The sequence below is a fragment of the Nymphaea colorata genome, chromosome 2 (genome assembly GCF_008831285.2).
Source record: "Nymphaea colorata isolate Beijing-Zhang1983 chromosome 2, ASM883128v2, whole genome shotgun sequence".
NCBI classification, from domain to species: Eukaryota; Viridiplantae; Streptophyta; class Magnoliopsida; order Nymphaeales; family Nymphaeaceae; genus Nymphaea; species Nymphaea colorata.
In genome coordinates, this window is record NC_045139.1 from 24,806,197 (window position 1) to 24,871,796 (window position 65,600).

Here is a 65,600-nt window from a genome sequence, read left to right on the forward strand (position 1 = left end):
CTAGAAGAGGAAGCTATGCAATGGTATTGCTTTTGGGAAGAGGACTATCCGAATGCTACTTGGGACTTCTTCAAGGAGGAACTCTTACTACGGTTTGGAGAAACTTCGTATGTTAACCATGAGATAGAATTAAGGAATCTCAAACAAACTTCTACCGTCCAAGATTACCAAAGTAAGTTTGAGAGATTGTCTAGTATGGTTAAAAATCGACCTGAGGAATCCAAGATCACCCACTTCATAGGGGGTTTTGATGAGGATATCCAAATCGAGATGCTTAGAGATCCTCCTACCGAGTTAAGGAGGTGTTTTGCGTTGGCAAAGACAATTGAGGAGCAACTCAGACGAAGAGAGGCGAGAAAGAAGGCCTACAAACCGGGGTTTATCTCTAAACCCAAGGCCAATTTCGTGAAATCAGCTTCACCCAAGTGGAAGTTTGAAAATCGATCAGCCTTTCGCAATAACAATCCCATTAAATATATTTCCCATCAAGAAAGAGAGGAAATGAATAAGAAGAGACTTTGCTTCAACTGTGAAGAGAAGTGGCATGCGGGTCATAAGTGTAAGCATTTTCAGTTGTATGAGGTTATGGAAAGTGATGAGGAATGCAAGGAAAATGATGAGATAGACACCGAGAGCATTGAGGTAGCCAAGGTGGAAGATGAGACTGAGGAAAAAGAAGAGGGTTTGTGTCACGCCCTCACAAACAACGGGCCCAATGCCATGAAGGTTGTGGGTAAGATCAATAACCAAAAGGTGATTGTTCTTCTTGATACCGGAGCCACCCACAACTTCCTCAATTCCAAGTTGGCTCATCTCGTGGAGGGCAAGACTACTCTCCAAGCTTCTTTCAATGTCATGGTAGGAAATGGAGAGAAGCTATCTTGCAACGAAGTCTGCAAAAACGTCAACTTAGAAATGCATAAAGTTCCTTTCAAGGTAGATCTATACCTTCTCCCAATTGGGGGTGTAGATGTAGTGCTTGGGATTCAATGGATGAAAACCTTTAGAAGAATCTTGTGGGACTTGGATGACATGACTATGACGTTTCCTAAGGAGGGTGGAGGGGAAGTGACCCTGGAGGCAATCAATCCTAGCATGGACCCTAAGCCGGCCTTGAAGGCCCTCATTACAAATCAGTCAGCATATTGGCTAGTGTCCATGGTGAAAGATGTTGTGCCTTCCACTACCAATGTTGAAGACATTTCTCGGGACATTCAGTGTGTGATTGATCGGTTCCCTTCAGTTTTCAAAGAGCCTAAGGGTTTGCCTCCCACACGTTCCTATGATCATTAGATCACCCTCACGAAGGGGGCTGAGGCAGTAAATGTACGTCCATACCGGTATGCTTACAGTCAGAAGGCAGAGATAGAAAAGCTCGTGAAGGAGATGCTCAAGAGTGGGGTCATCCGACCCAGTAGTAGTCCGTTTTCATCACATGTTTTGTTAGTTAAGAAGAATGATGGCACATGGAGGTTCTGTGTAGACTACCGGGCCCTCAATGAGGTCACGGTAAAGGATAAGCATCCTATACCAGTCATAGATGAGTTACTCGATGAGTTGGCTGGTGCTTCTTACTTTTCGAAAATAGACTTAAGAGCAGGCTACCACCAGATTCGTATGCAGAGGGAGGACATTCATAAGACAGCTTTTCGCACGCATGATGGCCATTACAAATTCCTCGTAATGCCTTTTGGATTAACTAATGCACCTGTCACATTTCAGATGTGCATGAATGACCTCTTTAGAAGATATCTACGGGACTATGTGCTAGTATTTTTTGATGATATACTTGTATACAGTCCGACATTGGAGATGCATGCGAAGCACTTAGACACTGTCCTTACCATTTTGAGGGATAACCAGCTTTATGCTAAGATGTCTAAGTGTACCTTTTGCCAGACCTCAGTGGGATACTTGGGACACATTGTCTCCAAGAATAGAGTTAGAGTTGAGCCAGAGAAGTTGGTAGCGATCAACAATGGCCCTTACCCAAAAACCCAAAGGAGTTGCGTGGATTTTTGGGACTTACCGGTTATTACAGACGCTTCATCAGTGGCTATGGGTCAATAGCTGCACCATTGACCCACTTGTTGAAAAAGAGGCCATTTCAGTGGTCAGAGAGATCACGAGATGTTTTCATCCAGTTGAAGGCAGCACTTGTTTCATTACCGGTTTTGACTTTACCCAATTTTGAGAAGGAGTTCACGATTGAGACAGATGCCAGTGATGTGGGGGTTGGGGCTGTTTTTGAGCCAAGAGGGACATCTGGTAGCATACATGTCAAAAGCACTTATGAAATGAGTCAAGCCTCTCTCCACTTATGAGAAAGAGCTCTTGGCTATGGTGTTAGTAGTGGACAAGTGGCGTCCTTATTTGTTGGGACGAAGATTTGTGGTTATGACCGACCACAATAGCCTCAAATACATGGTGAACCAGCGCATTACCACTCCTATCCAACAACGATGACTCTCTAAGTTATTGGAATACGACTTCACCATTGAATACAAGAAGGGTCCCGAGAATACAACCGCAGATGCTCTCTCACATTTGAGAGAAAATATGTTGATTACTCTGTCAGTTGTGGAACATGATTGCATTAGAACAAGATATTGAGGATAGCACTAGACTGATGAAGGCGTCAGTGACACAAAACGAAGGATCCATCCTTAACTACTCCATACGTGGAAGTCTCCTATGCCGCAAGGGCAAGGTTGTGATTCCCAAGCAGTCCACCCTCAAGGACGAACTCATTAGGCACTTCCATGAGTCGGCCACAGCCGGTCATGAGGAGGTGACCAAGACCATAGGCAGGATCAAGCCCCAGTTCTGGTGGGAAGGCTTGAAGGCTGATGTAAAGAGGTTTGTGCGTGATTATCAGATATGTCAAAGAGAAAAATATGAGGCAGTCAGGCCTCCCGGTCACTTAGTTCCCCTACCCATTCCTACACAGTTGTGGAGAGATGTTTCTATGGATTTCATAGAAGCAATGCCGAGGTCAGAGGGAAAGGAGTCATTCATGGTAGTAGTTGATAGACTGACGAAATATGCTCACTTTGTGCCCTTACCCCATTTATACCAGGGTCCCTTAGTTGCTGCAGCCTATCACGATCATGTTGGGAAGCTCCATGGAATGCCCAACACCATCGTGAGTGATCGGGATTCTATCTTCTTGGGGGCCTTTTGGCAAGAGTATATGCGTCTAGCCGGTACTTCTCTACATTTTAGTACTGCACACCACCCTCAGACGGATGGATAGAGTAAGGTAGTGAACCGAACTTTGGAGACCTACCTCAGATGTTATGCAGGGACACGACCCAACACATGGGTCAAACACATATTGTGGGCTGAGTGGTCATATAATACTAGCCTCCACTCAAGCACAGGGGTTACACCATATGAGGCAGTGTATGGATTTCCACCTCCCACCATTCCACGATATGAAGAAAGGACAGCCATGGATGATGAGTTGGATAGCACCCTACGTACTCGAGAAGATATCTTAGAATCTCTTAAGCAGAACATTGCTAAGGCCCAAACTCGTATGCGCCAGTTTTACAACAAGGGGCGAAAAGACAGCGAGTTTAGTGTGGGGATTTATGTTTGGCTGAAACGACTACCCTTCAAACAGAAATCCTTGTTGGGACAGCCATATTCGAAGCTCCTTCCCAAGTATTATGGTCCATACCAAGTACTTCAGCGTATCGGGAAAGCAGCTTATCGAATCGCTTTACCATCGGCTGCCCAAGTCCACCTGGTTTTCCACGTGACTCGGTTGAAGCCACACCATGGTTCTCTCCCTGGGAACATAGAGCACATCCCAAACCAGCAGCCTACTCCGTATCGAATCTTGAGGCACCGCTACGCCCTGAGGGATGGAAGACAAAGACATGAAGTCTTGATTGAATGGGAAGGTCCAGATGGTGGGACTTCTTGGGAGGAAGTGGATCAGATTCGTCTCTGTTTTCCTGCAACACGAGCTGGGGGACAAGCTCGATCTGAGGAGGGTGGGGTTGATACGAGCCTTCCAAGAACTCGTACATCCCACGTTGGCACCTCCGCCGAAGACACCCTTTCTTATTGCGAAGCTAACTTTTGTTCTTTTGAGCTTTGCGGGAAACAGGTGGAAGCGACTCTGGAAGATGGTCAAATGCATAGGGAGGTTAACTTCTCTAGTTCCTCCTTGGCATTTTTGGGAGATGATGGACTTATCCGTTGTGAGGTTAACACCTCAACCAAAGCATGGAGCGGATGGGAGCAAAGCGAAGGGCGCGTTACGAGCCCTTATGAGGCTAGGGAGCAAGATTCGTAGAAGGCCTAGGTGACCTTGACCCAGGAGACCTAGACCCACCCGTTCTAAATAAGGAAGACCTGGACTCACCTAGTCCAGAAGGAGAAGACCTAGGCACGATCAGCCTAGATGAAGGTGGCTCGACATGGCGAGGAGAAAGCATGATCCGGGTGCGGACCAAGTGCAGTGGGCTCGAGCCCACTTCAAGGATCGTATTGGCAAAGCTCAGGCGGACCTGGGAGAGCTGGGGCCTTTGGCCCAATTCAGATTTGAACACTTACGATGATTTGATTTGCTTTTTGTACCATTTTATTGTTTGATTCGGTTTGTTTAGCGTCTCATCCCGAGACATTTCTTTGAACCGGTTTGGCACTTGTATTTAAGCCAAAACCGAAAAACTTTATTCATTCTTGCTTAATGAAATTAGAGTTTTCTCTTTTCCTCTGCGTGAGGAGTTCTCTTGGTCCCTAGAACGTTGCTGGTTTCCAACACTACACAACAATACTCACCTTTGCTGTGAGAGCACCGGAGTTCTTCTCGAGGATTAATGGCTGCCGGTAGCCATTAACGGAGGAGAGCAACGACGTACCCAAACCAGGTTGAACTTGGGTAGACGGTTGTGCCTTCTCCTTGATCATGAGGGAGTTGAGAGACGGCTGCTCTATAGGGAGGTGGAGAAGAAGACGAGCCGTGGATCTGCTCGCCGGCTTCCCACCATTGACATCCGATGAGATCTTCATTTGAAAGCTAAGTACCCCCTCTTCCTTCGTACTTAGTGAAGGAGATTTCGGCATCGCCCTAGCCAAGACATCAACGGTGAATCCATTCCTGCATTCGTGAGATATCTCAGGTCTAACTGGTTTGGAGTCACCGGCATCGATTGGATAGGAAGATCTATCTTCACAGACACTAAGAAGAAGGACAGGAGCATCCGGCTGGAAGCTTATCCAGCAGCCTAAATTCTGCCCTTTGCCTGGTGGATCTGAGTTAGATAAGGCGTCCCTAGTCCCTATCATATTTCTGGAACAAAAGGAGAAGACTAGGGGCGAGGAGGAAGAAAGTCCGCGGAAGGAAGGAGAGAAAACGCGGAAGGAAGGTGGAGAGACGCGAAGGAGGCGATTCTCGGATTTCTGAAGGGACCGACAGAAATCATCCCTGATAAAATAGCTATATCTAGAGATCCACTGGGAGTTTTACGGCGATCTATAACTTGTTGGAAAGATCTCAGCTTCATCTACAACATACTAAAATTTTAGGCCGATTGGACCACGGAAAGGCTGTCAAAACCGCCGCGAAGGTTCGCCATTTTCATCGCCGTTGCTCAGACGCAGTCCGCCACAGAACTGCCACTTGCAGAGGCTGTTTCCGGCGATTCCGGTGGAGTTTTCTGGCAAGACATATACCGTTGGATTTGTGACTAAAAGATCTACCACATATTCAAAAATCAAGGTATTTAGAATTGATTTGACCATTAAATCATTGTTTGCAAGTTCTGGGAGTCTGTTGGACTGTTCGTCAGTTTTCATGGTGTAACTCAGTTTTCCTGGCTACATTCCGGCCAGATCCGGTTACTTCCGGCCAGATCCGACAATTGGGTAGTTAGTTCCCAATCTGCCCTTTCTGTGCCTTGATTTTACTAAGATAATTATCATTGAGGCTGGGCAAATGGATCTGAGGAGTTCTGGAAAACCCTACCGCATAAGGGTGTTGAAAAGGAAAGATTTGGCACCATCGCCTCTTCCCAAATTCTTTAGCAACATTTTGGGCAAGTGAGATCCGCAGCTGATCTCAAAAGGCCAGGTGGCAGCACATGGGTGAAGGCACCCTCCAGTCGGTCAACACAATCCCGACGGATTAGGAAGGTGCCGCAAGAAGATAGGGAGGCGCGACAAGTGTCATGCGCGCCAATCAAGGGGTGATCTCTTTCCGATTCCGTTCCTAAAGATTTGGAAAGAAGATCTTTCGCGCAAGAAAGTTCATTAAATTTGGACGGCCTCCAAAAAGGAAGGAGCTAGGTGGCAGCTGGACGGGAGGACACGTAGACGGGGGTAGCTCGTTCCCACTTGGGCAAGATCTCCTTTCCTATTTCCACTCCAACGAAATAGAAAAGGATTCGAATTACGGCCAGATTCATTGCATCTAGACGCCTTCCATTTAAGGCCCTATTCTCACCATATCCTGGGAGATTCTTTAGAGATCTGGACTCTCCACATGGCCAGGATCAGCTTGCTTCCACTTTTGCGAGATCCCCCCTCCCCCTTCCCTAACTCATCTCCAACGGAATAGGAAGGGGCTGAATTCGTGGGTTAGGTGCATTACACCTGGACAGTATCCAACTAAGGCAAGATCTTGGCTCCATCCTGAGAGATTCTCAATGCATGATTGAAGGGGATTCTTCCACGATCCTAGGAGGGAGTCTCATGACCATCTTGGGAAGCCCTCTCCACCTTAGCACGTGAGGAGGAAGACACTCAACATTAGAGATCTCGAGGAGCTGGGCGGGTGAGAAGAGAGACGGCTGGAATCCGAACAACATACCCTGTCGGAGCTTCCAACCTATGCCAGAAAAGAAGGAAGACACGCGTGCTTAGGCGCTTCCTAAGCTTGCTTTCCCCTATCTACGTTGCTTCCTAGGGGTCCTTTGCGAAACCGGTGAAGTGCATCCGCCTCTTGGCTCTCTTATTTCATGTGATTGGTTCTTGATTGCTATTTCTTCCGTTCAAATCGTGCAACTGGAGGTGGCTGGTCCATGCCTTAGGAGAGGACTTAAATGGAGGAGAAGGAGCGTAACTTGAGGATTGCCTCAATGTCCGCCAGCGCTCCGGCGATCGCATCTTCCTTTCATTACAAAAGACCAGGGTTAAATTGGTCTTACGGGTGAAGGCTTTCCTTTTCTAGAAGTTGATCCATTATTCACTTCTATTATTTGATACTTGCTGGTTTGTCTACTCTACCTTGATTCCAGCAAGAAAGACGTGGGCTTCAACACCTACCCATGAAAGACTACAGCCCAAGAGTGAGAAGGAACCGCATCTGTCAAGCGATATTGGCGATTGCTTCCCCCTACATCGTCATCATTCAACTAGGGGTTAAACTTCGATCGGGTGACTAGATCCACACCTTCCTTCTCATTTATCAATTCGAGTCGAGCTTGATCTCTCTTGTTCTTATTCCATCCAAGGAGGAGAATTGGCGGGACCTAAGGTGAAATTTGCTGGAAATACCAAAGGGGTAGCCACCTATTACTGCCGGTTGTCACCTTTGGTGAAGCTCGAAGAGTCCCCAAGCATCGCCTTGGGAGTAACATCGGATCACCATATAGATCCGTGGGAAGGGTGTTCTTGCTTTCTAAACTGCCTTTGGCACTAACAACCGGCTGGAATCCCTCCAAGGTACCTTGCCATAGACACGATTTTTGGGTTGTAGACCACTTAGGGATAAATGTGTAGTTTGTTTCGACTTGGGATTGGATGACATGGTGGTTTGAATGGTGTGGTGAATGTTGAGTGAGGTGAGTGATATTTTGTATCGCTACGCTTTGTATTAAGTCTCACATCCTTGTAGCACTTTGTAGTAGGTTCAAGCTGGGGTTGGGAAGCCATTCTTGTACTGTCTTGACCTATTTTTGAGCCGGGGTGACTGTCCGGCGGAAACCACTCATGGTATTAACATTTAAACCTATTGGCGGCAACCTCCTCCTAGATCTTAGAGAGGGTCTTCGGCGGCACTTTGGCGATTTCGTGGCCGCATTCGGGCCGAGCCTACCAGTCGGCCACCTGTCCACAACCGTTACCGCGTACAGAACGGTTGGCCACGGGCCCTCTTACCCGCGAGCCATCTATGGTTGCAGAACCGTCGCTTGCCACATCCTCCGGTCTGCAATTGCTAGGCGCTGCTTGGCACCACTACCAGCTGCCATCTAGCAAAACTCGTTCCCTCTAAGGCACGACATTCGAATGAGCTTTATCCGATGTCACTTGTCCCAACCGTCCATCCTCAGTAGCCACGCATCCAGGGGCCGGTGCCCCTTCGCCATCAGAGTCCCCTATTGTTGCGGATCCACTTGTAGGTCCGAACCCAAAAGAGGCCAAGCAAGCCGAGCCTAGTAGAAGAAAGCACAAAGCATCAGACATGTGGGCTCAGTCTCTTCAGAGCTTAGTCGAAGATCCCAGAGAGGTTAAAGGAGCACCAGAACCGGTTGTAGTGGGTGGAGCGGGCGGAGCAACAAGGTCCAGGTGTGTGCTTGAACAAGAAGATCCTCAAGGTTCCCCTGAGCTAGTTGTAGGACTCACCAAGCTAGATAAGTCTGAACCCAACGCGAGTCCAGTCCCTCGGTCCCTTGAGGTGGTCTAGGACCAAGAGTCTTAGGCAAATGACCAGATTTAGTCCTTGCTCCAAATCCGAAGTGCGGGCGGATCACCGGACGAGATCCCCACCCTGGGCTCACAAGGCTCAGGGGCGATCCAGTCTTAGTTGGGCACTAGGCCTGATTTCCCTTTTATGCATTTTACTTTATGCATTTGGAATTAGATTTCAGTATAGACCTAGCAGGGCGGGTTGTGCTCTGTATCACATTGTAAATGGGTCTTGGGTAGAGGAACCGGTTCGTCACTTGTGAACCGAGTCCATGTAGGACTGTATATATTGTTTTGGATCCAAGTGTAAACTATGCTTTTTGGACATAAGAATTTCATTTGCACGAGTGTGCTCTCTCTCCTCCCTCGAGGTCTCCCATCTCTCTCGTCTCCCACATTCCCTCCCACGAGCGGTGTGTGTCTCTTCCCTCCTCGTGTCCCCCACCTCCATGGCGCTTCATCCCTTTCACCCGAACCCCCTTTGGTGATCAACCGGCGTCCTCACGTGGCGAAGACTTCATCTTCTTCAACCCGACGGCCCTTCCTCATTCTCCTAACCTCTTCTTTGGTCTATCTCAAACCCTCGGCCCAAGGATGAACAACAAGGACTTCTCCACGGCTCCGGCGGTGAAAGCGGCTCCCTTGACCACGGTGTACCCCTCCAGCATTCAAAGGTGATTTCGGTGCTTTTCTTCTAACCCCCAAGAAGGTTGAGAGGCCGTGTCACTATCGGGAAGATTGAAGACTGCAACGGCTTCAATATTGACGGCTTAACAAGGTTAGTGCTTCGGATTTTGGTTGAGTTTCATGTCGGTTTGGTTTTGTTATCTTGGGCGCCTCACCCGCTGGCTTGGCCTCTTGCTCGGCATCCCCGAGTGCTAGATCTTGATTCTTAAGGTGTCCCTCCCTATAAATAACTTCCTCTCTGCTTGGAATCGCCCTCCAACTCCTTGGTACGCACCCAAGCCATAGGAAGAAAACCGGGCATTGTTTTGAGGCATATAAGCCATCAAAACCACTTTCGGCAATCCAAGAAGAACTCAGATTCCAGCAGCCAAAATCTCAGTAAAACATCAAGTTCAGGACGAGATCTGAGTTCGAGGAACAGCCCAAATGAATCCCCATTGGAAGAAGATCAAAATACCCGATTTTGGGCTTAATCGGACAAGGAACGTGTGAATACCGGCTCCCACCGGAAAATCTGGTTTTCCGGTGGTCGCTGCACTAATTTCGGCCACCGCTGCAACTCCCGACATTAAGGACAGTATTGCCCTCGTCCCCATCAAGGTCCCGAGCTGAAACATCAAGGGTACATTTGTCAAATTCACCTTGGAGTGGAACCCTAGCTGCCGGTGCTTGTGCGAGCTCCATCCTTGGCCGCCGGCCAATTTCCGATAAGTATCTCGTTGTCCTCCCTTGGCCGCCGGCCCATGAGGTAAAAGTCATTGCTGGGGCAACCGTACTCGAAGTTATTGCCTAAGTATTATGGGTTGTATCCCATTGTGCACAAGATAGGTAAGGCAGCTTACAGATTAGCTCTTCCAAAAACGGCTCAAGTACATCTGGTCTTCCATGTTTCGAGGTTCAAACCCCATTTTGGGCCAATACCTTCGGTAATAGAGCAGGTCCCGGACCAATTGCCTACACCTTATCAAATTCTGCAGCACAGGCATGTACAACGTCAAGGCAGGGTTAGGCATGAGGTCTTGGTAGAATGGGAAGGTCCAGACAGTGGTACCTCGTGGGAGGAATATGATAGAATCTCCCATCGGTTCCCTAAGGCAGGAGCTTGGGGACAAGATCCATCTAAGGAGGGAGGATCTGTTACAAGCCTTCCTACGAGGAGAGCCAGTGGCAGGGCCGAGAGCAGCCGAGCAGCGGAAGTCAGGGCAATAACGAACTTAGGCACTGGGACAGATGCGCCTAAGGAGGTTAAGTCAGCAACATAAGGTGCTATTGAGGGCGGAGTGGGCGGAGCACCAAGGGCTAGACACGGAAGTCAGAGGTCAGTGCGACAGGGCTAAGAGGGCTGAAGTAAAACTTTAGATCTTTAGGCCAAACGTCTAGTCCGCGACCAGGTCACGGGTGAACCTAGCACCGAACCTAGGTAGGTTAAGCGGGCCAAGCCTAGCGGTGCGGCCAAAGACTTTATTTACTTGTTTGTTTGTGTATTGAACTCACGGGATTACAAGTCCCGAATCTGTTTTAGCGTTTTGGATTTGGAGTCGTGGAAGGGTCATGTAGTTAGGACCCGCTCCACACAAGTCGAGTATAAATAGCTTAGGCGCATTGTATTTTGTGTGCTTTTGGAATATCAATGAAAGAGAAAATCTGATTTTCGGAGCATCACACACTCTCTCTCCCTATCGTCTCTCTCTCGCCCCTGCCTCGAGCGCGTCGTCTTCTTCCTCCTCACGAAGTCTTCTTGGCGCCGGCCGAGAAGTTCATCTCCTCCCGTGGTGATCGACGGGTCATCACCAACAAAAACAGTGGTGCGTTGTCTTCTTCTTTTCTACGTTCTCAATCTCTCCCCCGAACTCGCGCAACCATGGTTCCACGGTAGAAGGCACGAGTGCTTCTACAAGGCATTCGGATCTTCTTCCTCGCAAGTCCTCCAAGGGCGTAGATCGTGCAAAGAAGGTGCAGTTTACCCGAACCAGACGGTAAACTTGAGGCCGGTGTGATCTCTCGACAATCCCATCTCGACGTTGAAGAAGCTCGTTGGCGTCGGCTCAATCCCAAGAACAAGTGCGATCTTCGGATTCTCAGCCGTGAAAAGGCAAGTACCCCCCTCCCGCGGTTAGTTTTTGGGATAGATTAGGAGAAGAATAGCTTTCGGTTCCAGCCCTACGATCTAGGTGGATTCCTCGGCAATACCGAGAGATTCGTCTAAGGTCACCGGTTGGAAATCCTTGTTTTCTTCCTCGGGTCTTCCCTCTTGCTTGGCCAAATGGAGATCGGGCTTGTCCATAAGTTGGGCATCCATTTTCGTGACAAAAAGGGAGATTACTTCGTAGACAAGTTCTCAGACTGATCCTCTTGAGCCGTCGGTCCAGCCAGTCCCCAAGACGTCCGTAGCTCATCCTGGGTGAGTTCTGGTTCAAAACAATAACCAGCACTTACCTGCGGCAAAGAGCTTCCCGATGTTACTTGGCGTGCAAACCAGCAGCGATAAGAGTGGATTATCGGCCGAAATCTCTTCATTTCCATCGCCGTGATCTTCCTCCCGCTTCAGCTAAAGCCTCCGGATTGCCCCTGCTTTGGGTTGATATAATTAATTGTATTAACCGATAGCTTAGGGTAATTCTGTCCAAAGTCCTTATCGGCGATTAGGGGCAAGTCCCTTAGCCGCCGGATCTCTCTTCCCCCTTGCCTTAGACGTTTCCTCCATAGCGACTAGGGTAAGGCGCTTCTTGAATTTCAGTTCATCTCATCCGTCAGTGTGGCCACGTGTCACGCATCTAGCTCCCTAGCCACATCGCGTGACAACCTTGCCATAATCTCGTCTTCCCCTAACGGGCGCACCAAGGTCCCAGTTTGGTAACCGCTGCCCGTTAGCCTCCCTTTCCCTTCCTCGCGTCATTAATTCCCTCCACGCGCATTCCCTCTTCGGGTGTTACCTTATTGAGTGGTGTCGCTCGCTAGGAAGCCGCGTGAAGTCGTCGTCAGTTTTGGTAAGTCTATCCACCGGCGCGCTCCACTTGCCAAATCGGGAGCAGATCGCCGCGTGGGTGTCTTCCCATAACCAGCGCCGTCCCCATCCTCCCGACGCATTGACGAGCGCCTTCCCCACTTTCCATCCTCGTAACGCGCAGGTCCTTCATTGTTGCGTTACGCGACCTTCCTAATCGGGCGCAGCCTTCAATCGCCCCAACCTCACTGCATTCTTTCCATAACGATCACGCGTCGTCCCCTTGTAACCGGCGTTATCCTTAGTGCCAGTCCCCGTCGTCCCTACCTTCCATAATGGCTGCGAGGACCACGTCACTGTGCATTAGTGCCGTTGGTCTTCCTTTCTGTTACTTGCCTTGTCGTCAATCAGTCTAGTCGAGTCCAAGGTAACGGCTAGCCAATTAATTCTAGTCGCCGTTAGCCTCCACCTCCCTTCCCTAACCGTCGGTCCTTTGACTTTCCAAAGGTCAACTCGATCCGGTTAGTCAACCTCGAGTCAACGGTCCTGACCATTCCGGACCGGTCTTAGTCAATTGAACCCAGTCAACCCAGTCCAGTCAAACCTAACCCAGGGTCCCTATACCCGAACCAAGATAGACCTTAGGTCCAGGTCAGTTAACCTCCCTTCCGATCCAGTCCAGTCTTCTCAAGTCAGACCCTTAGCCTCACTTGAGTCCAAGTCAACCTTCCATCGTCGCGTCCCTAAGCGTCCTTTGTTGAGTCAGTCTCGTGGCCAGGCGGGCTGCCAAGCGCCAACCTTCGTCGCCAACGCTCGGCCAGGCGGGCCAAGCCACGCAGCGTCTTGCCTCGTCGTGCTTGTTCGAGCTCGCGGCCGCCCTCCTCCTTGGCGCTCCCTTCACCGACAGCGGCCTTCCCTTCGCCAGACAGGCACCTCACTTGGCAGTGCCTCCCTAGCGCTCGTGCGAGGCAAACGCCTCTTTGCCATCTTTGGCACAGCTCGGCCAGGCGGGCCGAGTCTATCGGTGTTCACTCTCGGCCAGGAGGGCCGAGATCGTCTTCGCTTCCGCTACTACCATCTTCGTTTCCTCAGCCAGGCGGGCCGAGCGACCTTCTCACCTCCTCACTCTCTTTCGAGCGGTCAGGTGGACCGTGCCTCTCACCTCCTCTCCATCCGTAGCTGAGTTACTTCGGGGAGTGGCTTGCCACTGGAATTCCCCCGAGGTCTTTGCTGTCTTGCCTAGACTCTCTAGGCCGGTAACTCCTCTTTCCCCCTTGTAGATATCGGGGCGGTAGTATTTGCTTTATTGCTTGTATTTCCTGTTTTTGCCAGCGCAAGCCTACACTTCCTTTGCGGTCCCTCGGAGGCCCTTAGGCCGAAGACACGATCGCCGGTAGCCAGCCACCTATTGGGTTTCAGGGTGTGGTTTGTCGCGTTAGTCGTGGTTTGTATGTGTGAATGTGTATGGATGTTGAGTGAGTTGTGAGTGTACTTTTGTAATCGTTTCCGGTTGTAAGGCTTTTACCCGTAGTCTTTGTAGTAGGTTGAGACCTTCGGAATTGGGGAAAACCTTCTTGTATCTCTGCCCTACGGGAATTGCACCGGGGTGCCTGTCCGGTCGGGTAGAAGATTGTACTTAATTTACTTAGGTTTCGGTTTTCTATTATGTTCAACTTGGAGATCCTGGCTATTAGGGTAGTCTTGGTGTAGAAAGGTCTAGGTCGGATAAGGCCCTAACAGTATCAATTTGCTTAGGATTTTTGGTTTTCGACGGATCCTCAAGTAGGTTGATACGGGTCAACCTATAGATTGGCCTAGGGCAGACACGGGGGTCGCCGAGAGCAGCCAGAGAGCACGAGGCAAAGCTGCCCTTCATGCGGTTCAGGCCCTTCATGGCCGTGATGACCCAAGTCCGGGTCAAGAGGGAGGAGTGGGAGGCGTAGTGCAGCAGGTGCAGACCTTGCATGAGGATGATGTTCAGCTTAGAATTGTAGCCGAGGGAGGAGCGGGAGGAGAGGCAACGACTCTAAGAGAGGCTCTTGAGGACCAAGGCGAGAAGGGTCAAGTCCAAGTCCGGTCTAGTCTAGTCCAGCCTAGGTCTTCGCTATACCCATTCACCTAAGGTCAGCCTAGGGCGAGCCTAGGCGAATCCAGGTCAAAACCAAGGCCCACGCTGAGCGGGCTAAGGGGAAGACGAGTTAGGATCGAGACATTAGGTCTCGAGTTTGATTGGCTTGCGTTATTTTCTTTCATTTAGAGTGCGCATTAGATTTAGTGTGAATTTCGTTTTGAGATTTCGTTTTGGGTTTGGATCACTTGTTTGGATCCGTTTTTCATTCAGTTCTTTAAATACTTAGACCTCATTTGGATCTGGATGCAAAATTTGGAAATTGAATTCATTTGTGTGAATCGTCTCTCTCTCATCTCCTCGAGATCTCTCTTTCTCTCTCACGCTCTCTTCTCCACGCCACGCCTTTCTTCTTCTGTAGCAGCAGCAATTCCCGACAGTATTCTTCTTTCCTTGACTCGTTCTCTTCTTCTCTTCTTCCTCATTCACTCGGCCGAAGGGTTTGCTAATCGGAGAACGTCCAAGCGTCCGGCGCAAGGTGCTTCTTCCCACGGATTTCTTTCCCATGACTACACCAGCGATTGAAGTGCAGCCTCACGTTTCCACCCGTGAAGGTTAGAGGCATCATCGTACCCGGAGGGCTTCACACGTCTAGGTGACTAGAAGAGTGAAGCGACCATTTCAAATTCGGACTATTGGAGGTAAGCGTCTATAGCTTGAACGAAGGGGCGTGCAACGGCGTTGGGTTCGCTTAGGGAAGAGTTCGACCAAAGGGAGTGACTTGCTCGAAAAACAGCCGGTGAGTCATTCTTTTGCACGGTGGAAATCCCCTCTAAGCACTCCTTTACGAGTCACGGGCCTTCCTCTTGTTATTGTCGATTTCTTTCTCTAGTCTTGTGCAATTTTATTCAATAGTTTGAGCAAAAGAAGTTCAGATTCAGTCACGGGTTTTTGGCCTGTCCTCTTGCTGGAAAAATCAGAAAAGAAAAACAGAAAAAGGGCGAGAAAACAAAAAAGAAAAACAGGAAAAGAAAGTACGCCCAAAAGAAAATCAAAATCGGCAAGTGGGACAAGGTGCGACCCCTTCTAGCATCGGCCGGAATTGCCAAATTCCGGCCACTGCTGCATTGTTTCCGGCGTATTTCCGGCATGGGGCAGCAAGTGATCCGAGTTACATCTTAGTGGATTTGGGAGAATTCGGCTTCATTTGGGGAAAATCCGGCCACATTTGGGGAAAGCATTCTTTGCGTCGGTTCATTTGGGAATTCCTAGATTATCTCTCTCAAATCGGTAAGTGTTTGACTGTCTTGGGCCTTTCGCCACCTCCACCCTACATCTGGACACGTGGCGAGATCTGAGAGCATTAGAGAGAGAACCTTGGTGCGAGATCTTCCCTTTTCCTAGATTCTAGTTAGCGGAACTCATTTGGAGGGGGTGAGTTCCCTTTTGGGAGATCTTCTAGGGAGGAGATTCCTAAAAGCTAGGATCTTCTCCTACCTTGTTGGAGTTTGCAGCCTTCGTAGCCTGCCACCTCGCTTTCCACTTTAGCTAGAGAACCTCCCAGCCACACACCTTAGCAACCAGCTCGCCACCTCACCTAGACACCTCACCGAATTCCTAGCCTCTCTCCTACTTACTTGGGAGATAGCCCTTCTAGAAGTGCCACCTCGTCCTAGCATCTGGGTGAACGATTCCCTAGTGGGATATTCTCCACATTCCTAGCCACCCAATCCTCTACCGAATCACCCTAGGTCCCATCCGAACTCACCAAGTTACTGCCTACCCATTTCCCATTTCCATTTTCACCTAGCTTGTGCGCCTAACCCTACCCTAGCTACTTTATAGGGACGCCCATTTTAGCCTCTTCCCTACATCCGGTCAACCTAGGAATTGGACCATAGGACCCACTTGGCCTAACCCACCATTGACCTAGCTCCCTGGCCGAACCTAGCCCGGGCCCACCTGGTCCCACCTTGTCTAAGCTCATCCAGCCCAAGACCCGCACCTAGGAGGTTCCAGCCCTAGCGCCAAGGAAGACCGCGGCTCTCTTGTCTGCATCCTTGTGTACCTTGGAACCGGCGGGCCTTGCCCCAGCCATCTCCGGCGACCTCCGGCCGCCGCCGGCCACCTCTGCTCTTTTTCCGGCGACCCTCCGGCGTGGATTCCAGAAGGTCCCCAAGATTGCCAGCATGGCGTTGGAGTGCTCCTAGGCGTTCTCGGCAAGGTGTTCTCCCTCTGCGCGTCCATTGGAGCGACTTCACTCAATAACCGGCGTCTTCAACATTGGAGTTCCAGCCCGACGCCAGCCCTTTCTCTCGTGTTGCTGATAGTGCCCGAGTGTGGAATCTCACCTCGTGGCGTGTGATTGATTCGCCAAGCTTGCCTTGGCCGGTACACTCTACTCCTCTCTTAGATACGTGGGTGGTAGCATTTATTTGTTTTTCTTTTGATTTCAGCCCGACCTTGGGTCGTCGTTGTGCATAGAGGGACCTTCGCGGCACTGCGCCAAGGACACGACCTCGTGCCGACACTAGCCTCCTACGGGCGGGTGTGGTTTGCTCGATTAGGCTTGGTTTGCATGGTGTGTTGAGTGAGTTTGAGTGGTTTTATGAAATGTATCGCTTCCGCTTGTATTAGCCTCACAACTTTTAGTTCTTTGTAGTAGGATTTGCTTGGATTTTGGGATAGCCATTCTTGTATTTCCCTACCTATTTGGAATTTTTAAGTCGGGGTTCCTGTCCAACTGGGTAGTGTCTCTGTATTGAATTCGTCCTAGGAAAGTCTTCTGGTTGGTCCAAGGTGATCGTGGGGGTAGGCACGGCCGTTGGCTTCAGTCTTTGGTCGGCCACGGGCAAGACCCTACCAATTTGGTATCAGAGCCTCCTTGGAGCAGCAGTAAGCAAGTGCAATCCTCTCGACAGAAGAGATAGTATCGGCATCTGGATTTCTACAGGGCAGAATACAGTTGGGATTCTCGTCAGTGTCAGAGTCAGTACGGTTTTCAGTTAGTTGCGTGATTTTGGACGTTTTTGGATTTCTGTTTTTGGAGTTACCCGCCACAATGGGTAAAAAGAAGCAAGTAGTGACTGAGGTGCCTGATGTTGAGGCAGAGACCTCAGCCAATGAGGAACAGCCCTCTACGGAGATGGAGGTGTACGCGGTGGAAAGGATGGTCCACATCGAAAATGAAGTTTTGAAAATCCGCCACGAAATGAGCGATTACAAGAAACAACTTTCTAAGCTCAACGAGTTAGAAGAAATCAAGGAGATGATGAGGGTCATGACGGCCAATCAAGAGGCCCTTAGAAGGAGTAAACCGGATCCCCCACAGCCCCATGTTGACAAGGGCAAAGGCATACTAAATGGACCGCCCAATGTAGGTCCTAACCCCTTCCACTCACAACCCGGCCCAAGTAGACCACCACCCAGGGGGAGTAACGGCAATAATGGAGGATTCCACGGCCACCCAACCAACCACAACAACTATCAGGGTGGGCAACATAACTCTTCGCCCGAGTGGGAGAACCGTGAGCCGTATGGACCTCAGACCAGCCAATATAGGTCCAGGTTTGGGGGTACGCAGTGGGAAAATGTGAACACAGACCGTAGATGGGGAGATAGAGGTGACCGAGAACCACCTTCGTGGGAGCCCTACAGAGAACGTCAGGCAGCGCCAAGAAACCAACCAAGGATTCCTATGGTTCGCATTGATTTTCCTCGATTCATTGGCAAGGAACCCTTAGATTGGATTTTCCAAGTGGAGGAGTACTTCACTTGCCAAATGATTCCAGACGAAGAATGGCTTCAAACATCAATCCTCCATTTTGATGGCGAAGCTAGGAGATGGTACCGCTGGCTCAAACTCAAGGAGCCTGTCACTACATGGGGAGAGTTCAAAGAAGCTCTCATGCTCAGATTTGGCGAGTCCTCTTATGTGGATTACAACATCGAGTTGCGTAATCTAAGGCAAACCTCATCAGTACAAGAGTACCAAGTCAAGTTTGATAATTTAGCCAGCATGGCAGATTGGACACCTAAGTCCCTCATTGCCGCGTTTGTTGGGGGCCTGAAGGAAGAGATACAAATTGACATCCGGGCTGAGCCAAACACCGAGTTAAGAAAATGCTTTGCCAAGGCTCGTTCCATTGAGGATAGGCAAAGAAAGAAGCAAGCCCTATACCGCCAGTGGAAAAACCCTGGAACCGTCCGTGTGAGAGAGATCCCTCAACCGCAAAAGCTCCTTCCAGCCCCTCCACGTAAGGAAGAACCTAAGCCCGCCTACAAGGGCCGAGCACCTCCAGTGTTAACTCGAGAAGAAAGAGAAGAGTTAATCAAGAATAAGCAGTGTTTCTGGTGTAAAGAAAAGTGGGACCCCACGCACAAGTGTAAGCATATTCGAGTTTACACGGTTTTGGATAGTGAAGCCGATGAAGAAGGGGAAGAGGATCAGTCCCCTATGATCGAAGAGATAGATGAAACTGAGGCCAGGGAAGAGCCTCAAGAGCAGGAAGGACCACCTCCTGAGGGTGCTTGTCACGCCATGACAGACCCCAACCGACCGGACGCCATGAGAGTTATTGGGCATATTGGAAAGAGACGTGTTCTTGTTCTTCTGGATTCAGGGGCCACTCATAACTTTGTGGGTGACCACCTCGCTAAGGAATTAAAGTGCACCATGGAAGAGCACCCAGCCCTTCGAGTACTTGTGGCCAATGGAGAATGTCTCCCCTGCACTCGTAAATGTGCAAACGTCAAGCTTGTGCTACAGAAGATCCCCTTTACAGTTGACTTGCTAGTCGTTCCTCTACCCAGCGTAGACATCATCCTTGGAGTCAAATGGCTCAAAACTTTAGGACGGATTTGGTGGGACTTCTCCACCATGGAGATGTGCCTGCCTAAGGAGGGTGGAGGAGAAGAAGTTGTGCTAAGGGCAGTCGATCCTAGTATGGCACCTAAGGCAGCTTTGAAGGCGATAGCAGTACAGAGGCCAGCAGCTTGGTTAGTTTCCGTGGCAGAGGAAGTTGTCACTCAAGAAGGGTCAGATGAGGAAGTACCCGGGCAGATTAGGGAAGTGTTAGATGAGTTCGAGGACATCTTCGTGGAACCTAAAGGACTGCCACCACCTCGATCCTATGATCACAGAATAATCTTGACCAATGGCACTGAGCAAGTCAACGTGCGCCCATACCGATATGGGTATGCTCAGAAATCTGAAATTGAGAGATTGGTCAAGGAGATGTGAGAAAGCAATATCATTCGGCCTAGTTCTAGTCCTTTCTCATTGCCAGTCCTTCTAGTCAAGAAGAAGGGCAACACATGGAGATTATGTGTGGATTACAGGGCTTTGAACGAAACTACTGTCAAAGATAGGCATCCAATCCCCGTCATTGATGAACTTTTGGATGAGCTAGCAGGAGCTCGCATCTTCTCTAAGCTGGATCTCAGGTCAGGGTACCATCAAATCAGGATGTATGAAGAGGACATCTCGAAGACGGCATTCCGTACCCACGACGGCCATTATGAATTTTTGGTAATGCCATTCGGACTCACGAACGCGCCAGCTATATTTCAACGATGCATGAATGACGTGTTTCGTCAGTTCCTTCGTGATTTCGTCTTAGTCTTTTTTGATGACATTCTAGTTTACAGCCAGAGTATTGAGCAGCATGTTGAGCACCTTCGTACAGTGTTGAAAGTATTGAGGGAGAATACTTTGTTTGCAAAAATGTCCAAGTGCAGCTTTGGATAGACTTCTATCGGGTATTTGGGGCACATCGTATCGCACGATGGGGTCAGGGCCGACCTAGAAAAACTTCAGGCCATGGAGCAATGGCCCTTACCAAAGGACCCTCGAGGCATGAGGGGATTCTTAGGCCTTACAGGGTACTACCGCAGATTTATTCAGGGCTATGGCCTGATCGCTTCTCCCCTAACGCACATGTTAAAGAAAGGGGAATTTACATGGACTGAGAAAGCTAGAAAGGCCTTCGTCAAACTCAAGGCCGCTATGACGAGTGCCCCTGTACTCGCCCTCCCTGATTTTTCAAAAGACTTCATGATTGAGACAGATGCTAGTGACGTTGGCATAGGTGCAGTCTTGAGCCAAGAGGGTCATCCGATCGCGTTTATGTCCAAGGCCCTCACGGAACGGGCCAAACCCTTCTCCACGTATGAAAAGGAGCTTTTGGCAATAGTCCTGGCAGTAGACAAGTGGAGACCCTATCTGATTGGACGAAGATTTGTGGTGAGGACGGACCATAGCAGTTTGAGGTACATGGTAAAACAACGTGTCTCAACTCCTACTCAGCAGAGATGGTTGGCCAAACTCCTTGGCTATGATTTCACGATCGAGTACAAGAAGGGAACTGAGAACTCTGCAGCGGACTCCTTGTCACGCATACCAGAGCAACTAAAAACTCTTTCTGTGATTGAAACCGACTTATAGGATAGACTAACTCAGGAGCAAGATCAAGATTTGACTCTTAGGCTCCTCAAGCAATCCATACGCCAGAATCCAGGGTCTATTCCCCACTATTCGCTAAGAGGAGAGATACTCTGCAAGAAGAGACGAGCATTGGTACCTAAGGACTCACCTCTCAAGAATAAGCTACTCAAACATTTTCATGATTCGAGTATTGCTGGTCACGAAGGCGTGGCTAAAACCATGGGGCGCATTAAGGCACAGTTTTGGTGGGAGGGAATGAAAGCAGACGTGAAGAGTTATGTGAAAGCATGCCCAACCTGCCAACGCGAAAAGTATGAGGCCACCAAGCCTCCAGGGCACTTGAACCCCTTGCCCATACCGAACAAACCGTGGGAAGATGTATCAATGGACTTCATTGATGCGATGCCACGAGCTGAAGGAAAAGAGGCGGTGTTGGTCGTGGTAGATAGATTAACAAAGTACAGCCATTTCGTGGCACTACCAAGAAACTACCATGGGCCAATGGTCGCAAGTGTTTACCAAGATCACGTAGGAAAGCTGCATGGTATGCCCCAGACCATTGTCTGCGATCGGGATTCAATCTTCCTCAGTGCTTTTTGGAGGGAGTACATGAAAATGGCGGGAACAGTGATCAACTTTAGCTCCGCCCATCATCCTCAAACAGATGGGCAGAGTGAGGTGGTCAACAGGACATTGGAAACTTATTTGAGGTGTTACGCCGGAGAAAGGCCCAACACATGGGTCAAATACTTATCCTGGGGTGAGTGGTCCTACAACACCAGCCTACATTCTGGAACCAGCATGACCCCCTACGAAGCCCTGTATGGCTATCCACCGACTTCAATCCCCAGGTATGAGGTAGACACAGCGAGGGAAGATGAATCGATGTTGCGTTGAGAAATAGGGATGACATTCTGGCCACACTCAAACGGAACATAGAGAGGGCCCAGGCTAGAATGAAGAGGGCACATGACAAAGGGCGTAAGGACAGAGAATTTGAGGTAGGAGACATGGTTTGGTTGAAGAGGCTGCCCATGAGGCAGAAATCATTGCTAGGACAACCCTACTCGAAGCTTCTGCCAAGATACTATGGGCCGTTTCGAGTACTTCAAAAGATTGGCAAGGCAGCCTACCGCATAGCCCTACCACCTACAGCCCTTGTTCATCCCGTATTTCATGTATCTCGGTTAAAGCCGCATCATGGGCCTGTACCAGAACAAGAGGAGCCGTTACCCGATGTTAGCCACCGGCCCTATCGAATCCTTAAACATCGATGGGTCACACGAGATGGAAGAGCCCGTCATGAAGTTTTGATCGAATGGGAAGGAGTCGATGGTGGTACCTCCTAGGAGTTGTTTGACAAGATAAAACTCCAATTCCCTACAGGAGCTTGGGGACAAGCTCCATCTCAGGAGGGTGGATCTGATACGGGTCAACCTACAGATTAGCCTAGGGCAGACACGGGCGTCGCCGAGAGCAGCCAGAGAGCACGAGGCAAAGCTGCCCTTCATGCGGTTCAGGCCCTTCATGGCTGTGATGACCCAAGTCCGGGTCAAGAGGGAGGAGTGGGAGGCGTAGTGCAGCAGGTGCAGACCTTGCATGAGGATGATGTTCAGCTTAGAATTGTAGCCGAGGGAGGAGCGGGAGGAGAGGCAACGACTCTAAGCGAGGCTCTTGAGGACCAAGGCGAGAAGGGTCAAGTCCAAGTCCGGTCTAGTCCAGCCTAGGTCTTCGCTATACCCATTCACTTAGGGTCAGCCTAAGGCGAGCCTAGGCGAATCCAGGTCAGAACCAAGGCCCACGCTGAGCGGGCTAAGGGGAAGACGAGTTAGGATCGAGATATTAGGTCTCGAGTTTGATTGGCTTGCATTATTTTCTTTCATTTAGAGTGCGCATTAGATTTAGTGTGAATTTCGTTTTGAGATTTCGTTTTGGGTTTGGATCACTTGTTTGGATCCGTTTTTCATTCAGTTCTTTAAATACTTAGACCTCATTTGGATCTGGATGCAAAATTTGGAAATTGAATTCATTTGTGTGAATCGTCTCTCTCTCATCTCCTCGAGATCTCTCTCTCTCTCGCACACTCTCTTCTCCATGCCACGCCTTTCTTCTTCCGTCTCACATTTGGGAATTTCCAGCGCCTCTTGCTGGACTTCCTCACGTAGCAGCAGCAATTCCCGACGGTATTCTTCTTTCCTTGACTCGTTCTCTTCTTCTCTTCTTCCTCATCCACTCGGCCGAAGGGTTTGCTAATCGGAGAACGCCCAAGCGTCCGGCGCAAGGTGCTTCTTCCTACGGATTTCTTCCCCACGACTACACCAGCGATTGAAGTGCAGCCTCACGTTTCCACCCGTGAAGGTTAGAGGCATCATCGTACCGGGAGGGCTTCACACGTCTAGGTGACTAGAAGAGTGAAGCGACCATTTCAGATTCGGACTATTGGAGGTAAGCGTCTATAGCTTGAACGAAGGGGCGTGCAACGGCATTGGGTGCGCTTAGGGAAGAGTTCGACCAAAGGGAGTGACTTGCTGGAAAAACAGCCGGTGAGTCATTCTTTTGCACGGTGGAAATCCCCTCTAAGCACTCCTTTACGAGTCACGGGCCTTCCTCTTGTTATCGTCGATTTCTTTCTCTAGTCTTGTGCAATTTTATTCGATAGTTTGAGCAAAAGAAGTTCAGATTCAGTCACGGGTTTTTGGCCTGTCCTCTTGCTGGAAAAATCAGAAAAAAAAAACAGAAAAAGGGCGAGAAAACAAGAAAGAAAAACAGGAAAAGAAATACACCCAAAAGAAAATCAAAATCGGCAAGTGGGACAAGGTGCGACCCCTTCTAGCATCGGCCGGAATTGCCAAATTCCGGCCACTGCTGCATTGTTTCCGGCGTATTTCCGGCATGGGGCAGCAAGTGATCCGAGTTACATCTTAGTGGATTTGGGAGAATTCGGCTTCATTTGGGGAAAATCTGGCCGCATTTGGGGAAAGCATTCTTTGCGTCGGTTCATTTGGGAATTCCTAGATTATCTCTCTCAAATCGGTAAGTGTTTGACTGTCTTGGGCCTTTCGCCACCTCCACCCTACATCTGGACACGTGGCGAGATCTGAGAGCATTAGAGAGAGAACCTTGGTGCGAGATCTTCCCTTTTCCTAGATTCTAGTTAGCGGATCTCATTTGGAGGGGGTGAGTTCCCTTTTGGGAGATCTTCTAGGGAGGAGATTCCTAAAAGCTAGGATCTTCTCCTACCTTGTTGGAGTTTGCAGCCTTTGTAGCCTGCCACCTCGCTTTCCACTTTAGCTAGAGAACCTCCCAGCCACACACCTTAGCAACCAGCTTGCCACCTCACCTAGACACCTCACCGAATTCCTAGCCTCTCTCCTACTTACTTGGGAGATAGCCCTTCTAGAAGTGCCACCTCGTCCTAGCATCTTGGTGAACGATTCCCTAGTGGGATATTCTCCACATTCCTAGCCACCCAATCCTCTACCGAATCACCCTAGGTCCCATCCGAACTCACCAAGTTACTGCCTACCCATTTCCCATTTCCATTTTCACCTAGCTTGTGCGCCTAACCCTACCCTAGCTACTTTATAGGGACGCCCATTTTAGCCTCTTCCCTACATCCAGTCAACCTAGGAATTGGACCATAGGACCCACTTGGCCTAACCCACCATTGACCTAGCTCCCTGGCCGAACCTAGCCCGGGCCCACCTGGTCCCACCTGGTCTGAGCTCATCCAGCCCAAGACCCGCACCTAGGAGGTTCCAGCCCTAGCGCCAAGGAAGACCGCGGCTCTCTTGTCCGCATCCTTGTGTACCTTGGAACCGGCTGGCCTTGCCCCAGCCATCTCCAGCGACCTCCGGCCGCCGCCGGCCACCTCTGCTCTTTTTCCGGCGACCCTCTGGCGTGGATTCCAGAAGGTCCCCAAGACTGCCAGCATGGCGTTGGAGTGCTCCTAGGCGTTCTCGGCAAGGTGTTCTCCCTCTGCGCGTCCATTGGAGCGACTTCACTCAATAACCGGCGTCTTCAACCTTGGAGTTCCAGCCCGACGCCAGCCCTTTCTCTCGTGTTGCTGATAGTGCCCGAGTGTGGAATCTCACCTCGTGGCGTGTGATTGATTCGCCAAGCTTGCCTTGGCCGGTACACTCTACTCCTCTCTTAGATACGTGGGTGGTAGCATTTATTTGTTTTTCTTTTGATTTCAGCCCGACCTTGGGTCGTCGTTGTGCATAGAGGGACCTCCGCGGCACTGCGCCAAGGACACGACCTCGTGCCGACACTAGCCTCCTACGGGTGGGTGTGGTTTGCTCGTGTTACGGACCAGTTTGTAGGTCCAGACCCAACAAAGCACGAGCAGGCCGAAACCAGTCGGCCAAGGCATAAAGCCTCAGACTTATGGGCTTCAGCGATAAGGCAACATGAAGAAGTCGTCAGCGAGGCTAAGTCGGCACCCGAACCAGTTGCAGAGGGCGGAGTGGGAGGAGCAGCTAGGTCCGGAAGAGTGCTCGAACCAGGTGGAACTCAAGACGTTCTAGAACCCATTGCGAGACTCACCGAGCTTGACCAGACCAAACCGAGCGTGAGTCCTAATCCCCCGAACGCTTGAGCCTATCTAAAGCCGAATGGCTTAGGTTCAGATCTAAGTCACACGGACTAGACCCATGCACCAACACCCGAAGTGTGGGCGGTAACCCACACAAGGTCCCCACCCTAAGTCCACAAGGCTTAGGGATTTTCATATTTGATTTATGTGCTGGGCGCTAGGCCCAATTTATATTGTGCGACTTTCATTTTATGTTAATAGCAGGTTTTGAATAAGAGACCTAGCAAGGCGGGTTGTGCCTTGCGCATTTTTGTAATGGGGAGAGTTAGCGAGCTAGGTTAGGGTGTAAATAGGGCTCGCATTAGGGTAAGTATATATTCTTTGTAAGCAATGTACTATGGATGCGAAAATTAATTTGAGATTGGCCATTCGGCGTTTGCACTCTCTCGAGGCTTCTCCCTTCTCGTCTCCCACCTTGCTCAACCCGTGAGCCAGGCGTCTCCTCCCTCCTCGCGTCCTCTACCACCACGGCGCCTCCACTTCCAGAACATCCTTGAAGAGCTACCGTCCATAGGACACCGGCATAAGGATTGAAGGCTTAGGCGGACCTCCTCCACCGGCGGCGATCCCTCCTTTGTCACGTAAGTACCCCGTTCGAGCTTTTTGAAATTCTGGAATCGGTGCCTTTTCCCTGATCACGAGGGGACTTTGAGGCTGATTCCGGTGTAGGGAAGGTTGAAGGCACGGGTATTCCCGTCGGCTTCAACAAGACACCGAAAAGGGGACGGCTGTTGACCTTTTTCGTGCTGCCCGAGTGCTTGTTCAGCCTTAGAACCAGGGACGCCTTCCCTTAGTTCCTCCCTCGACATACCCGAAGAGTGGAGCTGTTGTTGGGGGTGTGTTTGGTTCTAATCTGCAACAATACCTCGAGTCGCACGTTGGAGATCAAAGGCCCTGTCCTTAGTAGGGATTTGGCCGATAAGAAAAAAGGAACAAAGTCGAAGAAATCCGATTTATCGGCTCTAGATCTTCCTCTCGAGCTCTTGGTCCAGAGGCCTAAAAATCATAAGAAATCAAGGTTCTGGCCTAGATCTGAGACAGAGGACTAGCTCAGAAGAATCGCCCAATCGAGCTCTTCAAAATAATATAATTTGGGTAAGATTCAGCGGCTAGATCGAAAGATTGAACTACCGTCGGAAAAAGGAGTAAATCCAGCCACCGCTACACAAACCGGTGGTCACCATTGATTCCGGTCGGGAGGACCATTTTGCCCTTCTTTCCCTACTGTTTTTAATTAAAACCGATAGGGGCACGCTGGTCAATTGGACTTTCGGATCAAGCCCTAGCCGCCGGCGCGAGGTTGGAGATTCCTCCTTGGTCACACGCCTAAACTCGGTAAGTCCTCCTTCGTTCGATCTCAGCCCTTTGTTTGGACACCTGTCACCCATCTAGCCACCCATCCGAGACCCTTCCTCGTCAGCTGCCACTTGTCCCAGACCGAGATCACCTCGCAATCACCTGCTCCACCAGATTAGGAAACCTCTCCGCGCAGCCGCGTCCCTTCCCCCTTGTCGCTACCTCCACCGCGTCAACCCTAATCTCTCCCTATCCCTCACGCGTTCATCAATACACGTGTCTTGATCTCGCCCATCCACTCGCCACCTCACCTGCCAGCTCGCCCTCCAGCTCCTCGTCCTGGTCCCGCCTTTATCCATGCGCCCACCGCGAGACCCCGCGAGATCTCCCTGGCCTATCTTTCCGGATTTGGTCTCCCTCGTTCTAGGAAAGGCATCGCCACCTCGCCTCTCCTTTCTTAATTCTTCTCAGCCGCATATCTTCCTTTCCCTTGACCTAATCCGCATCTGCCTTCAGCCGTTGATCACCTCCACGTGTCTCCATCTCAGCCCTGGCCTCAACCAAGCTCACCCGAGAGTGCCACCTGGCCCTTCGCCACAATCTCCTCCTCCTTCTTTGTCGAGCTCCTCCCTATCACTTAGGCAAGAGTTCGAATCCTCCTCCTAATAGCTAGCACTTTTCTAGCTCATTCTGTCGTGTCCCTCCATCTTGCCACGTGGCAAGCATCGGCGCCCCTTCCTTGGTTTGACCAACCAAGTCAAACCCCACCTATCTAGGAGCCCTCACGCGCCGCCATCTCACTCAGGTTCCCCAACTCACTCGGCCTTGTTCTAAACCGCCAACCTTCTCTTACCTTAGCCGAATCTAGGTGCAACCCACCGAGTCCACTTCTTTGGTAACCCCCCTTAGTGGCTCGAGCCTACCTCGAGTGACCCTTGACCTAATTGACCCGGACCCACTGAGCTAGGTCCAATTAGTCAACCACCTACTTAGTCAACCCTTCCCGCCTTTGGTCAACGTTGACATTCACTTGCAAGCCTAGGCTTGACCCCAGCCTACCCAAGCGGACATCCTAATAGCTAGGTCAACCCCTACCGCATCTAAGCCCCCTCTGACTCAGCCTACCTCAACCCGAACCTGCTTGACCAGACCGACTTCCTAGTAGAGCCCAGTCGAACCTAATCAACCCAGCCTTAGCTAGGTCTAGGTTCTGCCGGCTCGCCGGCCCTTGCAGCGGCCACTCCTTCTCCGTCGGCATCCACCGGCGCGCGTGGCCGAGCCACAACTCGGAGACAGGCATGTAGGCGCTGTCGCTGTGACAGCAGCCCCCCTCGGCTTCCCAGGCGGCCCTTCCGGCCAGGATCCTCCGTCGTCAGCGCGCAGCAGCACTGGGCATCGACTCGCAGGCGACATCCTTTCGATCGGTGTCTCTGGTCCCGACTGCAAGCGAGTACTCTTCGGCGTACGTCGACAGTAGCGACCGCAGCAGCCCGTCAGCCACGTCCTTCGTCCTCGGCGCGCATCCTCCCGCTCTGTTCAGCGTCTGTCAGCAGCTCTCGTCTGACGCCAGCGCCGCGCGAGCAGACTCCCTAGCCGCAACAGCGCCACGGCCATAGCCAGCGAGCAGCGATCAGGCCTCGGCTGTCGACCAGCCTTCCAGGAGCGGTCGTCCGTCAGCGCCCTTCCGACAGCAGCCAGTCTGAGCTGCAGGCTACGAGGAGGCTCTCCTCAGCTGGTTATCCTGTTCCGTGAGCTGCAGTGCTCGGGGCCTGGTTCTCACCCCGAGACGTTTATCCGGCTCCGCCAAGGGTGAACCTTGGCCGGTATCGTCTCCTTACCCCCTTGTAGCTTCGGGTGGGATTTTGCTTTACGCATTAGGTAGCATCGTAGTTTATTTCAGTTTATTACTTTAGCCTTGGCTTCGGCCTAGCTCCCCCGTGAGGTACCTCGAGGGCACTGTGCCCGAGACACGACCACAAGGAGCAAGACCACCTATTTATTTCTGTTGGGTGTGGTTTGCACGTTAGCGTGGTTTGCGTGGTTTGTGAGTGAGATTGAGTGAATTTCTTGTATCGCTCGCGAATTATAAGGCCTCACAACCATGCTATTATTGTGTAGTAGGCAGACTTTAGTTAGGATTTTTGGGAAACGGGTAACCTACACTTGTACTCTACCTATTTGGGTTTGCGCCGGGGTCCTGTCCGGCCGGGTAGATCACTTGTGTAATTTGCCTAGGTTTTTCGGTTTTTAGAATAGGCCTCAAGAAGGTTCTGGGAGGTTTAGGGTCGCACTGGTCGGATTGTTCTAGCCCTGTCGGTGTGGTCCTAACAGCTCGATTAGGCTTGGTTTGCATGGTGTGTTGAGTGAGTTTGAGTGATTTTATGAAATGTATCGCTTCCGCTTGTATTAGCCTCACAACTTTTAGTTCTTTGTAGTAGGATTTGCTTGGATTTTGGGATAGCCATTCTTGTATTCCCCTACCTATTTGGAATTTTTAAGTGGGGGTTCCTGTCCGACTGGGTAGTGTCTCTGTATTTAATTCGTCCTAGGAAAGTCTTCTGGTTGGTCCAAGGTGATCGTGGGGGTAGGCACGGCCGTTGGCTTCAGTCTTTGGTCGGCCACGGGCAAGACCCTACCATAGGTATTGGGAACTAGGTTCTCGATTGGTTCGGACTTTCTAGTCACAACCGGTCGGGTCCTAACACCTATATAGGTACCGTGGGCGATCTCCCCGCGCGAGCATGAGTGCACCCAAAAACCCTTGGTCTATCATAAATTCCGGACTGTAAGCTGTTGCTATCTTCTGACCTGCATCTGCTGACTTGTAGCCTGCTGCCGCCGACTGTCTGCCTGCTTTTGTCAACCAGGGATGCCGATGCATGCTTCTTCGGGACCAAGTAAGTGCCTTTCTTCATAGCCTCCTCTAGGCCAGGATTAGGGTCTTACAGCATGCCTTATGTATTTGGCTGACTCAGTCTCCATCGATGTCTGCAAGGGCCTCACGAGATTCATTTCAGTGAGTTCTCATATCGATGAAAGGGTCCATCAAAATTCTCCTAGACGCTGGTAGTAGGATAACTGTCTCGACGACCACCAATAACATAATAATAACCAAATAGTTGACTACTGCAGTAACCATCTAGTAGGAGGCGGCTAGGGATGGAGACACTCATCATGATCATCATCTCCCTTTGTTCATCAAAAATATCTCACGGGTTCAATATACTCGCCAAGTTCCACTTCAGAGACCTCAATTCGATCGAACTCATCATTTGGGTTGGTCATATCCCTTCCTTTGCTTCCTTTTTAAATGAACATTCAAACAAAGGAGAGCCTATCATTTCTTTTCCTTTTCATCCCTTTCCTTCCCTCCAATCATGATGTAAGATTCTTCAAGCATATTTTTTAAGAGGTGCTTGGTAACAATAACACTGTACTAATATTTCATGAATATGTTTCAGAAATAAGAGAAAATTTGCTGAGAAATTAGGGTAGATTCGTAAAACAATGGTATTTTATAAATCTATGATAACTTTTTAAGATAAATTTATGAAACACTAATACATACCAAACAGCCCCTATGGGTGCATTTGGTTGTAACATAATATTCTATGATTCATTTGACCACTAAGAAGGATTTAAAATCATTTATTTGAAAGGTTAATGAATTATATTCGCAATTATTGTATGTTAAGAGCGGCCCATAGATCATGCTCCTATCGGCCAATTAATAAAAACTGATACTAGGGCATGTTTCATGTTTGATTCCCCTAGACTTGGCGGGATTCTAGAAACAAAATTTCTGTTTCGCAAAAACGAGAATAGCCTTTGCAAACATGGAATTTCGATCCGTGAATCCAGAATTAAAAACCTGCCTCGGGGGCCATCTATTGCGCGTTGCTTTCCCCCCTACCCCCTTCTCTGCTCTCGCGCGTCCTGCTCCCCTCTCCCGCGCCGTTGCTGATCCCCTCTACTCCCTGCGCACATCCTGCTCTACTCTCTCTCGCTGCTGCTCCCCTCCTCTCCCTGCACCCGCCCTGCTACACTCTCTCGCGCCAGTGCTCCTCCCCTCCTCTCCCCGCGCTCCGCCTGTCGTGGGTCTCTCCTGCAACTGCTCAGGTGCGCTCTCTCTCTCCTTTACCCCTTTCCCTGCGTTCATAACACGCGTGGCGTGAATGGAGCGAAGGTTGGTGTCCTCAAGAAGGCCAAGGAGGTACTCCTCGGCAGCTTCCTAGATTACGAGAACGGCACGGATTTGGGAACGGAAATCCGTCTGCAATGATGCAGGAACTGATGAGCAACAGAAAAGGTGAAAAGGGGAAGAGTACACAGAAAGAGCGATAAGGAGTGTACTACATAATAAACGGCAACATTTCGAGGACGATACTGATTGGGCTTTTTTACTCCACCGGTTGTTGAGGCCGACTTCCTGGCTATGTGCAGATTATGAAGGAGTATCTAAAGATAGAATGAAGCTATTGAACGCAAGGAGAGAGAGTTGCGTTTTGACTGTTGCATTCCCACTTGTTTGATGAAATGCCTAAGAGACCGAAATTGTTTTCTTCACATATACCTAATGCCTTAGTCCCATTTAGTTGAATAGAGAGTACCTTTTCCCACTTATTGACATTTTAAATTAGAATTTATTTTTTATAGTTACAGCTGGTTATCTTCGCACTTGGTATCTTCCTTGTTTATTTTCATATCGGACTTATTAAGATTTATTAGAGAAGACAAAAAGATGAGCATCCACTGTATTGAGCATGTCGATGTGGTGAGTTTGATGACTGTATTAAAAGGGCTGAATGTTCATGGGGCCTTCCACCACAGAAAAGAGATGACCGCCAAGAAGATGCAATCCTTCATGCTCTTGAGCTTGAGAAGCTGCAATTTGAGCGCAGGCAACAAAAATTTCCTGGTGTCTCTATGTCTGAAAAAGAGGCTTTCCATGAAAAAGGACTTGGAGCACTCTTTCTCTCTGGAAGGCGCTATCATATGTCTGAGTATCTAAGATGTTATGCTTTGCTAAGAGCTGATCATAGAAAATGAATATGGTTGGATTTTGGTCTTATCTGAACTTGCTTTTGTTACACAGCTATTTTTTTTGGTTGGATTTTTAAATTTCTCGGTGGAGCGTGGTTTATGAAAGAAGAGTTTGGAATGATGAGTTTCTCCAACGGTAACATCTTTTTAATTCTAGAATTTTAACTCCCTTTTCATCAAACAGGTCATTTTCAATTCTGAATAAAATTCCAGCTTATCGAACACAGTGAATCTGGAACTGGAATTTTCATGCCAATTTTAGATTGAGGTGGAAATTTGCTTCTGGAAATTTTGGTTCCAGAATCACAGGCCATCAAATGCCACTAAGGAACATATTGGCTTTCATGTGAATCTTCAACCTAGGAGAAGAAATCCTCCCTCTAGATCATTCGGTCATGGTGCAGCCCTTCTCATTCACCCTCGTCCAGCTGTTTTGTGTGTTGTGCTAGTATTATGTACTGCTGGGGCTTAGGTTTCATGCTGTCCCTCTCTCTTTGCTGTTGCTGCATCTACCAGGATTTGGCTTCTTTTAATTAATTGATTTCATGCATTTGTCTTCTTACTGAATTCTCCGGTTTATTTTCTTAGCTTATTTCTTGTTCCTGGAAGTGGTTGTCTTCCATATTGTGGAATAGTGAGTTGTTGAGGCTTTGACTCATTTTTACTATATCTTATGTGTGTTTTGGTTCACATGAATGGGGTTAGGTGGAGCAATTATGGAGCAGAGACTTGCAAATACGTGGCATATGACTGTGAATGAAAAGAAGTTCATTGAGACTGCCCTTGCTTCAGACCTAAGAATCGATGGTCGTCGCCCCTTCGATTACCGCCGATTGTCGATCAAGTTCGGGAGGCAAGTGTTCTATTTAACTGTTGTTTAACTTGTTTATCATCATGCCTTGCCTTTTTCAGATTTTCTCTGTTTCAAGAGTAGTGTTACTAGAGCATTGATTATTGTCTACCCACTGTTCATGCTTTTGCTTGGTATTTGGTTTGTTCTGTTGCTGTTACTTTGTCTGGAAATAAGGAATGGGAGACTTTTTTGATGATTAAAATGCAGTATTGCATTTATCCTACTTTTTGCTTTGATAAGTGGGTAGGTCTAAGCACAGTTTAAGTATCGGATGACTTGAGCATGACTCCAATTTCAGAAATTTAGTGTTGCTGAAGTAGTGTTTCTTTCATTGAAGCTATAAATGGCTCTTTGATTTTATTTGTAAAACATTTTCTTTCATGGAAATTGACGAGAAGTGTAAAGTCCACCTTGCAACATTTTCTCTTTGCTGCATACAGCACCAAGCTCTACACATGATGAAGACTATATGCCTTTTCATCATTTATCTGCGACTGTGTCAGAAGCTGGATTATAGATTCCCTTTAAGGGAGAAGATATTGAAACTTGAAAAATTTGAGCATTTCTACTATCCGTGGCTGAGGAGAAAAATTTTTTTTAGACTAAACTAATGAATTATGAATTTATAACTTACTTAAAGCATTATATTCGAGTAAATAAAAGCCTCATAATACAGATCTGCAGATGACTGTACTTGTCATAGCAATCATCTTTGATAAGTAGGACCAGCACCAGCTCATGGTGTAGGTTTGGCATAGGTGTGGTAACCTCCTTAGAGTCCTCATTACATTGAATGTCACTAGTAAAGCACCAAACTGCACCAGGTGGAACAGTAACAACTAACAAGGAAAACCTATTCAGACATTAAACAATGCAACAGCCCCTAAGATACATATGCTGTTTTGTTGATATTTTGTCTTTCTTTTTGCATGATTCAGATGTTTCTGAGATATGTTATCCTACTTATATTTGATTTCACATATTCTTCATTTTCATTTTTTTTACGTTATGTTTTTTGCTATTTTTTTCTTTGAAAGATGCAACTTCTTGGTAAATTGCACCATTTTATGTTTGAAATCTGCAGGAATGATGGTACGGCTGAGGTGCAGCTTGGTCAAACACATGTAATGGCCTTTGTGACTGCTCAATTGGTCCAACCTTATCGAGATAGACCAAATGAAGGGACACTTTCTGTATTTACTGAATTCTCTCCAATGGCAGATCCTTCATTTGAACCAGGGCGTCCTGGAGAAGCTTCTGTGGAACTAGCCCGAGTAATTGATCGTGGCCTTAGGTGAGATTTCTTCCCTCTTTGATGTGGTTTCATGGGGATATCAACTCGCAAGGGTTAGAGACTCTTTTTTTGTGTTTAAGAAAGTTGATGGTATCTGGCTCATATATTTCATGTCTGGCTCAAAAGACTTTTTTTGTGTTTAAGAAAGTTGATGGTGTCTGGCTCATATATTTCATGTCTGGCTCAAAATTTGGTACAATTTGAAGACATGAGTATGAAGTATGAAGAGTGATTTGGATGTTCAAGTTTGCCTCTTTGTGTTTAAGGTCTTGGAACTATTGTGGCAATAGTTTGGTCCACATTCTCATAAAAAACACACGTTTGTCTGTTACGCCAGCCTTGTTTTATGTCAGTAGGGGACCCCATCTTGGCCTTGTGTTCTTTTCATGCTTGGGCATTGATCATAAGATACATAACAGTGTCGTTTTTGATACTTTACTAGTTTTTTGTTACTTTTTGAAAAGATGTTTTTTGGTGAATCCAACCTCTATTTTTTTTTTCATTTTACAATCAAACCCAACTCATGAGTTGTTCCTTTTGTCATGTCAAATAGCCTTTTTCTGTACAAAATTGTTAATTTGTTTTGAATGTTAACTGGGCTGCCAAGTGGCACATTCTGATGTGAAACTTTTCTTATTTATAATGGTGGAAATATACAGTTTGAGTTTTTTGTTGTTTTATTTGATCCAGATATGGAATAGCCGATATATTTTGTGATTAGTGGAAACCAATGGTGTAGTCACCATTAACTGTGACTAGTGTTCTTTTTTGAGAACCTTTATGTTACACTTCAATCAGACCATTTTCATGTGTGAGTATTATAATATCATTATGAAAGCTATTCTGCTGAAAGTTATGGTAATAGTGCTTTTTGTTGCATTAGTGGAATTCTGGCTTTTATTAACATATCATAATAACAATTTCATGCTATAGGGAAAGTAGGGCTGTGGATACAGAATCATTATGTGTGCTTGCTGGGAGATCAGTGTGGGCAATCCGTGTTGACCTTCATATTCTAGATAATGGAGGGTAATAATCAATGCCTATGCCTTTGAAGCTTTATGTTAATGTTTCTGTTTCATCTTGCATTTATGAAATATTCGATATTTCTTTCAGGAATCTTGTTGATGCTGTAAATATTGCTGCTTTATCTGCTCTTTCAACATTTCGAAGGCCTGAATGCACTCTGGGTGGAGAGGATGACCAAGAAGTTATTATACACCCGCCTGAGGTTAGCATCTTGTCATCCTGTAGCACGTTCTGGATGTAGGTTGATTTTATTCACCAAATCAGTGGTCTTCTCATAGCTTTTTTTGAGTCATCAAACTTGGACTTAGTAGTCAAAAGCATTATGCAGGCCTAGGTGGTTGACCTTCTAAAAGGCCTTTGGATCCTAGACAGATCCTAGGTGGTTGACCTTCTAATGGCATCTGCTCCCACCACATTGACCTGGACTCCCAGCTTAACGACCTCACCATTGGCTATAGGGCAGCCATTTCCATAGCGGACCATTGACTATACCTACACCTCTTATTTATTCTGTTTATCTAATTCTTTGAAGATTGTATTTCAGAAAAAAAGAAAAAAAATCTTACATTTTACAACTTTTTGTTCGTTTCATGTAGCAATAAACTGATAATATCTCACTCCCAAAATATGCTCTTGAGCCACCCCTTTCCTTAAGCCCAATTCTTCCATAACCCTTTTCTTAATAGCACAGAATAAGTCTTTGATGTCACCACTTCAAAACTTTAAGATTCAAAGGTTCAGCCATAATTAGCATTTATGTTTTATAATTTGTTTTTCTGATTTTTGTTTTTTTCAATTTTTATTTGGTTTTTAAATTTAAAATACCTTTTTAGCCAATCCAATTCGCAAACGATTCCGATTCTGATTTGATTCACCGATTCATTGAGCATTAAGCTTGAAGAATAACTCTAAAAAACAAAATGAAACCTGCGTTAGAAAAAATTAAATTAAGTAGTTTGGATCAGCTTCGAGCTAAAAGTACTCAAGTGTATCCAAGTACCCACTTTAGGTACGAGTGTGGTGGCAGGGGCACATGGACCTTATTGAAGTACCCTATGTGAGTTGTGGATGAAATAGTTCTGGAGACTAGTGGTGCACATTTTTTAAGTTGTGGAAGCCGAAGAAATAATCTTCCACTCTTCCTTCATCAAGGAAATGGCTGTTTAAGTGAACATTGGAGTCTAGGAACTTATTATATTAATTTTGAGTTTCTTGAATCTTCAATGCTATAAACTTTACACTTTGTGTTCAATATACAAGTGTAATATAAATCATATGATATTTGATTATTACCGATTGTTGTCATATGATGACGATATCACTATTAGTCATATTATATTACTTAATACCTAATAATTAATAACTTAGCATATGTAACAGTTGTTTTTCACACTTTTTAACTTATATGTTATGTTATATATGACAATCTGCTTTATTATATAATATAAATTATTTGCTATTGACTGTATGTAATACGTATATTCATAATTAGTTAAATGGTCGCGTAACTGCATCTAGTCATGCGCAGGGTGCCTACGTGCTTGGCCCAGCCTGTCGCTCATGCTGCACCTAGGGGCTTTGATACTATAGTTTCTTATTTGTTTGAAAAGAAGACTTTCTCTTTGTTCTCTGTAGAAACACACACCAAGATGGAGAGAAAGAAAAGGAACACACAATATACGTGGAAAACCTCAAAGAGAGGTGAAAAACCACGGAGAAGCTCTAACCTAGGTGCACAACCGCAACCCTAGGAGAGAGAAAATGTTATTCCACTTTTTCAACAACACAACACAAAGTGGGATTATAAAGGGGGAACCCGCCTAGGGTACCGAGCCACCCTCGGTTCCCGTGCCCATGGAACCGGGTCCATATCCAGACCCGGTTCCCTTACACAAGATATTCTAACACTCCCCCTCAAGCTTGGCATACATGTCAAACATGCCAAGCTTGCTCACATTTTTCTCAAACTGAGATGTACATAAGGATTTGGTTAAAACATCTGCAATCTGATCTTCAGACTTCATATAAGGCAGGATCAACTCCTTAGAATCAATGCGTTCCCGTATGAAGTGGCGATCAATCTCCACGTGTTTGGTTCTGTCATGCAGGACAGGATTATTTGCAAGGTTAATCGCAGATTTGTTGTCGCAGTACATCTTCATCTTCTCTTCCATTTCAATTCCAATATCTGTTAGAAGGATCTTCAACCATAGCATTTCTGTAACTCCCATAGCAACTGCCCTGTATTCAGCCTCGACACTGGATCTAGAACAAACTTCCTGCCTTTTACTTCTCCAAACAACCAGGTTACCCCCTAGAAAGATGCAGTACCCTGTAGTAGACCTCCTCGTATCAGTGCACCCTGCCCAATCTGCGTCAGAGTAACCTTCAATATTCAGTTGGTCTTGCTGAGTATACAGTAATCCCTTCCCTGGGTCATTCTTCAAATACCCCAACACTCTTTCTGCACTCTTCCAGTGACAATCAGTAGGAGCATGCATAAACTGACTCAACACATTCACAGCATAGGTGATATCAGGGCGAGTGAGGGTAAGATAGATGAGCTTACCAACCAACCTTTGATACCGACCTTTGCCTTCCTCATCCAAGATGTTGCCAGTCTTGATGCTTATCTTAGTACCAGACTCCATTGGGGTTAGAAAGGGCCTACATCCAAGTTTACCTGTCTCCTTTAAAAGATCCAGGGTGTACTTCCTTTGGCTCATAACAAGCCCTGTCTCTGATCGAGCAATCTCTATCCCCAGAAAGTACCTTAGTTTACCCAAATCTTTCAGATCAAATTCAGCAGCTAACCTCTCCTTCATCTTCTTTTTCTCTTCTTCATCGTCACCTGTGACAATCATATCATCAACATATACAAGAAGGAGACTCACCAAACCATTTCTCTGCTTAATGAATAGGGTGTGATCACCATTTCCCTGTTTGTACCCATTAGTCTTCATCACTATCCTCAGTCTTTCAAACCAAGCTCTAGGAGACTGCTTTAGTCCATACAAGGCTTTCTTGAGATGACAACATCTTCCGCTTTGGGCATATCCAGGGGGCATGCTCATATAGACCTCTTCTTCTAGACGGCCGTTCAAGAATGCGTTCTTGACATCAAGCTGGTCCATGCTCCACTTCTTTTGCACAGCAAGTGCTAAGATGACTCTCACGGTTTTCAGTTTGGCAACAGGGGCAAAAGTTTCAAGATAATCAATACCATATTTCTGACTGAATCCCTTTGCAACAAGGCGAGCCTTATACCTTTCCACAGTACCATCAGGTTTGTACTTCACACTAAACACCCACTTGGAACCAACTAAATGAGTGTCCTTGGGGATATCAACAACTTCCCACGTGTTGTTCTTTGCCAAGGCATTCATCTCCTCTGTCATGGCCTGTAGCCATTTAGGATCCTCTTTGGCATCTTCCACACACCTGGGAATCACAGACTTAGACAAGGATGTAATAAAGCATTTGTAATTCTTACTAAGTTTCGCATAAGAGACAAATCTCTGAATAGGGTGAGAAGTACAGGACCTGGTGCCCTTGCGCAGGGCTATAGGAAGCTCTTCATTGATTAGACTTGGGTCATCCGGGGAGCTCACAGGATTGGGATTGGTTACATCAACATTTTCAATCACATCTGTCTTCTTCCTTCTGTACACCTGGCCGAACAAATGATAACCTGGCTCTGATACCATGTAGAAACACACACCAAGATGGAGAGAAAGAAAAGGAACACACAATATACGTGGAAAACCTCAAAGAGAGGTGAAAAACCACGGAGAAGCTCTAACCTAGGTGCACAACCGCAACCCTAGGAGAGAGAAAATGTTATTCCACTTTTTCAACAACACAACACAAAGTGGGATTATAAAGGGGGAACCCGCCTAGGGTACCGAGCCACCCTCGGTTCCCGTGCCCATGGAACCGGGTCCATATCCAGACCCGGTTCCCTTACACAAGATATTCTAACATTCTCAAATTAGGAAAAGGAGAAAGTAGAGATTGATGTGCTCTCTCTTCTTTTCTTTTTGGTTAGATTATAAATGGAAGAAAGAAGACCAGATATAAGTCACATGGACACACCTAGAAGGGGCCCAACGGCCCCAACCCATGTTGTGAAGACAGGTGTGGGTGCAAGCATAGCTTGGACATTGCAAAGTCATATTTCGCAGTTTTTATCCATTTTGGTACTCTTATTTGATAATTTATATTTCATCAATATAAATAATGAATTTATGTGTTTGCTTAAATTTCTATTGTTGCTCTCTCTCTCCTTCTCTCTCTCTCTCTCTATATATATATATATATATATATATATATATATATAGGAAAATTGAATGGTGACTCACTATCCAAAATCACCCAACTCACTCATGGGGGCCATCTGGTCCTTCATGATGGATGGTTGAGAGAAAGACATGGAGAAAAAGGTGATGGACATTTTTATAATTTAGTATTAGTCTACACTTTTTTCTTCTTATTTTCTCTCAATCGTCTAGTACGATGGATCAGATGAACCTCATGAGTGAGCTGGGTGGCTTTAGATAGCTTGAATCACCATTCTCTCTCTCTCTCTCTCTCTCTCTCTCTCTCTCTCTCTCTCTCTCTCTCTCTCTCTCTCTTTATATATATGCCTAAAAAGGTTTACTTGAAACATGATGAATTTCTCAACAAAGTTAAATAATTTTTTAGTTAAAAGCATTCTGAAAGTCCCAATGGAGCATTGGTTGTTCAATATGAGAAATTATCAGCTCAAAGACCTATAACGATGCCTAAATCATATTGTTCTAATCTAAGTCACATGGGTACTTCAGTAAGGTCCACGTACCTGTATCGCCGTACCCGTACCAAAATGGGTACTTGGACGCACTTGGGTACCTATAGATCCAAACTGCTTAATTTTACTTTGATTTAATTTTTTGTACCTTACTTTTTATTCTATTATTTGGATGTGAAAATTCGATTGATGTTCATATTTGACTAGGGGGCTGCTCGGTTGTCCATATGTTTAAAGTTTTTCATAGTGCTACAAGAGCCATTGATATATATTTTCTATGTTATTATTTGTTTATGTTGATGTATATTCTTTATTTTGATACATATTTTCTAAGTATTTCTTATTGTTTATATATATATATATATATATATATATATATATATATATATATATATATATATATATATATATATATGACATTTGTTCTAATCTATAGAGTATATATATATATATATATATATATATATATATAGCCATCAAAGTGCTTTCCCATTTGACCGTCTCTATTATTGAAGGCTGATGCTCTCTTGAAGTGTTTGATATCAACACCCATGTTGGTGTTCATGCATTGTCACAGATATCGCGAGATTTACAAATAAAACAAAAATAATGGGAATATCAAATTTTTGAAAATCTCAACGAAGATGAATATCTCTTGAGTTTCTTGTGATTTTTGGCAATTTTTTCTCTTTCTTCGATATTAGTTTCACATTTATTTTATTTTTTATAATTGTTGGGATTTTTTATTTTTTAAAATTTGCTGAGATTTTTCCCTAAATTTTCTCAAGAAAAGCAATTTCTATGAACAATACTCGAGAAAAACCTTTTCAATATTTTCTTGAGAACGATATTTGTGACAATGTGTCAATTGTCATGCTACATAGATTCTCAGAATGTTATTGTTCCAACAACCGAATGTGGACATATGGAGCAGGATCATCATGAATTGGACCCAAGTCCAAGAATTGAATACATTGACTCGACGCTAACTACCTTAGCACTCAGCCTGGCTCATTGGCATGACACCCAAAAGGTCTATGAACTTGGATGCAAAGTCACCATTTTTTCAACTTTTTTAGTTGCAAAACTTTTATTAAGTCATTGTCGTAGACATGTTGTTGCAACTTACTTTCCCTTAAAGAACACAAATTCCAACCAGATGACCATAAACCATAGTTTCAGGTCTTGAAATGACTTCTATATGGGTAATGATTTGTGGCAGATTCACTTCAATTGAACATCTAAAAAAGGCTATCAGCCACATTTGTATGCGTGTGTGTCTGAGTTAGAGAGAGAGAGGGGGGTCTTTCTCTTCATCTCATTTTGGTAGATCTTTTGAGCTGTTTCAAGTCGACCAACTTTTATTCTCTCTCTCTCTTTTATTCTCCTGAAGCAATGGCAATACCATGTCCCATTTATTCTGTTTGATATGGATCTCAGTTTCTTTTATTCCTGAAAGCTAGAATGCTCATTAACATCTCCTTCTTTCTCTCTCATTTGCATTAAACTTCTAAAACTATCTTATTTTTCTTCAATAAAAAAGTAAATGGTTCTGAAACCTTTTATTTCCATAGAATGAAAATTAGTCCTGCATCACATTACCTTGCATCAGCTTAGGTAGATTTGGTTCCATTTGGAGGCTGGTGCATAATTCACCCCAAGTCACATGGGTGGGCATGGAGATACGGGTACAGATACTCTATGTCACACGGGTGCGGGTGCGATACGGGGATACGGGTGTGGATACGGCAAGTTTCACAATTTCCGGATATGCGGATATGACAAATATAATATTTTCAAAAAATTTATAAATTGAAGAAAACAAACAAACAAACATTGTTTATCACAAAACATTGTTGATTATCATTATTCTACTCATTGTCAATGCCCACATCGTCCTCAGACTCATCTTCATCCACAATTTCACATGTTGATGGAATAGAAGGTTCTTCGAATCTTGAATTAACAACTTCAAATGAAGACCCCTAAAAATGAATGTGAATGAGTTGAAGCAATCTGAAAACCCTTAAAAACCCCCAAATGAAGAAGAACACATTAAACCCGAAACGAAAAAAAAAAATCCACTTACTTGTCCGTCGTCGGTGACGACCGGACGTCGCTGTGGGTCGCCGGAAGTCGTGACGGCCACCCACCATCGCTCGTCGGGTGAAGGTCTGCCGTCGGGTGAAGAGGAAGAACGTCGGGTGAAGGTCGAGTGGTCGACCTAATTTCATTTAACGGATCATTTTTTAAAGGTTTGGATCGGGTCTGACCCAAACCCGATCCAAATGTATCCATGAAGTATCCGTATCCGGATCGGCATATCCGTATCCGGATCGCTGTATCGGGTCTGACCCAAACCCGATCCAAACGGACTGTAGTTTTAGAAAAGTAGGTACAGGGTACTGCAAAGTGTATATGTAAATATATGTATTATATATATAATAATCCTCATCAATTCTCAAAATTGAAGAAAAATGATAGGAAAATATAGAATCTTGGTGGAAGAGAAATAAAAAAGAAGGGAAAAATAAAAATTAAAGAAAAAATAAAGTTTGATAATATAGTTTTTTATGTTTAATAATACAGCCGTACCCTCGTACCCGTCTCAGTTATGTACCCGTGCAGCCACATGGGTACATGGCCAAATCACACGTACTCATGTGACTTAAAATGTACCACTTTGTGGTGACTAATAATTAATGGTCATTTAGTATTTTGTTGATGCGCTATGGTAGCTTTCGATGCTACATAAACTTAGACTGTCTACTTTTTTTTTCGGGTTTGAATTTGACCATTCAACTAAGATTTAGCATGAATCATACCTTTGGCTAATATGTTTCTTAATTTATATTGATGCCAGGTGAGGGAGCCAATTCCACTGAGAGTCCATCATCTTCCTATAGCTGTTACTTTTGGTTTTTTTGGTGATGGAGAACTTGTGGTAGGTTAATGAAGTTTCTCTTGCTATGGCTATTTTAAATTAGCTTACTGTCCTTTTGATATATCTTTTGTGCAATACATGATGCACATGATGTTAGCTTTCACTGGTACAGGTTATAGATCCAACATACAAGGAGGAGGCTGTTATGGGAGGAAGAATGACTGTCACAATAAATGCAAATGGTGATGTCTGTGCCATCCAAAAGGCTGGAGGACAGGGTGTCTTACAGAGTGAAATAATGCAGTGCATGCGTATAGCTTCTGTAAAATCTGTTGATATCACAAACAAAATAAAAAATGCTGTGAGTTTTTCGTTGACAGTTCCTTCTTATGTACATGTTGAATCTTTTTTTCATTGGGCCTGTTGGCTGTTTGACTGGTCTAGTATGTAGCTGCTGCTGGAGTCACAATAGGCTTGGTTTAGCTCTGATGACTGGCTGCCTAAGGTCGCTTGGCTTGGTGTTGGTTGCCAATTGTGATCAGAACTCTGAAAAGTTGGTTCTCTTCTTTGTACTAGTTCATGATGCATGGTAGTAGGATAACCTGCCTTTTTTCTATGCTGCATCAGTCCGGTATGCGTATAGAATCACTATAGATCTAGATCTATTTCTGCAATATCTCTAGCCTTCAAAGTTTCAAACCACGGCCTCAAATACAGCAATTTTTTTTCAAAAATATCATGCTATTTTCATGAGAAAAACGGTAAAAAAACCAAAAGAACACATCTTTTTGAAAAATATCGTGCTAGTTTCATTTGTTTCTTTTTCACATCATGGATTCACTTTTAAACTTAAATTAAATTATTTTTTATCATTCTTATCTTATTAAGACATTATTTTCATCATTTTATCTAGGTTTTTAAATGTTCTATTATTAGTTTCTCTTTGTTTATTTTTATTTAATTTTTATTATTTTCTTCATTTTTCAAAAATTTGCCGAGATTTTCCTGAAATTTACCTAAAAAAAAACAACTTTGTCAAAAATTACTTGAGAAAAACCTTGCCATTAAAAACCCAAAAACGATGTTTGTGGCTGTGCTTCAGACTTCTCCTTTTGTTTATCTTGCCTTTCATACTTATTGTTACTTCCCCCTCTCTTGGAGCCTAATAAGATGAAGGTTCTTCCAGTGGATGCCAATTGCCTAAGTCTTCCCAATATATGGGCACACCGTGATTACATATGCATGATGGTTCCATGCCTCATGCACGTGTCAAAGCTCATGAGTCTACTTTCATATTCAAGTATTGTGTAGGTAGACTTGATGTCATGTGTGGAACTTATCTTCAATTTTTTTTGGTGTTAGGTGGAAGCATACAATGTGGAAAGGGCTAAAAGAAAGATAAAGCGCCATTCAGATCTGGATGTACACGTTAATGTGGATGTTAAAATGACCGAGGTGAATGATGTTTCTATTAAAATGGAGTCTGGTATCTTATCAGGACACCAGGAAGTAGTTAAAGAAGAGCATAAAAGTCAATCAACTACTGTAATTGATGGTCATGTTGCAATTGAAAGTGGATCTGTTGAACAGGTGAAACTGAAAAAAGTGAATCTATTTACTGGTGGAACATCAAGTTGGTAATGCACTCTGCTGACTTTTTTGTTTTCTTGTGTAGTGGAGCTCAAATAGCTTTTGTATTTTTCGTATGTTATTTTGTTTTTTGCTCTGAAAAAAACCCTAGAACTGGGGTTAGTGTGTCTAGCCCTTCAAGGCCTCAGAATGCAAGCAGTCATTCTTTTAAGTTTTAATGTAGAATGGGGTAAGAGTTTCTTTTAGTAGTCTGTTCTCTCTTCTTATTCAAGAACTTTCTGGTTTTTGTCTCTTTAAATACAGGGATCCTTATTCAGAGGGGATTAATTCTTCAAGATTACTGAGTTCATCGGCATTACATGGTAATCCTGACTAGTTATGCTTGACTTCATTAAGGAAGAAATATTTTGCGTTAGAAGGATTCTTTTAATTAAATGGAGGTGTTGGCCAATAAGATTCTAATTTGTTTTCACAAACATTTTTCACTTGCTCTGTGAATGTGTTCATAACAAATTGCATTATGTTCCTTATTAGTTATGTTTGTCTCTTCTCAAATAAGAAATAAGTTTATATATATATATATATATATATATTAGAAGGACAATTTTAAATAAAACGTGTGCCTGGTCAATAAGGGTGTTGCGTAGAGAGGTGGAGAAGAGGAGAACGTGAGGAAGGAGGAGAGAATAGGTACCAGTCTTCAATCTGTTGGCTGCTCTTTTTCCATTAGACTAAATAAGGATTAGTTAGGGTTATGTTTAACCCTTTACATAAAGAGTCCAACAAAATTTTAAAAATTCAGAAAGCTACCTAATATTCAATTCCAAAATACATAAAACTTTAAATCCCAAAGCAGCACGCTTCCTCAACACTCTCCCTCAAGCCGGAGCATAGATTTCTATCATGCTCAGCTTGCTACAACACTTCATGGAATCAGATATCAGAAGGGCTTTGGTAAATATATCTGCAGGTTGGTCTTCTGAAGCAACATACTTAGTAGAAATAATCCCTGCTTGGACCAAGTCTTTAATGTAATGACAATCAACTTCAATATACTTGGTCCGTTCGTGGAAGACTGGGTTATTTGCTATATAAGTAGTTGCTTTATTATCACATTGCATTTTTATAGGCAATTCTATCTGAATTCCAAGACCTTCTAGCAAGGCTCTCACCCATGTGATTTCAGTGGTTGTTTGGACCATGGCTCGATCCTCTGACTCTACACTAGATCGAGCAACAACAACTTGCTTTTTACTTCTCCAAGAGACTAAGTTACCATCAACAATGATACAGAATCCCGTAGTGGACTTTCTGTCATCAATTGAGCCTGCATAATCTGCATCAGAATAAGCTTTCATCAATTGAGCCTGCATAATTTGCATCAGAATAAGCTTCTGTCTGAAGTGAAGAGCTTCTTCTAAATAATAGACTCTTTTCAGAGGAGCCTTTTAGAAATTTCAATAATAACATAGCTGCATCCCAATGAGCTTTTCTTGGCTTATCTATAAACTGGCTTAGTTTTCCCACAACAAAGGATATATCAGGTCTAGTAATGGTTACATATAGTAGCTTACCAATGAGATATCGATATGATTTGCTATGAACAGGTTCATATTTATCATCATATAAGTGAGTACGAGAATTCATAGGAATAGATGCTGGTTTAGTTGCAGTCATACCTATTTCGTGTAGCAAATCAAGAACATATTTTATTTGAGAAAGGACTAGACCTTCTTTACTTCTTGCCACTTCTATCCCAAGAAGTAACGTAGAGGTTGTAAATATTTCTTTGTGTCTTGTATTTCTTGTTCATTGTCACCAGTTAAAATAATATCATCCACATAATATCATCCACATATGTCACCATAACAACCATACCTCTTAAAGTCCTTTTTATGAAATGAATGATCTAAAGGCGATCCCTGAAACTCAAACTTAGACACAACATCACACAACTTTTGAAACCATGCTTTGGGACTCTATTTCAAACCATATATAGCCTTTTTAACAAACATACCTTGGTACACTCCCCCTGTTTCTTAAAGCTAGGTGGTTGCTGCATATAAACCACTTTAGTTAAATCCCCATACAGAAAGACATTTTTAACATCGAATTAGTACATGTTACAACCATAATGAACTGCAACAGATATAATGAGTCGTATAGTGCCCAGACGTGCCACAGGAGAGAAAGTTTCAAAGAAGTCAATACCATATGTCTGTGCGTACCCTTTTGCTACCAAGCGTGCCTTGTAGCGCTCAATTGTACCATCTGAGTTGTACTTGATAGTGAATACACATTTTGAGCCAACAATATCTGCCCCAGAAGGATGTTCAACGAGATCCCAAGTGTGACGAGATATAAGAGAATCCATCTTCTCCTTCATAGCCTGGTACCACTTAGAGTCCAACATAGCTTGTTCATGTGAAATAGGAATGAATGTAGCTGACAAGGCATCAATAAATTTGCACATATGATCTTCCAAATGAGATGTACTAACAAATTTAAAAAGAGGATGAATTGTGCATTGTCTAATCCCTTGACGTAGTGCAATAGGTAGTTCATCATGAACAGAAGCATCAAAGAAACACTCAGGCATGTCCTGTAATTCAGAACTACTTACCTCCAGAGAGCAAAGATGGTGCAGGGTCATTAGATGATGGATTTCTTCTTGAATATGTGAGAGGAGAATCTTTAAACCGTGGAATGGAGGGAGTGGAACAGGTGGGTGATGATGAAAAAGGAAGGGACTCAAGAGGAATAGGAGGAATTGAAAGTGGAACAGAAAATGACATCTCAGACGTTGGATATGAAGAACTTGCAGGAAAGAATGGAGACGACTCGAGAAAGGTTACATCGGCACTGACAAACTCTCGATTAGATATAGGATCTAGGCATCGATACCCTTTTTTGATTTTTAGAGTATCCCACAAATACACATTTACTTACCTGCGCAACTAGTTTATCTCGATTGAGGCCAAGTTTATGTACAAAGCATGTGCACTCAAATATAAGTGGGGGTAAAAAAAATAAAGCTCTATTTGGGTAGAGAATTTGAATTGGAATCTTGTTGTATATGGAAGATGATGACATTCTATTTATCAGGTAACATGCGGTCAAAATTGCATCTCCCCAAAATTTAGAAGGCATATGAGAATAAATCATGATTGTGCGGGTTACATCCAACAAATGGCGATGTTTTTTTTCAACTACACCATTTTGTTGAGATGTGTGAGGGCAGGTAAAATGTGGCACAATATCATGAGATTTATAGAATTCAAGTAAATGAGTAGATTTGAACTCGAGAGCATTGTCAGTGCGAACAACCTTGACACAAGAATTAAATTGAGTTTTTATTTCCAATATGAAAGATTTCAAGATACAAGGAGCTTCAGTTCTGTCTTTCATCCGAAACACCCAAGTGACACGAGAGAAATCATCAACAATGGACAGATAATAACGAGACGACAATCGATTTGGAACCCGACTAGGCCCCCAAACATCAACATGAACTAAATCAAATAGACTTTGGCCAGACTGACTTTGACTCGATGGAAATGAAGTATGACTATGCTTGCCCAGTTGACAAGCTTCACATTTGATAGATGTTGAGGAAGAAATTTGAGGACATAGCAGCCGAAGTTTATGGAATGATGGATGACCCAATCTGAGATGCCATTGGAAGGCACTTGAAGAAGAATCAACCTAGAATGACGCCTCTTTATTGGATGTATACAAGATGTATATTCCATCTATCTCATATCTTCCTTCCAGTCGATAGATCCTGAAATATACAAGTACCCGAGTCAAAAATAACTCTGCAATTCATCTCTTTAGTTAGTTTGCTTTCAGATAACAAATTCTTTGGGAATTCAAGAGTATATAACACATCATGAACATGCAAAGATGGAGAAAGATAAACATCTCCACATCCTTCTACTGGAGATAGTCTTCCATTCACCAATCGAACATGCGGAGGTGAATCAAAATTCTGCAGGTTTGAAATACTAGTATCTCCACAAAAGTGTTTAGATGCTCCAAAATCAATTATCCAACAACCATTAGAAGTAGTCTTACCTGCAGAGTATGCTGAATTTGTGATAGCTGTAGATGCCGATGAGGTATAAGGAGTAGAATTTGATCTATGCTCCATAATTAAATCAATTTCAGCTGGACTTAAATTAAGAGATGTAGCATCAACTGAAGCATAAGTGGGATTCGCCTTAGGAGCTATACTGATAAACTGTGTGTTTGGAGTAGAACTAGATGAAGATGTCACAGTCGAAGAAGTGGATGAGTTAGGTTTACCCACTTTGTTCCAACACCTATCTTTTAAGTGACCAAGACAACCATAATATGTGCATTGAAGTCTTCCATGTCCTCCAGGACTTCGGTCTGTTCCTCTACCACGGGAAGAGTATAGTCCACTTCTTCCTCTTTCAAATGAGGCAAGGGCAGATGGCTGTGAGTTGTTCGAGGATGGAGGAAGAGTGACAACCAATCTACTTAGTCTATTGAAGGCCTCATCAAGATCAAGAAAATCTGAACCTGTAAGCATTTGAGTCTTGGCTGCAGAATAATCAGAAGATAGTCCAGTAAGAAATTTAACAACAATCATTTGCTCCATGTGAGATTTGAGACAATGCTTACAGGGCGGTTTTAAGGAGTTTATCTTTTCATAAGTGAACTTTAACTTTGCAAAGTATTCCGTCAAATCCATGTCATCTTGCTGCATTTGTAACAATTCTTGCTGAACCTGTAAAATTTTGCTGATGTTTTTATCTTAAGAGTACGTCTGCTGAAGAGAATTCTACATATCTTTGGCTGTATTATAATAACAAAGCCCTGCTGCAATGTGGGGCTGAGTGCTATTCATAAGCCAAACACTAATAATGTTGTTTTCTTCCTCCCACCGTGCGTATTTACCAGTCTTTTCAACTGGTTCATCTTCTTCCAATTAATATTTCCATTTTCTTCCAATATATATTCCTTTCCATGTCCAACGACTGACAACATGAAGTTTCTAGCCCATACATCATAGTTGGCTCCATCAAGTTTGATAGTTGACCCAAACGAGAATGGATTTGAAAAAGCTTTGTACTCAACACCAGCCTCTATTTGCTGATTTCCAGATTCAGTTCTATTAAGTTGTATAGATTTGTTGGCAGCCATGCTAGAACCACGAAAATAGATAAATATAAAGGCCCACGACAAACAGGATATATACTAGCAGGCACAGAATTTTGCAGCCAAAGTTGAACACCAACCTATAGCAGACTGAATATAAACAGCATGCACAAACTTACTGCAATCATATTTCAAGACAAACCTGCTCTATTTTAACTAAGAAACAACTCTGCACCACACGGCCAAGCAGATCAGACATTCTCTGGTCTGATTTTTTTTAACGACATCAACTGAGTCAAATCTGATATATTCTGCGACATTCAGATCTGATCAACATCAACTTTTTGTCAACGACATCACCTGAGTTAGATCTGATACACTGCGATATTCAGATCTGAGCAAAGACAGCAACTTGTCAACTTCATCCCATTAGGTTCTCAGCAACATCAAGACTTCGACAGCAACATAGGGTGCAGATCACGTCTCTACATGTAGAACGTGATCAACCCTTTTTCACCAAACAATCCCACTGTATCTTTTGTAAGCAGTAGAAACTTTAGACGTCCAACCTTTTCTTGAATGAAGAGATGAGAAAAGAGAGGAGGGGAGCCGTGTGAAACCCTAGATGACACAGTCCTAGGTCCGATGCTTTGATACCATGTTGCGTAGAGAGGTGGAGAAGAGGGAGAAGAGAACGTGAGAAAGGAGGAGAGAATAGGTAGCAGTCTTCAATCTGTCGGCTGCTCCTTTTCCATTAGACTAAATAAGGATGAGGGTTATGTTTAACCCTTTACATAAAGAGTCGAACAAAATTTTAAAAATTCAGAAAGCTACTTAATATAAATTCCAAAATACACAAAACTTTAAATCCCAAAGCAGCACGTTTCCTCAACAAAGGGAAGTTACTTAGTTTTTCTAAAAAATTTTGTTTGCAATTTTACGGATTGTTTTTCACAAATACAACTAAAAGTTCTAAGTAGCTAACATTTGCCTTGTCAAGCCAAAAATGTGGACCAGCTTCACCAAACCTTAAAATGTTCTCCAATTCATGCAAGTGTTTCTCCAACTGGTTGCAAGACCACGTCTTTATGTGGTTAATGGTAAGGGAATATGCTTCATAGTTGTATTGGCAACAAAGTGAAGGCTTGTGATAGCCCAATTGTGTGGATGAAATAAATGTTGATAATGTGTGGAAAACAAGGATTTTAAACACTATGACTGACTTTATAAGCTCTAGTTTTAGTAGTTGATCGATTAAAAGATAATGTTCTACAGGTTGACGTCAGCAATAAAACTTGCAAAATATAAGAGAAATTCATGTTGTCTAATGTGAGTCAGGTGTTGATTTAGAAAATCCTGGTCTTTCTGTATACTGGTTAAGTTTTGCAGCTTATAGGCACCGTTTCCACCATGAGACATCTCTGAGCAATGCCAGAACAAAACAAATTGCTTAGTAGTACTTAGACTAGTTTCACTATAATTGAAAATCTTGTTGAAGCGATTAGATATATACTATCAGATTATGAGCCATTGGTAGAGCGAACAGATCAACCTGTTTTTGTAGGCACGGTTCAGAATGGAAATGGCTTTTCTGGAGGGGCTAAGTATAGTATGATCATCTGCTAATATGTTTTTTTTTTTCTTCACATAGTTTTTTTCTTTCTTGTGCTATACAAATTCATTGATGGCTTCCAATCTTGTTCGTTTGGAATAAGCAGATTCTTTCCTTCATAGTAAACGAGAAAAAGATCTAGTTGGGATTGATGGCCCTGATGGATCCCAATTTGAGGAAAAAATTGTAGATGTAGACATGAAAGATTCTCACAAGCATGAAGAAACAGCAGTACAACTTCCCGTGGCCCAGAAGCTAAGCCTGGCAGATGCTGTGAAGGTGAAACAAAAGAAGAAGAAACTTTCCTCTGCTAATGCTGGAAGCTGACTGATGTTTACCTTCATTAGCCACAGAGGCATGATTTTTAAGGTGAGTGCCTAGTTACTCTAAGTCTTCATACAAAATATTTTGTATACATTGGGATATAAAAGACACATTGACATATGAAAGATAATGCTTATTTTTGCATGGTACATCGTCATTCTGTTTTGATGTGAATACTACCTTAATTTTGGTGTAATATACATGTTCATCAGTTAAATCTTATGATTGTCGTATTATCTTTCAAATCACCTGTAGTGAAAGTCTTTTTAAATCATAGGTCTTCCAAACATAAGAAAGAAGGTGAAAGGCAAATCACCAAAGGATCTTCACAAAAAGTTCACCAAAACACTTTACGTGGCAGCACAACAATCTTCAAAGGGATCCAATTAGGCCATTGGATGACCTTGTTCTGATCCCTGTAATATCTACACCAGAGATATGTAATCCATAAGACAAGGTTTACATTCATACAAAGTAGCCCTGAACACTCAAGCACAAATGCTTCATACAAAGTGCATAAAGGCAATGATAAAAGATACAAAATAAACTTGCAAGTTACTGTAAATGCTTAGCAAAAACAAAAAATTACAAGGAGAAGGGTCCTCTTAATTCACGTAACAAGAGGATACTGAGTCTGATCGAGCCGGTTGGTGGATTTAGCCAATGGCTAGGTCAGACCTGCTCAACGGCTATTCTTGACTGGAGCTGAGCTAGAAGTAAGGACATAAACACAACAAAAAAAAAATGTTAAATCTCTCTCTCTCTCTCTCTCTCTCTCTCTCTCTCGCGCGCGCGCGCTCGCTATACATATAGGAAAAGTCCTGTCATGTGCCAGATAGTAGTAATCACTAAGAAAACCATAAATTGTCACTAAAGCCACCACAAACCATTGCTGCATCATAAACTGTGCCTAATACCAATTTATTTCTGTTTTCAGCGACAAACCTTTAGGTTTTGACCATCTGATACACGACAACATTGAACTCCCACACACAAAACACACACACACACACACATATATATAGTGGACAAAAGTGCACCTAGGCTGGTGCACAGGCCTTGGGCATCATACCATTGGCACCATTTGTGAAAAGTCTTCAGATTTTAAAATTTGGTAAAGTGTAAAATTGAGAAGGAAAGAAAAATCGAGCCCTCCCCATCTCTCTATCTCTCCCTCTCTTCTACAACCCATTACCACCTGCCCCAAAGCTCAACCTTCTCTCTTTCTCTCGCATCTCTGCTGCTGTCCTCCTACCACTATCGTCACTGCAATTGCTGCTCCTGCTGTTTTGGTTCTTGTAGAAACAAAATGTGCACGAGAGTAGAAGAAAGCACACAGATGTAACGTGGAAAACCCTCAACGCGAGGGAAGAAAAACCACGGGTGAGGAGGTCTGGTGCCCACTAGCCTCCAGACACTCTCTCTCTTCAAAACTTCATTAACACAAAGATTAGGGTTTACAGAGATATAAGTAGTCCTAATTAGGACAAACCGGATCGGGTACGGATCCGGACCCGAACAACAAAACCCGTCAACACTCCCCCTCAAGTTGGGCATACATATCAAACATGCCCAACTTGGATACATTTCTCTCAAATGGAGTTACACTTAAGGCCTTGGTTAGGATATCAGCAGTTTGGTCTTCAGACTTCATGTATGGTAGCGTTAATTCCTTAGCATCAATTCTTTCTCTGATGAAGTGACGGTCGATCTCCACATGCTTTGTTCGATCATGAAGAACCGGGTTGTTAGCCAAGTTACTTGCAGACTTGTTATCACAATACATCCTCATAGGCCCTTCAATCTCTATTCCAATATCTGTCAGTAAGATCTTCAGCCATAACAATTCTGATACCCCAGTAGCCACAACCCTATATTCAGCCTTTGTACTCGAGCGGGAACACACATCTTGTCTCTTGCTTCTCCAAACAACTAAATTTCCCCTCAAGTAGACGCAGTACCCTGAAGTAGATCTTCTGGTGTCAACACAGCCTGCCCAGTCTACATCAGAATACCCTTCAACTTCAATAGATCTTTGTTGCACATATAGAAGTCCTTTTCCGGGATTCTTCTTCAAGTAGCACAAAATTCTATCTACAGCCTTCAAGTGCATATCTGTAGGTGCATGCATGAACTGGCTCATCACATTTACAGCAAATGTGATATCAGGTCTAGTCAGAGTGAGATAAATCAGTTTGCCAACTAGATGTTGATATCTCCCTTTAGCTTCTTCACACAACAGTTCTCCATCTTTGCTACCAAGTTTATGCCCAGCATCTATAGGAGTAGAGGCTGGTCTGCACCCCAGTTTTCCTGTCTCCTTCAGTAGATCCAGGGTATACTTCCTTTGACTAAGTACAAGAGTTGTACCTGATCTAGCAATTTCAATACCCAAAAAATACTTCAGCTTACCAAGGTCTTTTAGATCAAATTCAGTAGATAGTAAACCCTTTAATCTTGCTATTTCTTCCTTATCATCACCTGTAACAATCATATCATCAACATAAACCAATAGTAGAGTAACTTTACTCTCTCTTCTCTTTACAAACAGGGTATGATTTCCATTTCCTTGTTTGTAGCCATGTTTCTTCATAACAAGTCTGAGCCGTTCAAACCATGCTCGGGGAGACTGTTTCAGCCCATACAAAGCTTTCTTCAATTTACAGCATTTTCCAGGCTTCTCAAAACCTGGTGGCATGCACATGTACACTTCCTCTTCGAGATCTCCATTGAGAAAGGCATTTTTCACATCAAGTTGGCACATCTCCCAACCCTTCAGCACCGCCAATGAAATAATAACTCTAACAGTCTTCATCTTTGCAACTGGAGCAAACGTCTCTAAGTAGTCGATCCCATATTTCTGACTGAACCCCTTGGCCACCAATCGTGCTTTGTACCTCTCAATGTTCCCATCTGGTTTGTACTTAACAGTGTAGACCCACTTCGACCCAACCAAGTGGGCTGCTTCAGGAATATCAACCACCTCCCATGTTTGATTTCTGTCTAAAGCTTCCATCTCTTCTTTCATTGCATGAGACCACTTAGTGTCACCCTAAGCCTCTGTAGCATTCCTGGGAATCACAACCACAACCAAGGAGGATACAAAACATTTATAGTCAGTGCTCAATCTAGAGTAAGATACGAAGTTACCGATAGGGTGCTGGGTACATGACCTGACACCCTTTCTCAAGGCAATAGGAAGATCCTCCTTTTCTTTTCCAGTCTGAATTTCTCTTCCAACATCTTGTTTCTGAACACGACTTGGATCATCCAAGGAAGAAGTAGGATTGGGATTCGGTGTAACCTCCTCATCATCAATCACCTTGTCAGTACAAGTTCTTCTCCTGGAATACACCTGTCCAAACATACGATTACCCTCTTGTTCTATCACCATAGGATGCTCTCCCTCCTCCTCTTCATGTACATCAGTAGTCGTCCCCTCTTATCTTTGCCAAGCACCTTGGCAACATGATTCTCTTCACGCCTGTAATCCATAAAGTCTGTAAACTGAATTTCCTGTGTGGGAGAATACTCTTCCTTAGACATTAATTTCTCCCCCTGAAGAGAATTCTCACCAAAATAGGAGACATGTTCCAAGAATGTGACATCTTTGGTAATGTGAAGACGACCAGTGGTGGGATTTAGACATTTATAACCTTTTTTTGTGGAAGAATACCCAAGAAAGATGCCCTTAATAGATTTGGGATCAAGTCTTTTCACATTGGGGCTGTGGTTATGTATGAAACACACACATCCAAAGACTCGAGGAGGAAGGTGAAAAGGTTGACTACTCCCTGGAAGCATAGAGTAGGGAGTACGACCCTTTAGCACACGACTAGGCATGCGATTAATCAAGTAGACACTAGTAAGGATTGCATCACCCCAATAGTATTTTGGGAGATTTCTTTGGAACAGTATGGCTCGGGTGACATTGAGCAACTGACGATTTTTCCTCTCAGCAACCCCATTTTGAGGGGGGGTATAACTACAGGATGTCTCATGAACAATCCCCCTCTTTCGAAAGAATTCTTCAACAGTGAGACACAGATATTCACGAGCATTATCAGACCGAAAAGTCTTGACAGAATTTCCATACTGGTTTTCCACTAGGAGGATGAAAGTTTCAATAATGTGAGGCACCTCACTACGATCTTTCAACAAATACACAAAGGTACACCTTGAATAATCATCTATAAAAGTTATAAAGTATTGAAAACCACCACGAGAATGAATGCCCGAAGGCCCCCACACATCAGAATGAACCAAGGAGAAAGCTTTATTAGAACGACTATTTGAAATTGGATAAGAAGCTTTAACATGCTTCGCAAACTGACACACATCACATGATAACATGGAAATGTTTAAACTAGAACATAGTTCAGGGAACAAATGTTTCAAAATCCCAAATGGGAGATGACCAAGGCGTTCATGCCAAAACAAAAATAACTGACGATACTCTTCCTCCTTCTTCTCTGTTCTGCTGACTGCTGACATAAGAGCTGTGACAACGCGTATAGGAAGCCGATACAGCCCATCAGACACCAAACCAATCCCAATCCTCTTCCCTGTCACCAAGTCCTGCAAAACACAACGTTTTTCAGAAAATATAAGCTCACACTTCAGTTCCTTGGTAATCTTACTAACAGATAACAAATTTAAGGGAAGATGGGGAACATGTAAGGCATCATGAACTAAAAAATTATTTAACAAGGAAAGACTCCCTTTCCCTGCCACAGAAGTAAAGGAACCATCGGCAAGGGACACACGTTCCTTTCCTGAGGATAGCTTGTAGTCACGGAAAAGCTTGGGGTTGCCAGTCACGTGATGAGTGGCACCGCTGTCAACAATCCATTCACCCATATAAGTACCTTCTCCCCCTGAAACAGCCAATGCCTGATTGATCTTCACCTCATCTGGTGTATCTGCCTGACCAACATCAATCTTGCTCAAATATGCTCGTAGCTCATGAATCTGTTCTGCAGAAATAGAACCTTTCCCATCACTCAGACTTGTTGCAGACGATACAGGCTTCTTCCCACTAGAAGACCTCCCCCTACTATCCTTCTTCTCTGGATACAGGTCCCAACAAAAATCCCTAGTATGACCAAGTTTTTTGCAATGTGTACATTTTCGGGAAGAACGAGGAGTTCCCACAGGGGCACGACTAACATAGGCAGACTGTTCTTCCCCCTTTCGTCCACTAGAAAGCAGCCTTCTCTGTTCTTCAGCTTCAACACGGGAATAGACATCTTCAATACTAAATGATTCGTCAGAGTTAAGAATCTGACTCCTTATATTTTCAAAGTCATCATTCAGTCCGGATAAGAAAAGGAATACCCTGTTTTCCCATTTATCAGTCATGTACTGCATCTGGTCGTGAGGACACCTCCATGTAATATCAGAGTGATAGTCAAGGTCCTCCCACTTAGATTTTAATGCTGCATAAAAGTCTGCAACCGAGAGAGCACCTTGTCGCAGGGAATACACATCCTTCATAAGTTGATACACACGAACTTTCCTTTTCTTTTGGCCACACATCTGTTCCAAAATAATCCACATATCCCTTGCAGTCTTCTTACGAAGAATGAGGGGTTGAATATCCGGGGACACTGAATTGACAATCCAGGTTTTGACCTGGTTGTCCTCAAGAAACCATGTATCCCAAGCCAGACTATCTGCAGCAGGTTCAACCTTTCTCCCATTCACATAGGCAATGCGTCCTCGCCCAGCAATCCCCATAGTAATCGCAGCAGACCATCGGGAATAGTTCTCCTTGGTAAGTTGAATGGTGGTAACTTGAACCGGTACATGATCAGTCCGCGCAGACACAACATCAGGTAGATTAGTATTAACTGAAGAAGAAGACGAGTCAGCCATGATCACCAGGTAGAAGTGGCTGCCAAAGAACACACACAGCAGCAGTAACCTAGAGAAGAGGTGAGATGACGCAGTCGGGGATCAACGGCGGAAGCGACGGGAGCAGCGGAAGCAGAGGGCGGCGCTTGGCAGCGCGCGCCGAGAACAGGCGACGGCGTCGGTGGTGGCGTCAGCAGAGACATTGGCGTCGGCGGTCACGACACCAGCGACGCAGCAGCGGCGGTCACGGCCACGGCGGGGCAGCGACGGAGGCCGTCACGGTCACGGTGCGGCGACAGCGGCGGTGGTCACGGTCACGGTGCGGCGACAGCGGCGGCGCAGCAAAGGCAGCGGCGGCGGTGGTGGTAGCGACGGCGGCATTCAGGGTTGGAACTTCACAACCATAGAAAAACAGATTTTGTTTTCTCCAAGTCCGATGGCTCTGATACCATGTAGAAACAAAATGTGCACGAGAGTAGAAGAAAGCACACAGATGTAACGTGGAAAACCCTCAACGCGAGGGAAGAAAAACCACGGGTGAGGAGGTCTGGTGCCCACTAGCCTCCAGACACTCTCTCTTTTCAAAACTTCATTAACACAAAAATTAGGGTTTACAGAGATATAAGTAGTCCTAATTAGGACAAACCGGATTGGGTACGGATCTGGACCCGAACAACAAAACCCGTCAACAGTTCTCACCCGCTAGCTGCCATCCCTGTCGCTGCTGCTCCTGCTGTCTTGGTTCTCACCCACTGGCTGCCATCCCTGTCGCTGCTGCTCCTGCGAATCACCACCATCATATAAGTTTACCTCCTCAACTATAGACATTTCCAGATTTCCCAAGATCAAGCTAATTCTTTTTTTTTCTTTTCAAAACGCCAGTCATTCTTAGCCCGACTTCTGCAAACTCCCTCTTACATGTTTCTATTTTAACTACTTAAGCCTTTTTGAAGATCCACCATGTTGGCCTACGGGCTACGAAGCAATTTTGACTGCTTAGCACACACACACCAAGCCTCCTTGGTGCACACACGTGAACATGGTTTTATGACGCAGGGACATGTAAAGACATCAAGGCACTTGAACTTGTAAGTTCGTGGTTAATATGTCAATAAAAGTTATGTCTACAAATATGCCTTTTTGTTGTTCATAGTACGGCCATGCAGTATCATTATCATTGTAAACAACAAAATATTATTCATTAGATTTTAAAACAGTTTCCAACTCCTAGGGTTTTGGTTATAGAAACAAAGAAATGGATAGAAATAGATAGGTTAGTCTTGCTTCTGTTGCCATGGAATGTTTTTGCATTTTCTGGTGTTGGATGGCAGGACAGTGGAATGATGGAAAACTCTTTTTGGACGTTAGGTAGCAGTTATATGACAAATCTGTTAAAGAACTCAGAAAAGAAATGAAGTTTTTTTCTTTTTATTGCAGGAAAGTATAAACTTCTGTTAATTTTAATCTTGTTAGATGTAAGTACACCGGTTTGAATGATGTTTATGTTATGGAACTAAAAGAGAATTGAATGAAATTGGGGTAGATACGACATGCAAGTCTCTATTTTTCTGAAAACCCTTTATTTTGGTGGATTTTGATCTTCAAATGCATTAGTAATAGTGATTGAGATAAGATCTCACTGAACAGCACAAAATTACAATTGTTTATCGTCCTCACCAAAATAGTTGAGAAAAAGGTGCCCACTTGTGAATGTTTGTACAATACAACAAACATAAACTACTGTTCGCACGTCATCTGATATGATTTAATACCATAATACCAATGTGGTGATTATAATGTATTGATTTGCAATTTGATATGCTTATAATATGCAAAAAATTTAACGTTGTTGATTTTGTCAAATTCAAGATGGTGGCAGTTTTTCGTGTAGCTTATTCTGCATCTTCTCCTTCATTTCAAGTACCATACATTTTTATATCATTGCTCATCTTTGTAAGGTTGCCTTTAAGAAATTGTTAATGCAATTTTACTTTCTTTTTCCTTCATAAAGGTTTGTGGTGTTGGCTGCAGGTTGGTTCCACTAAAGTTGGTTAGGAGTGGTAGCATCTTTCCTGCCGGTGCTACAGTTTTAAGAATATGCGTGGAAAGAATTTGTTGGCGATGGCTTCGCTTTACTGGACTATCTTTGCAATTAACCTAAGCATCAAAGACTGAGGATTGTGCTGAGTTGCAAGATTGGTATGAAGAATTTGGACCATTCCTTAGAAGTCTGCTTTCGTCCAGCAGGTTCTTGTTCTGCAGGTGAATTTTCTTCAAACTCCAGTTTTGGTCTAGAGTGGTGAGATAATCAAGAGAAAAGGAATTTCATGCTACTAGTACAAAGGCAGGAATTGGTTTCAGTTTTAACCCAAAACATCGAGATCCCAGAGGAAGTGATAGTATAGTTTTACTTGTGCGGGCTCCAGGGCACGTTTTGAATCTCAGCGGCTAAGTGGGAGGATCAAGTTTTTCTGTTGTTTATTATTTTTTGAAGCTTACAAAGATTGTATAAATTCGCCGTTGTATTGTTAAATAGATGCATAAGAGTTGGTGCACGCTTACAGCAGTCTTTTCTCTCTCTCTTTATATATATATATATATATACTCTCTTTATATATATATATATATATATATATATATATATATACATGATCACACGCAAATAAATGCACATTTGTATGGACAGAGTTGCGCTCACAGCTGGCAGAGAGTACCAAAGATCCTTGAAAGCAGGTCATCTTGAAGACATGTACCTTTACAAGATGGCCAGCTCTTGCAAATGCGGCTAATTGCCGACCCAATATTTTCTAGTGTACAGGAAGACCTAGTTTGTGCTATTTATTTGCTCGGTTAAGACAAATAAGCTGGTTATATTCCCTGTTAAGCTCGTCTTTGATTAGATAGCTTAGCCTGGTTTCTTTGGTAAGGTTATACTTGTCAGTTTTTGCTTAAACAGTTGAATCAATTGTGCCTGTTACCAGACTAGCCCTTCATTTTGAAGCCAAGTTATTCTTCTATTGAGAAATGAATCAAGGCTTTGGATGATTATTTATAGTGTGCAATAAGTTGCAGATAATCCACGCGCACTGTGGGGCTGACTGCTGAGGACCAACTAACATTCGTTGTATGGACAGCTGCTTGTTTAAAAGAGTTGTTCAGCAAGGAACAGTTGACGGTGAATGTAAGCCAGAGAGCCGCTTCGTGAAGAGTTAGAAGTGCCGGGAATGAGCTTAGAGAGGCCACAAAGTGCTAATTCTCCCTTTTCCAGGTAGCTTAATAAGTTTTATGTAGTTGGTGGTAAGAGAAATTTATTCTTGAACCAGGAACAGTTTCATTTCCGGATCTCTTAATAAGTTTTCTGTAGTTGGTGGTAAGAGAAATTTATTCTTAACTGGTAACAGTTTCATCTGTCTCTTGAATGGTCTCCGGTAACATTCCAATTCATAGGAAAGTTCCCATGCATATGTCTGCGATTCGCATCTATGCAATAAAAAGGTTTGACCGATCAACTTTGCATTCGATTGTTAGAATGAACAGACGTTTAAATTGTTTGTTTGAACAAACTGATTTTTTATTCTAATCTCGTGATTATATGAATATAAACATCCCCAACCTGTAAAAAGTCTCTCAATTGGTCGTTGTAATACTATGACCATATTCACTCACATTCAGACCTTTTGGACTTACCCCTGTTCCTATGAATAAGGATGTCAATAAATCCAATGTAGATCTGATATCCAACTGAACTGCATTAATAAAAAATGGATATGGAAAGAATTTAACAAAATGGATATTAATAAATTGGAACATTCGAATTTTGAAAATGACATTTGATAAAAATTTTGTATCTAATGTCCATAAGTTTCACAAAAGTCAGTTCCTAACATATTGTAGTGAGTTTAGATTTGATTCAAAAGTTGGATTTGGATTCAGATTTAAATTTAGAAATTGGATTGGGGTGAGGGTATGGCATGAACTTTTTCTTTGTATTTGAATCTAAATGTGAATATGAATATGTGATCATCTACAAAAGTAGATACGTTTAAGAGTACATTCGATTAAAATCCATTGACATCCTTATCTATCTGTGAAAGACAAAAGGGCTGCTGCTACAATACGGGACACTCTTATTTTGTGTTTACGTCCGATCGAGGTCCTTTTCTCCTCTTGTTAATTTTGGTTCATCCACTGTGTTTGGGCCCTCACGTTTTAAGGAAAATAATCACGTGGATGTGAATTAGGTGATATATTGGTGAGAAAATCAAGACTTTATATCCAAAAACGATGCATAAATGGGTATAAGTTCCAAAATCACAAGATTATATCTTGTCATAATTATCTATGAGAGTAAAACAAAAAAAAAAAATTTCTCATAATGTCATGACTTAAGTGCTTAGTATTAAGCAAAAGGAATGTCAAACTTGCAAAAGTACAAAAAATTGATTTCTTTCAATTGTGGTGATCAAATTATACCCTTTGATGCACCCAGTGTGCACATACATGCACATGCATACACACACATCATCCATGTGTGTTCTCTTCCTAATAAAAACTCATAGATGTTGTCCCTTGTTTGAAGGAGAGTAAATGACCAGTGGCTTGAGGTGAGGGTTGGTAAGTGACCAGTCTCTTCGAGTGTCAGGGGTGTCAACCTCTTATGGTGTAAAAGGAAGGTCGAAGGCAGTATCTCATCGCACTAAAAGCAGGTCCTGTGTCCTAAAGGGATAAAAGGTTGAGTTGAAGCTTTGGCTCTTTGTTAAGCGGTGGATCTCTCCCATTTGTCCTTTAACTGAAGGCAAAGTAGGAGAGTTTTGGATGATGATAATAACAACAGCTAAGGAAGAGATGGAGCTGGGAACACCGAAATGCATGCATTAAAAAAAAAGTGACGATCCAAAGTATTTTTTATTCAAGAGAAAATGAAATATGGATTCACCAAGCAAATAAGAAATAGGAAAACCCCATTGTAGGAGAGGGAAACAAGAAAAGAGAGGACCGATGCAAACAATGAGAGAGAGAGAGAGACTTGGAACATTTTGAAGCAAGCACACGCCGGGCTGACATAACTACAGTAGACAGAGACGACAAAGCGGCAAGTCTTTTGAAAGCCCAGTTGTTACAAAAAAGAAGCATCTGGTGGAGGGTAGATAGGTCGCCAAGGAGAGACAAATAAATAATTATTAATTGAAAATTAAGATTATGAATATAATTTTAAACATTAACTTATAAGTAAAGTATGTAGTAATCAAGACTGAGAATTGAGCTGGGACGGCCTCGACAAAGCGGGGCTCGGGCTGGCCCAAATGCCTTACCGGCAGCCGAAGCCCGGCCTGCTTATTTATCAGGCTGGGTCCGATTGTCAACTTCATACTTATCAAATACTCGGTTCGATGTCTACCCTTATTTGAAGCCCTTAACATTTCGTTTTTTAATATCTTAAGAACAGTCGATGATGTATCAATTGTTTCTAGTTGAGCCTTCGGTGACACACGAAACAAAAATTTCTAAAGGAGCGGTCGGTGATGCGCCAAATAAAAAATGTGAACAAATGACTTTAAAAAACATATATCATGCTGGGTCGGGTCCCCAATACCTGCCTTGGGCCAGCCAGACTCAGCAAGTTTTTTTTTTTTTTTTTAATAGGGCCGACTCGAATGCCAAATAGCTAGCCCAAGCCCAGCCCAGCCCATCATGGGCATGATACCAGGCCTGTTGTCCACCCTTAACCATAATCATTTTTAAGATGATATAAATGCATATGCATTATAAGTTTTGTCAGTTTCAGCTGTATTTACTTTTCATATTGTCTTGATCATCTCATTCTTCCTATCTAATATGTGTTTGACGTCAGCACAGTTTGATAGACACCGTAACTTTTACTAGTTTTAATACTTATTTCATTGTATTGCCAGAAAATTTTATTTCGTCTTTTTATATATATCTAACATGTACATGAACTTGATAAAATAATTAGTTCATTTTCTAGCCATTTCCACTGTTTTAGAACTTTATGATTAATTTCCTCCAATTACATTGCCAATTAATTGTGACTTCTAATTGGTGAGGAAAAACAAGTTGGGAATCGGTGAGGACTAATTTGGTTGCTATACACGTGAATCTTCATTCTCATTGATGTCCATGTAACTGCTGCTGTACAAATCCATTCTTGAAGCCTATCAGGCTTTGATTCGGCCGCGCATCGGCCCCATTAGATTGATCCAACAGAATCAGTTGTCAATTTTCCAAAAAATAATTAAAAAATGAAAAAAATCTAAAAACAGAGATGTTGGACAGTTGGATTAAAATCGGTTTGCCGCCAATTTGATTTGAATCTGCATCCATACTGATTTTAATAACCGTCTAGTGGTTAAAAGTATCATTTTAATAATCAGTTTGTTCGACTATTCTCCAAATTCATGAAGTAATAATTCTCTCCCCCCTTTTTCATTAGTCTTCCGTTCTTGTATTAAGTCTGGGCAACGGGCCGGCCCGACCCAGCCCGATCGAACCCAGGTTCGGGCCGGGAAAAATTTGGCCCAGCGTGGCCCGACTCCCTACCCTCGGGCCTCCGTCCCTCGCTCCCCTCCCTCTCCGCAGTCCGCCCCCGACTCCCTCTCCCTCTCCCTTCCTGTTTCCCTCTCCGCTCCCCTTCCCCTCTGGCCTTTGCTCCCGCTCCCCCTCTCCCTCTCCTCCGTCTCCCTCTCCCCCTCTCCCTCCTCCTCCGTCTCCCTCCCCCTCCCTCCTCCATCCCCCGTCTCCATGGGAGGGCGGGGGTCAGGGCGACGGGAGGGGGAAAGCCAGAAAGGGAAAGGAGGTCGGGCCGGCCCAATGCTCAGGCTTTTTGTGATGTTGACATTGAATATAAATAAAAAGAAATTTTTATCTCTTTTTTCTCTGCCCCTCCCTCCCTCCCTCTCTCTCTCTCATGTGCCAAAAAGGGGTGTAACAAAGGGGCAGAGTGAGAAATTTTTAATGAACAGGGACGAATTATTGTTTCAAAATTTTATTAGATGCAGAAATATAATTTTTCAAAATTTTTATATTAGATAAATAAAATTTTGCAAAATTTACATGTTTTTTTAACAGGCTCAGGCTCAGGCCCCTGCTGGTGAAGTGCATATCAAAGTCTTTCCTTTGGTTCCTACGATTGTTATTCTTCTATGTTGTGAGTTGGGCTGAAGTGGTGAGACTCGGTTGTCTCTCTCATGTTTTCTCTCTCTCATGTATTTGCCATTGAAGAAGAAATTGTTGCCACATTTATGTAAGCAATGCATGCGTATGGTTAAATTTTTGTTGGTATGTCCTCACTTTTCATTATTTCATGTGGCTGGCAACAACATAACGTAGACTTGGACAATGTTTCCTTTCACAATTGAGTTACTTGGAGCGCCTGGCATTAGAAATGGAGGATGGCGATCGAGCACATCTATAGCGTCAAACATGCAAAAGCAAAAGCTGTACAAAACTGACTTAATTTCAGTTGTGTCATCAAGTTGTAACCTTCAAGAGCTCATAGAGAATTAATAGTAGACGATTTAATTTTAAAATAACATAAGCATATATTTGCTTGAATGGAGTGTGGCCTTATTGATAAATAGAATAGAAAGTACAAAACGATTGACAAAGTAAAAAAAGGGAAAAGAAAAGAGAAATAAAATTTGATAAACTCGAGGAATGAATCCCAATCTTTAACATTACATAAATTAATAATTTGTGTTGGCGGGTTTACATTTAACAACCCAAAAGTTTTTCAAAGCACCTACACACATACATATATATATATATATATATATATATATATATACAACATATTTATATATGTAGAAATTGAAATGAGTGGGCAATTTATTGCCATATTATTTATGGTGCATGGGTAAAATAAAATATTCTTTATTAAAACGTGGCCCGATGAAATGGGTAACTCTTAGCGGAGCTACATGGGAGCTAGTGTGGTCAGTTGCCCACAACAGCCACCAAATTTCTATCATTTCTATAAAGTTTTCTCAACTATAAATTAATTTTTAAATATTGGTGCCCTTTTAAAGCACGAAAACTTTTAACATCGTGTCTCTTAGCCTAAAAATCCTAGGTCCGCCAATCCAACATTACACACACAGTCACAAACTGAATGACAGGCCGTCACTAATTAAATTCCAGAGAGAGAGAGAGAGAGAGAGAGAGGGAACTAATTTTCTAACTTATCATGCCAATAATAATAATAATAATGCATGCATAAGTTTCTTATATTCTTAAAAAGACACCTGAATATTTTCTGGTTAATCAAAAAGATGAAGGAGTCTCTTATGGTCAAATAGCAAACAACATCAGTTGGCAAACTGTCGTTTTAACCTCTAAAAAGGCATCCAACAAACACATCTACTTTTTAAAAATAGTTTCTAAGGAATACTCCTTAGATTTGAAATCACTTTGAAAGCCAGGTCCAGAACTTTTACGGACATTCGAACATGTTGGTTAATTTCCACCCATTTTCGAAAAAGGAAAAATGCACCTACTGATTG

At 44.1% G+C, this 65,600-nt stretch overlaps 3 protein-coding genes across 5 annotated transcripts in view; all 3 read left to right on the plus strand.

Moving 5' to 3' along the window:
• LOC116247513 (uncharacterized) overlaps window positions 1-2,070 on the plus strand; it is a 2,328-nt gene extending 258 nt beyond the window's left edge. Inside the window, exons 1-2 of the mRNA XM_031619691.1 lie at window positions 1-1,232; window positions 1,353-2,070. The exon at window positions 1-1,232 is cut by the window's left edge and continues 258 nt beyond it. Coding sequence (XP_031475551.1) covers window positions 1-1,232; window positions 1,353-2,070 — 1,950 coding nt within the window. The remainder of the gene's footprint in view (window positions 1,233-1,352) is intronic.
• A 15,333-nt stretch (window positions 2,071-17,403) lies between these two features.
• On the plus strand, window positions 17,404-20,091 carry LOC116247516 (uncharacterized). Its single transcript, XM_031619692.1, has 2 exons — window positions 17,404-19,580; window positions 19,683-20,091. Exons 1-2 carry the CDS (start codon window positions 17,404-17,406, stop codon window positions 20,089-20,091), a joined length of 2,586 nt encoding a protein of 861 aa, XP_031475552.1.
• A 10,466-nt stretch (window positions 20,092-30,557) lies between these two features.
• On the plus strand, window positions 30,558-59,642 carry LOC116248543 (exosome complex component RRP45A-like). 3 transcript variants are annotated; one of them, XM_050076155.1, is made up of 11 exons: window positions 30,559-30,799; window positions 32,429-32,576; window positions 33,661-33,870; window positions 34,804-34,899; window positions 34,987-35,101; window positions 42,552-42,632; window positions 42,730-42,933; window positions 43,935-44,209; window positions 44,466-44,524; window positions 51,008-51,270; window positions 59,113-59,642. In XM_050076155.1, exons 2-10 carry the CDS (start codon window positions 32,440-32,442, stop codon window positions 51,226-51,228), a joined length of 1,398 nt encoding a protein of 465 aa, XP_049932112.1. In that variant the 5' UTR covers window positions 30,559-30,799; window positions 32,429-32,439; the 3' UTR covers window positions 51,229-51,270; window positions 59,113-59,642. The 3 variants fall into 3 exon arrangements, 2 of the variants coding, with proteins under 2 accessions (XP_049932112.1, XP_031477250.1); XM_031621390.2 differs by having other exon boundaries at window positions 42,745-42,933; XR_007572540.1 differs by lacking the exons at window positions 44,466-44,524; window positions 51,008-51,270; window positions 59,113-59,642 and adding an exon at window positions 43,017-43,125 and having other exon boundaries at window positions 30,558-30,799; window positions 43,935-44,075.
• The last annotated feature ends 5,958 nt before the right edge of the window (window positions 59,643-65,600 follow it).

Excerpts from the sequence above, each read along its gene's own strand:
- LOC116247516 (XM_031619692.1), top strand. The coding sequence starts at position 17,404 with ATGGGTAAAAAGAAGCAAGTAGTGACTGAGGTGCCTGATGTTGAGGCA. Across the intron at positions 19,581-19,682 it reads GAGAGATTGGTCAAGGAGAT|GGCTTTGAACGAAACTACTG; the intron begins GTGAGAAAGCAA and ends TGTGGATTACAG.
- LOC116248543 (XM_050076155.1), top strand. The coding sequence starts at position 32,440 with ATGGAGCAGAGACTTGCAAATACGTGGCATATGACTGTGAATGAAAAG. Across the intron at positions 32,577-33,660 it reads TTGTCGATCAAGTTCGGGAG|GAATGATGGTACGGCTGAGG; the intron begins GCAAGTGTTCTA and ends TGAAATCTGCAG. Across the intron at positions 33,871-34,803 it reads GTAATTGATCGTGGCCTTAG|GGAAAGTAGGGCTGTGGATA; the intron begins GTGAGATTTCTT and ends TTCATGCTATAG.